This window comes from Eschrichtius robustus, chromosome 14 (assembly GCF_028021215.1).
Source record: "Eschrichtius robustus isolate mEscRob2 chromosome 14, mEscRob2.pri, whole genome shotgun sequence".
NCBI lineage: Eukaryota > Metazoa > Chordata > Mammalia > Artiodactyla > Eschrichtiidae > Eschrichtius > Eschrichtius robustus.
The window spans coordinates 98,268,664-98,340,752 of NC_090837.1; positions in this window are offsets into that span (position 1 = coordinate 98,268,664).

The following is a 72,089-nucleotide window of genomic DNA, read 5'->3' on the forward strand; positions in this document are numbered from 1 at the left end:
GGAGTAAAAGTGCTGGAAGTCAGGGGTTTCCTTGGTGGCGCAGTGGTTGAGTATCCGCCTGCCAATGCAGGGGACACGGGTTCGAGCCCTGGTCTGGGAAGATCCCACATGCCGCGGAGCAACTAGGCCCGTGAGCCACACTTACTGAGCCTGCGCGTCTGGAGCCTGTGCTCCGCAACAAGAAACGCCCCGATAATGAGAGGCCTGCGCACCGCGATGAAGAGTGGCCCCCGCTCGCCGCAACTAGAGAAAGCCCTCGCACAGAAACGAAGACCCAACGCAGCCATAAATAAATAAACCCAAAGGTTTAAAAAAAAAAAAAAAAAGTGCTGGAAGTCAAATACAAAGAGAAGATCTTGAAAGAAGCAAAAGGAAAATGACTTGTCATATACAAGGGAACCCTGAAAAGATCAAGAGATGACTTCTTATCAGAAACGTCAGAGGGAAGAAAGCAATCAGTTGGAAAGAATAGGGAGTTCCTGACTTTGGTCCCCCCGACAGACGGAGCAACTGGTGATTCTCAGTAGATAAGAAGCCTTTGCGATGATGCCGGAATCAAGGGGTGTGGATGAAGCACACCACCCTGGACCACAAACACTTGAGAAAACCAGGTGAGAAGGGTAAAAGGAGCAGATTTGCTTTGAACACATCAGCCTTCCCCCAGCACGTGCACGGCCACCCTGAGGGGGCCCCCCGGGCCTGCAGCTTCTCCACTGGGAAAAGGAGGGCCAACCTGGACATCTAGATTCCCCAGTGTTACAGGACACCTCACAGGGTCACTGGGGAATCAGCTAGAGGAAGGACAGAGCTCACAACGTGAGTGCACAAATCCTTGCAGACCACGTTCCGCGGGCAGAAGAGCCCCAGCGCGATCCCAACCAGTGATCCCCGGTGGGCTGAGCCAGTGGCCACGTCTGGCCAGGGATCTAGGCAGGCAGTTCTACCGGGTGTGGCTCCCCTGCCAGTGGACCATCCTGGCTGTGCAGCCTGGACAGGGAAGCATGTTACTGGTCCCACCCGACTGCTGAGCATGGCCTCCAGCCTTGCGCAACCAGAGAGCCTGGCCAGAGATGCCAGGCAGCCGTGCAACACATCCTACGGCCACCAGGGCAAGGAAGCTGTCAGCAGCCCCACCCAACTTCTGAAAAAAACCTGGAGAGGAACCCAACGGAAATCCTAGAGCTGAGACATACCATGACTGAACGAAGACGTCAGCAGAAAACTTCAGTAGCAGACCGAGCAGGAGAGAGAATCTGTGAAATCAAAGGCAGCTCATTTGAAATTGTCAGAGGAGCAAAGAGAAAAAAGGTTGAAAAAAAAAAATGAAGACGGCCTACGTGAATTACAGGACACAACTAAAAGAAACAATCTACGCATTACTGGCGTCCCAGACAGAGAAGAGGCATAGAGAGGGGCGGAAAGCTCATTTAAAGAAATAACTGTGGAGAAATCATTGTGGAGAGATTTGGACATCCAAGCTCATGAAGCTTCCAGGACCTCAGAAAGTCCTTTTAAACCCCTAAAGATCTACTTCTCCAAGACACATTATAGTGAAACTGTCTAAAATCAAAGAAAATTCATTTTAAAATCAACAGGTGAAAAATAAATTTCTCACCTACAAGGGAACCCCCATAACAATATTAGTGGATTCCTTGGCAGAAACCTTGCAGGCTAAGAGAGAGTGGGATTCTACGTTCAAATTGCTGAAAGAAATAAAGAAAAAAAGCTGCCAACTAAGAACACTTTAGCTGGCAGAGTTAATCCTTTGGAAATGAAGGAAAGTTGAAGACTTTTCCAGACAACCAAATCTGAGGGAGCTCCTCACCACTAGACCTGCCTTACAAGAAATACTTGTAAAGGGGTTCTTCAAGCTGAAATGAAAAGAAGCTGAATAGTAACATGGAAGCATATTAAACACAAAACATGCTGGTAAAAATAGTACATATTCAAATTTAGAATACTCCAAAACTGTAATATGGTGGTGTGTTAATCATTTATCTCTAGTGTAAAGGTTAAACAGTAAAAGTCTTAAAAATAACTATAGGTACAATAACCTTGTTAATGGATACCCAATATAAAAAGATGTAAATTGGGTCTGGTGTCAGATGAATGCATTATAGTCTGTTCTACCTGTGGCTCATCTGTGTGCATTTGAATGATTTCAGGTTCTCCAAATCTCTGGGATCTTGTCTGTAAGATGCTGAAAATATTTATGTCTCACTTGTGGATCAGATGAAACAATGTTTATGAAATTTGTTTTTAAGTCTGGGTATAGAGTAAATAGAAGTGTCCTTCTATTGCCATGTTGATTTCTTCGGACAAACTTCTCCCACTTTTCATCATTTGTGCTTGCGTGCTGACATTTCAATTTTTATAACTTTCTCTCTTTCTCTCTCTTTCAGGCTTTCTTTCTCTGTCTCTTATAGGTTGTCTTCTCTTTCAGAGCCTTTGGACGTGGAGCCAACTAAATATTTTCTCCAGAAAATATCATCTTTTTACCGTCTGCCTTCAGAAAAGTCTAATGTCCATGTATAGTGTTACATGCTGCATCCCTTGCATAACTAATGATGGGGAGACATAGTCAGTTTCTTCCAATCCTCTTGTGGCTATCAAGTAACCAAACACTTCTTAGTTATTATTTGTTCAAGAGTAACAATAGTCCTCTGTGTTATTGTTTTCTGAGAATTCCTGGTTATCTTAACTGCTCCATTCATCTGCTTTTCAATACTGTCTGAATATTATTCCTCCATTCCTTCTGATTTCCGTCAAAAAATGCATATATCCAACAAACGTTTGAATACTTCTGATGCGCCAGGAGCTTTGTGGGGAACTTCTGCTAGTATTTCATTTTCCCCTCAAGTGAAAAAAAGTTGCTGTCGCTCCCATATGATTCAGAGAAGGAAGCTGGGGCTCTGAGAATCTTGGCAAGTTTCCTGGGGGTGGTCACGGACAGACCAAGGACAGGAATCTGGTTATCTAATTCCACGACCACTCTTCTCCCTCTTAGGAGGTGGTCACACAGGAGGTGGCAAGTTAGCAGGAAAATGTAATATTTCTGGCAGTAAAAAGTGACCAAAAGTAAATATAGAGGCTTATTTTCACGAAGGTCATATGCAATCCTTTAGCGCATGTGGAACACAAAGATGATACAAATATTTTAACTCACCGGACATTATTGCCCTCTATAAGTAAGATGGTGCATATCATCTGGTGACCAGATACTTAACATTGTCATTTCTCCGTTCCTTGCGGTAGGTATTATAGATCACTGGATCTCATGTAATTACCCATGAAATTGCCAGTGTTCTTTTATGACAGGTACTCAATAAAACCCCTTTGGTTGCCTAGAAGATGATCAACCTCTTCGTGGAACCACTTGAATGTAATATTTAATATATGTGACATAATATATACATATATAACTTTAATACATGACATTTAAAAACATTCTATTTGTAGGTCAAAGTTTGTCCAATAGGACCTCATCGACTAACTGCATTACTTGAAAATTTCAGGCCAAAATAAAATAGTTATCTAAGATCATACAGCTCTTGCCCACTGTATGGCACGGATATTCATACCACCCTCTACAAATGTTTGGTCCAGATCTTTTTCCATTTAATGACGTTTGACAATTTGTGACAGGATAGAAAGGAAATTCATTATATTTAGTAATAGAAAACCCATTTCTCATTTTTCACGAACCAAGCAGCTACGATGAAATTGCCTAAACCACTATATCACAATTCTCCACCTTTGTGGTTCTTAAGGTCACCCTCAGAGGTCTTCAATTTCCTTATGTTCACAGCCTGGCATCTGGTAATTTTCAGTATCAGAAAATATAAAGGGGCTATATATTTTTTTTTCTGAGGAGAAATATTTCTGATTTGAGAAGAAATAAATCTGTCAAGGGGAAAATATTAAAAATAAAAAGAGTGACTGTAATAATCACATTGGTGTCACAGGCAATTTTGCTTCTCCAACTCAGTGAAGGAAACGTCCCTGCCCCCAAAACAACTGTCAATGTAAGAGAAATGGATTCTTTATTTCAATAACCACTGTGGTTTAAGGGTAATTTATGTATAAGGAAGCACAACAGCCTCAAGAATCAAATTTCCTTAAAATATTATTTTGTATTCTCTCTGCTACAAAGCTTAGTGAAATTGATAGATCAGAAGGAAGAATGACTAAATTTGCTTCTCCCAGTTATAATTTAACACACATTGTACGTGGCTCACATCACTAGCCAAAGGATAATGTTTTGCATTTTGTATAGGAATTACACTTATAAAGTAATATTTCCTCAAATTAAATAATTCTTATAATTTTAATAGGAGAAGTAGAAGAAAAAATGTTTGTTTGATCTCACTTATGAGGGGTAGCAAATCTTCTACTGCCTACATCCCATCCCCTGATATATGACAAATCTTGCCTCAGTCTCTATTATTTTCATCAACCATAAATAAAACACTACCCATCATTTGTTTTTAAGTGGACATCTCCCCAGAGAGGGTAGAAAGAATGCTCAAACATTTAAATAAGCAATTTAAATTCTTATTTCTTTCTAAAATGATCTGTGGCCATAGCTACCACCATCCGTATTTAGGATTTAAAAAAATAAAGAAATAAGAATATATAAAACAACTAAATCAAAGGCTTCCTATTTACTCAGTTTCATACAGGAAATATTTATCACTCTCCCAATAGCAATTCTTCCCCTATCACATCCACTAACTCAAGACGCATTTGCTGCATTTGCTGTTGTGAGCGTGTCATCAATCTGCAAGTGTATCTAAAGCTCGGCCACCTTCCCCATCCACCTTTGGCTGACTAGGGTGTTGTTTCTGAGGCGCCTGATCTGGCCTTGTCACTATAGGATCATAGGGCTCTCTCTTTGCACGTGTAATACTTTTCCATGACAAATACCATTATTCAAAGTTATTGAAGACTGGTAAATACTTCAACATAACATATTCACAAGAAAGTATTCGGCATTTTCCTACTTTTTGAAAAAAATCAACTTATAGAAAGGAAAAGAATAGGCATTTGCCAATTTCCAGATGCCTGATTCCACTTAGAGGATACGTAATTTTAATTCTAGAGCGGACAAGATATAAAAAACAGCTTTATATAAAAGAAACTAACAGCTTTAAAAGGAAAAAAACCTCTTCAAACTTCATTTATGACTACTTCAGTTACTGTTGAAATTAAATATTTGATTATGTTTTGGATTTAGGGGGAGGATACATGGGATATTAATATATGTTAAATGTCCATCTGTTGGTATAAATTGTCTATCTGAAACATCCTCTGCTCTTTATTAATCTCAGGAGATTGGGACATGCACTAACTGTCTATGGTTTTCTGGTGTTATTTTGACATCTTATCTCGTTTCTCAATATCTACTTCTATCAAAACGTAGAGTATGGAAATAGTTTCCACATTTTTATTTTTATAATGTTCTATTTTTGCACTATTTAAAATATTTCAAGATTTGCATTATTTTTTAAATTATAACAGTTTGTTATTATTTTTTCCCTAGTATTAAATACCATGTGATATGTAAATTTTGCTTAAAGAGAATTGGTTGCTTTCCTCTTCTCCCTTCCAAGAGTTCATAATGACTACTCCAACTTTGTAAAGATAACACAATCCTATCTTTTTATTTTTAATTTATTTTATTTATTTATTTTTGTCTGCGTTGGGTCTTCATTGCTGTTCATGGGCTTTCTCTAGTTGTGGTGAGCGGGGGCTACTCTTCGTTGCGGTGCGCGGGCTTCTCATGGCGGTAGCTTCTCTTGTTGTGGCGCACGGGCTTAGTTGCTCTGCGGCATGTGGGATCTTCCTGGACCAGAGCTCGAACCCGTGTCCCCTGCATTGGCAGGAGGATTCTTAACCACTGCGCCACTGGGGAAGCCCATATAGCCCTATTTTTTAATGAGACTAGAAAATTATCAAAATCCCAAAGCAGAATCTTAAGAAATAGTTGCTCAGAGGAATGAAAAACGAACCAAAATTAGTGAAACGCAGAGAAGGACATATCTGTCTCTGCAAATGCTGGAGGGTGACATGATGTTTACAAAACAGGTGCCACACCTTGAAGCGGCAGAGCAGCCATCCGGTGCCTGGAGGGGGAAGTTGGTCTGAGGGCAGACAGTGGGTGCAGAGGTGTGACCGGGAGCAGTGAGTTCACATCCAGGGAAGACCACGTCTAAGCAGAGGAGGGGAAGGACCGCGTTCACTTGGCCACTCCTTCTCGGCTGGGCTGTGGATCCAGTAAACACTCACATCCAAAGCCACTATGCCCACCGGCCACTCTGCTGCCTGCTGAGGATGCAACGAGCAAGGAACCAGAGTCTTTGTCCTCAAGGTGGCTGCCATTCTCAAAACTGAACGAATTTTTCATCAGTAAAGGAGCAGAGAACTGTTGACACAAAATGAAAGCTTCAGTTCTCTTGTGAGAAGCCTACCATCGATAGACAGTTTTCAAAAATGTTTCCTCAGGGGCTCCTACGGCCATGCAAAGAAAGTGATGCATTTTTCAAAAAAGAAAGGAAAAACTAAGAGAAATAAAAAATAACTCTTACAGAGAAATAGGGTAGCGATGATAAGGAGAGACATCATAACTGGCGAGCTTCTTAGCCAGGACATGTAGACACTCACTCAGTAAAGAGTCATGAACAGTAGTTTTGCAAATAATAATTACTGAATCAAGAAAACAAGTTTGCTTGTAGGATGAACCACTACCAATGCCAGGTAAAATCTGATGCTTTCCCTCTGTTCCATTATTTTATCTTCCTTCTGTCAAGTGAAATGTCTCAGGATAAATAGCAGAGAAAAGGAAGGACAGAAGTTACAATGCGTAATTCAGACTTTTTGATCCTATGGTTTTCAATGTAGAATTAACCTTAGACCGTCTGAATCTCAAATTATTTCATATCTATATTATTTCTCAGTCATATCAAATAAGATAACAATGGTAAGGCCATACTAAAGAAAATTAAAAGCATTGTCGCTTACAAACTTAATTTATTGGTTAAAAATAAGTGCTGGTATCATTAATAATTATGTTTTCTTATTTAAAAGAGCAGAAACTTTGGAAGTCCGACAATACAGGTTCATATCCCAGCTGCCATTTGTTAGCTGTGGGTGATGCTGTGTTTAGAGGTGGGATAATAATAGTTCTCACTTCACTGGATTGTGTGTGTGTGTGTGTGTGTGTGTGTGTGTGTGTGTATACATAATACCTATATTTTATATAATTTCCTAGACAAGTCCAGTTGTACTATGATAGTTTGTTTGATCTAAAGGAACACAAGTTCAAGTTTCTCTCAACACTTAATCTTAAAAACTAACTGAAGTTGGGCATTTGCTATGTGCAGGCACCTATTCCAAGGCTGTCCACGTATTAACTCATTTAGTCCCACCCAGACCATGGGAATTAGCTACGCTACCAACCCCACCCAGAGATGAGGACTGAGACAGAGGTGCAGTCACTCCCTAAGACCACAAAACCTCGGGTTTCTTTACCTGGATAGTTGTCCTCAAACTATTGAATGACACTAAACACACACACACACACACACACAACTCTTCCGTTTTCAAAGGGTCCAAAATCACATTCAGAATGTGTTTGCTTCCTTTTGGGGATCATGAACGGTCTCTTTTCCTCCTTCTCCTGGTGACACTAAACTTGACCCTCTGAGGGCAAGCCGTTCAGCGTGGTCTTCCACACGAGGCTGTATTTGACCTTGGACAAGGAGATTTGGGTCCGTCCTGGAGCTGAGTGATGGAAGTTAAGTTCCCCCATGGGAATGGGAGTGAGAAGAGGTGTGGGCTCCCTCCAGCCGAGAAATAGATGCTGCAATAAGGTCTTCAAATCCAAGGTAAGCCTACGTTAAAATAAACCATTTAATGCAATCCAGGATCTCTGTTAATTTTTAAGCTCTTGTCCCTTAAATTCACTGGTCTGTTCATCCATCAGGTCACATGGACAGAACATCCTTCAATTCCTTTGGCCAAGAGTAATCTCCTTCCCGGGACCTCGGGGACTCAGTCGATTTCCCTCCGTAGTTTTAGTTTCCTCTTTACATTCTGGCTATTGTGGCCATTTATTAAAACTAAAATCAGAGCCCTGAATTTGTCAAAGCTAAGAAAACTATCTAGGTTTACCTTTCTCTGGCCGTTTCTCACATTTATTGTTTTCATCTGTGGGGAGTAACTGCCCCTCCTCACCCGGTGGATGTGCCCTTTCACCCCTGTTTCATCCTCTGTGGCCACCTGTGTGCCACCATCGTGCCCAGCACTGTGCTTTGTCATTTCTTTTCACTCTCTTTCTCTGGCAATCTAAAATAATCCATTCCTTTTATGATGTCTTGGTGAATATCTCCTCCTTCCAATGACTGTTCTGCATGTTTAAGTGTTCTGAGGTTTACCTAAAAACATCAAAGAGAAGAGGCCAAGATTCTCCATTTTTCCCCACACTTACCACCTAATACAGTCCTGGGATGTGAGTGTGAACATATAATAATATCAGTTGTTGGACTAATTCACGAGTGTGGCAGTTCCAGGATTTCTGTGTAGTTGTTCAACTAGATGGCTGGACAGCTTGCCTTGAAACTGTCTGTGTAGTGCTTTATGTAAAAATAGTTTCTATATGAACAAGGGAGTGCTGAGGGGGATCGTGAGGGAGCTTTCCAACAACTGTCCGACTGACAATTTTACGTTAGTTTAGAATATATTTTGGAGGAGAAAGTGCCATATAAACGCACTTTATAGAAAGGATCTTGAAAGGAGATGCAGGACTTACATGTGAGTGAATAGCCACGTGCTCCGTGATACCAAGAGATGCAACACGAGAAAGAGAAGAATGAATAATTCAGCTTTCGGAATCAGACCGGGTGGCGTTTCATGCCAATCTGGCATCCAACAGCTCTAAGAAACCAGGGATGCTTCTCTTCTTTGAGTTTGGCTAATTTCCTGTGAAATGACACCCTGCACAGGGTTGCTATGGTGAGATACACACACAGCGCCTGGCATTACCAGGAAGTAAATACAGTAATACACGTCGCCTCCCCAGGCTGGCCCTCCCAACTCCGCGAGAGACCTTCTCAGATCGACCTGCTTGGAGCCAAACTATGTGGAGAGCCGCTTGGATCACACAAAACACTCAGATACATCGGAAGTGAGATAAGAAGGGTCTTGACGGATGTGAGCACTGTATTCATTGTGGTTAAAACAAACCGATTAGAAAACAGAGGAGGGAGGGGTCAAGGTGATCATGCATCACCAGCCCCATGGAGACCCAGCCCAGCCTTGAACCTGCTACTCAGAGCTGCAGTGTGTCATAGTCACACATCTGGGCCCTAGAGCCGGACCCTCTGGGTTCAAGTTCAGCTTCGCAGTTTTTGACCTTTGACCTAAGATTGTAAGACTTTAGGGAAACTACCTAGATAGCTGGTGCCTCAGTTGCCTTATTTGAAAAGTGGTGATGACAGTAAGGGTGCGCGGTTTCGCAGGGTTGTCGTGAAAGATAAGTGAGTTAATGTGCATAGAATAATGCTGTCTACATTCTCGCATTATCAGCGTAATCACGACAGCCTTTTATCTGCGTTCCTAGGAGCTCACCGACATATGCATAAAATTCCCCTCTGTGTGAGTTCCACGGGCCTCAGAACATCAGAGGGCCCAGCCTCCAAGAAAACCAACCACATTGTTTCCTCAGAAGAGAGGGCGCTAACTACACAAGCGTTTGCAACAATGGTTTGTAAATTGTGTCCTAAACGTTTGTATCTCACAATTAGGTCACTGAGAAAGAAGTCCAGTTGCACAGCAAGCCATGATTATTAGCCCCATTTAGCTCTTTTCCATGATTTTCATTACGTTTTAGAAAACTCTGCAAGTTTATCTTCTGAAAACTGAGTTCCCTTCATTCAAACTGGCTGGCTTCTGACTCAGAAGCTGCCGCCTGAGACCTGGAGGCCCGGAGGCCCGGAGGCCCGGAGGCCCGGGGGAGGCACAGCCGCCTGGAGCCCCTTCCCACCCCCGTCAGGCTGTCAGGCCAAGGACTGACTTTTGCAACAAGCCCTTCTCCCTGGCCCCTGGCTTGCCCGATGGATCCGGAAATCAAAGGTCGAGCGTTTAACTGAAGTTTGAAAACGTTTTCCTAGCGGAGCTTTTGTTTCTCATTCTCACCAGGGGGCTCAGTCCTGACTGAGGCCGCATGGAAATGGTGCGCTCCTAAGTTTTGTGCGCAATACCCTCGGGCAGACTCTTGTAAGAAGGCTGTCCTCATCCAGGGAAGGATGGGAGAGAGTCCAGCTGGGCAAACGGATCTTGTCTTTAGCTGCCTTTTGCTCTCCTAGAAACACTCCCACCTTCCGCGATGTTCTGAGTCAATACTCATCACCGTATGAAGAAGCTTCACCAAAATATTAACTTGTATCATTCTTAGTGAAGGAAATACACTTACCTAAAATTTATTCTAGAATAATCCATTGCTGCAGAAGCCCATAATCATTTTAAAGGTAGAAAGGTATAATTAGCACACTAAGATAATCTTCCGGGAAAATGACAGCCTATAATTTGAAATTGTTTTATTAACATGATGTGTTAGTAACCTATCAAATACAATGGCTTTTAATTATGTATCAGGTATTTTGAAACTATAACCGAAACGCTAGAGAAAAGCGCTATAGCTTGTTCACGTTAAAAATAACACTAGTTTTCATTGCATGGTAACCATAACAACCTTTCTTTTTATCGAAATAATAAGTAAATAATTTCCTAAGTGTGGAAAGAAAAAGGCATTGCACTTAGGAGATAAACACTGATTGATATTTCCATAAGTTGATGTTTAAACATTGCCAGTAGGAATAATTTTATGGCAGGAGTATATTTTCTCTTCTGTTTTTATATTGGTATCAAGATTAAAATTTTTTTCTTTAGACCGAATAGTCTAAATATTTGTAATCAAAATGTGTTCCTTAAATCTAGGTATTATTTTTAGCTACAAAAACAAACTTCAATTGGGCAATTTGGAGGAAAATAGCTCAGAATTATATTTGGTATCTTTAATAATAAAGTTTCAAATATTAACTCATACAATTAAAGGACTATTTATTCATTTATAACATTAGATGACTATTCCCATTTAAAGATACAGCTTGCATTTTTAATTATAAATTTAAGTAAAAAATAGTTCAAATTGGATAAAAGATTAAAAAGTTAAATTCTATACATGATAATGACCAAAAAATCCTTCAATACGGTTTTAAAATATTTTGTAGGATATTGCATAATGGTTTTGGTCGACAGCATCAGTTTTTTGGAGGAGGAGAAGGAGGACTGCAGATCACCTGGTATTGAAATGCTGGAAAATTGCTGTGTCCTGATAGGGTCCTGGCACGTCCTAAATTCCACACCCACTCAGTGGCTTATTCCTTTGACAAAATCCCTGGCAGTACAAAACATCCCCCACTGTGAAGATGTGCAAAGCTGGAAGCCTCCTGGCTCACTCTCTACCTTCTTCCCTCTAAGGCTGAACTCTCTTCAGACCATGGCAATGCCCACTGGCTCCTGCATCTGGAACCTGGGCCTGGCTGGTGCGGACACTGGCCTCTCGCACGGTCAGTCAGGGACTCAGGGGTCAGGCTGGACAGTGCCCTGGGCTCCCCTTTCCCCATCGGGATGCGGTGGATGCTGGTCACCGTCTGGGGCCGGGCCAGCCTGCGGTGGGCTGAGTCCTCTGGAGTTTTCTACGGGACTGCTGGCTTCCTCACACCTCAGGGCCTGAGCTCCAGGGAGGACAGCCCAGGACAGCCAGAGAGAAAAGGCAGTGCTTCTCCAAGCCGGCTGGGAAACCAGCAGAATCACTTCTGCCACCTCCTCCTGGTGAGAAGCAGACCTCCAGGCCCTCCTCTGCTCAGGACAGAAAGTTATACTTCACCTTCTCCCGGGATGAGTGTCCGAGCACGCATGGATGTGTGAATTCACCATAACGACATAGTAATTATTATCTATTTTTCAGCATGTTCAACATTTCAACTAATATAATAAAAAGGAAAGAGAAATTATAAGTAAATATATTGGAATTGCATCATGTAATCTTTTATTAATAAGATTTTACTCCTAGTAACTTTAAATGATTGAAATTCACATTGATTGAAATTAATGCCTTGGTGCAATTAAATCACAAGATAACAAGACAAACGTAGATGAAGCTGGTGTATTCCTATGGAACGGCCTTCGCCAGTTAAGAAAAATAATTTTGTTCATAATAAAAATAAAATAAAGTAATTCTTAGGGTCCTTAAAAGCATTCTTACAGTGATTGATGGAGAGAAATGAGTTTCATCTTTGTTAAAAAATCCAGACCTTACAAGTAAATATAAATATTTATAAGTGTGTTTTGATGTAAGTATTTCTGTGTGCCTTTCTGCTTTGTTCAGCATCACTTCTCAGCTCTCCTTACCTGGACAATTCTGAACGTCCTAGGCCCCGGGAAGACTTCCTGGAATTGATCCTGCAGCCCGCACGTGCATGCCTCATAGCAAAGCCTACAGTTTCCCAGCAGGGATGCAACGTCCTGATGGTGACAACCAGGGCGTCCCGATCATGGCTGAATTCTTTTTTTGTGGTTATTTACCCTTCTTCTCATAATATCTTTGCCCCCGTACTCAGGTTCCTTGCTGATTTCACGTTTTCTCCTATTTTCATACTGAAAATATCTGATAAAGTCAACTCAAACAGTGGATCAATTTCAGCAGAACCCATGTCCCATTAAAGCCTCTTTTTATAGGATTTCAATCTTCAATAAAATGAAGTGGGGGGGATTCTGAGACAAGGTCATCTTCAAGAATGACACTTGGGTGTCTGCCTCCTCCCTGCTCTGTCAAGTTCACCTTCGTCACGTAAGCCTCAATACACATCTAAGGAACGTTTAATTTGGTAATAATTACAGATAGCAGAGATTTACAAATACACAAACGGTATTTTAGTTAATTATTTTGTACTTGGAAGACCTTTCCATTGGTCTGAGAAGTCACCGAATCACTAAGTCTCCAAAGTTAGGAAGTTACCATGTGAGGGAAGGTGGGGATGGATAGGACCCGCCACCTGCTGGCCTTCCTTGGTTGCTCGGGTCCATGGTTGTCATGGGGACCTGGGAGGCACAGATGCTGGAGCTACAATTTGAAATCTTCACTGAGGTAAAGCCGGGACCTGGGGCCCAAAGGCATCGGCCAGCAGGGTATCAGGTGGCCCGGGCAAAAGGGGCGTCCTGACCAACGGAGTGTAACATGCAGGTGTCACTTCTTCCCACAGGGGTCATTTGGTATCGAGAGAGCAGCAATATGAGAAGAAAGAAAGACGCCGACAGCCCGAAGTTTTTTACTTCAGTTATTTATTATTATTATTATTTTATTTTATTTTTAGTTATTTATTATTTTAATTCACCAATTTCTCATTAATGAGTGTGGTAAAGGTAATTGACATTTGAGTGTTGAATCTAGTTATCATTCACTCAAATTGTGTATTATTTTTTGTGAACAAGCCACCCTTAAAATCTCTTATAACTGATTCAGGAAACTCAAAATTCAAAGACCAATTGACGCCACTGGCCCTTGATACAGGAAACCCAGCTGCCATCCACGGTCCACTAAATTTCTTAGCCTTTAAACAACCCCCATGAGATCTAGTTGATTAAGAGCTGTTTAATGCATTAAATTTGTATTTGAGGAAATTATTCATACATAGGAAGGCTTACGTTGGGAAATCGTTGAAGAATAATTGTCAAAATATAAAACCATTGGGATATCACGACCCCTAATGTTTTCTCTTTTTTTTTTAAACATTTTTTTTAAAAATTTAATTCTTATTTTATATTGAGGTATAGTTGATTTACAATGTCATGTTAGTTTCAGGTGTACAGCAAAGTGATTCAGTTATACGTATACATGTATCCTTTTTCAGATTCTTTTCCCATTTAGGTTATTACAGAATACTGAGTAGAGTTCCCTGTGCTTATACAGTAGGTCTTTGTTAATTATCTATTTTATATATAGTAGTGCATATATGTTAATCCCAAACTCCCAGTATGTTTTCATATTTGTTATATGTTACAGCAGATGATTTATGACCCAATGTGGTACTGAGCACACCATGGGCTGTCCATTAATGCATCAAGAGTTAGATGACAGAGGTCTCTAAGTCCTGGAATACGTGTGCTTTTTTTGCAACTTTGAAAATCTTGACAGTCATGTGTGTATAATATTAGTCCAAGCAGTGGATAAATAAACAACATATTTTTCAATGTCTCCTTTTTTAAAATTTTTTAAAAAAATTTATTATTTTGTTTATTTTTGGCTGCATTGGGTCTTCATTGCTGCGCGCGGCCTTTCTCTAGTTGTGGCGAGTGGGGGCTACTCTTCGTTGCGGTGCGCGGGCTTCTCACTGCGGTGGCTTCTCTTGTTGAGGAGCACGGGCTCTAGGCACGCGGGCTTCAGTAGTTGTGGCACGTGGGCTCAGTAGTTGTGGCGCACGGGCCTAGTTGCTCCGCGGCATGTGGGATCTTCCTGGACCAGGGCTCGGGCCCGTGTCCCCTGCATTGGCAGGTGGATTCTTAACCACTGCACCACCAGGGATGCCCTCAATAGCTGCTTTTTAAAACAAGTATATTACCGGACACTGGGACTCCTTTGTTCATTTCCCATTTCACAAACAAAAACACAATAGCAATTCATAAATAGGGCGCATTAAAATATATTTGCTCTTTCTCCTCTTTCACTCCTTCAAAGAACATCAACCATTTTTGCCAAACACACAAATAAAGCTGAACGTCCTTCCCAAACACTGTGAAAATCGTTAAGCTGCATGGCAAGTGCGGGAAGTGCTTTTTCCCCTCCCTCTCACCCCGCCTTATCGCAAGCGCAGTAGCGCAGGGCTGCAATCATCAGCACAACCCCAAGTTCCTGCAGCGGATAATCATGTTTTTCTGGAATCGACATCTGCTTTCTTCTGTAAGCTTTGCCGGGTCTCTTGGGGTCACAGGGAAGTGGCCCCGCACGTCCTGTGACTGAGCTGGTGCCGGGGCTCCCGGGTCTGCATGAGTCTCGGCGATACTGTACTTCTCCTCGGTCACCTCCTCCTTCTCCAGTGGCCACATCTTTGCATCCAAGCTCAGGTGCCACTCACTGAACAGTTAAACTTTAAAAGTAACACTAAGAAAATAAACTGCTCTAAAAAATAGACAAAACTAATCTTTGGGGCTTCCTAAACTGATGACTTGACACTTTAGGTAACTAGCAAATGTCCCTCATTTAAGGAAGAATCTTCATAGCTCAGCTTCTCTGCTTCTGATGGACAGGAGAACAATCGCCTATATTTTTAAAATAAAAGCAGAAAAGAATGCCTTTTTAAGAAAGAAAACAATGCCTGTATTAATCTTAAAGCTGGTGTCAGTTGATTCGTGGACAGCGTTAAGTTAGAAATCACTAGAGAGGGACTTCCCTGGTGGTCCAGGGGCTAAGACTCCACACTCCCAATGCAGGGGGCCCGAGTTCGACCCCTGGTCAGGGAACTAGATCCCACATGCATGCCTCACCTAAGAGTTCGCATGCTGCAGCTAAGGAGCCCACCTGCCACAGATAAGACCTGACCCAACCAAATAAATAAATAAATAAAATACTAAAAAAAAAAAAAAAAAAAAAAGAAATTACTAGAGAGATCTCATTTTTAAATCTACCTTATATTTTTCAAGATGTTTTGTTATCAAATATAAACATCATATTTTAGAGGTAAACTTTTATTTGTCTGCAAGTATTTCCTAATACACTGTACGGTTAGAACCTTCTTTGAAAGGGAAAAATAACAAAAATCAGGTAATCTTTGAAAAGGGTCTTTCTTTCTTTCAATATAATTGACATATACCATGGTGTAAGTTTAAGTTGTACAATGTGCAGATTTGATGCGTTAATATAAAAATATGATCACACTTTAGCATTAGCTGACACGTCTATCACATCATGTAATTACCATTTCTTTTTTGTAGTAGAAACAATTAAGATCAAATCTCTTAGCAAGTTTGAAGTTTATAATACAGGAGGAATAATGGGTTTTTCTTTAAATTGCCCTCTCATAGATTTTGAAGAATATGGAAACTTATGACCAAAGTATATAATAACACTGAAGCAAGACTGTACCTTAAAATGTCTCCTAAGAACTGTATTGTGAACAATTAAGTATCCCCTTAGTAAGTAAAAATTATGAATGGTATTGGTGAAAAATCAGAATCTTAATTGGGAGATTGGGATCTACATCTATACACTAATATGTATAAAATGGATAACTAGCAAGAATCTGCTGTATAAAAAAATAAATAAAATTAAATTAAAAAAAAATCAGAATCTTAAAATGTTTTGTTGACATCTTCTCTTAATTTTCCACATTGAACTAGTCTATATGATTTTAACCAATGCTAGCTGTCGAGGTGATTTTTTGGCATTGGTTACCTCGTCCACAGTCTTGATGGAGACAAAAGTGAGATTTCCTTTAAAACCAGAAAAGCTCGTCATCACAGCAGCTAGTTCTCAATTAAGTAATAAAAGCACGTTTAAGCTAAACCCAGAGGGGACCAGTTACGGATGCTGGTGTTGGTGGAACATCTGTTCACACTGGGCACCTTGTACAAAACACCCACATGTCTACACAGCAAAGTAACAGACAGATACGAGCACTCTCTCCATCTGTCCAAAGGTTTAATTCTTTTTTTAAAAGAATTTTGTTTTATATTGGAGTGTAGTTGATTTACAATGTTGTGTTAGTTTCAGGTGTACAGCAAAGTGATTCAGTTATACATATATATGTATCTATTCTTTTTCAGATTCTCTTACCATTTAGGTTATTACAGAATATTGAGTATAGTTCCCAGTAGTCCTTGTTGGTTATCTGTTTTCTATATAGTAGTGTGTATATGCTAATCCCAAACTCCTAATTTATCCCTCCCCCATCCCCTTCGGTAACCATAAGTTTGTTTTCTATGTCTGTGGGTCTATTTCTGTTTTGTAAATAAGTTCTTTTGTATCATTTTTTATATCCCACATATAAGTGATATCATATGGTATTTGTCTTTCTGTGTCTGACTTACTTCACTTAGTATAATAATCTCTAGGTCCATCCATGTTGCTGCAAATGGCATCATTTCATTCTTTTTTTTTATGGCTGGCTGAGCAACATTCCATTGTACGGGTATACCACATTGTCTTTTGTGAAATATTTGGAGGGTGAAGACAGGGCCTTTAAGCTAATTAAAGTCGGAGTAAACAGAAGTGTTAGGACCTTATGTCCCTTTAAATCTGGAAATAGAGAATGAAAGCTTATGTCAGTAAGTCATGATTTATTTTCATAACAAACTCATGAATCATGACATCTCGTCTATATTGTGGATGAGGCTACAGGAGGCTGATTTTACTCCTCAAAAAACTAGATCATGTTTGCAAGCTGCTCAGTTTCTGTAAGAGAAAGACTTCAGAAATAAGCTTTAATGTATTTTCCCAGTGTCCTACGACATATTTTAAAGAAAGCTTGGTGACGTGTGGCTATTTTTGTTTATTTGGTAGAATTAGTTGTCCTCCCATAGTTCTTTTTCTCTCCCTCTGTGGGCCCACACGCGCACGCACACACACACACGCACACACACACACACTCACACTCACACTGGAGTGTCATCTGCAACATATACGAGATATGGTGGTGAATGAGCTAGTTATGAAACTCAGTCACGGTGCTGAGTGGCCTGGCCAGACCCGACTTTCCTTCAGGATATCAGCACAAGCATTTCCATAGCATCTTGTAATTTTCAAGTATTTTCACAGACATCGGCTCACGTCAGCTTCAAAGCAACCTCAGGACTGGAGCGTCTATTATTGTTCCTTTTCACAGATGCGAAATTGCAAAGCAGCGGGGTCGCGTGGTGCTCCTTCCTCCCTCCCCCTCACTAGGGTCCTGTGGCCACTGCAGGGCAACTTGGGCTCAGAAGCCTGGGCATCCGATGCCCTCTTGGTCCACCTGTGCAGGAACCACATGCCAGCAGCATCTAGACACAAGTTTTCAGCAAGAGCAGAGCACCCAGGTGCAGGGATAAAGGAAGAGATGCTCTATCACCAGACTTGTCAATTTTGAGCGCTGTGCGAGATAAAGTCCTCTGCCCCCCCTTGGTACCCAGACCGTCACAGAACTGTATGGGAAGGTAGGAGAAATACCAGAGCAGCACCTTCTGTTTTTCTGTGACCCAGCCTTCCCTCCCTCATGGGAATAACATTAATGAAACCATTCATTTAAAAAAATCACCAGTCTTATCTACTTGCTCAACGCAAATTATTATTCGTTTGAGACAACAGGTAAGTGGTCTTGTCCAAAGTTGATTGTGTGCAGTAAATGCCATGTTCATATTAATAACTTCATAATAATGCAGTATAATAATAATAATAATTCATAGAATGTGTGAGAAGCTGGGAAATGCTCATTTTTAAATGATCTTTGACAAGGATGGGATGGACCTGGGGAGCAAGCCTAATCCTAATTGTAGTTATATGGAGAAGAAGCAAGAGGAAATGACGTGCGAGATGCAAATCTGGTTATCAACCTATGAGAGCAGCAGCAGGGAACCATCTATGGAGGTGACTCTGGAATTGTCTCCAGACTGAGCTGAGGGTCCTGTCCTTAGTCATCACGCTCCGTAGCGTTTTCTTTCCAACTCTGCATCCTAGCATGTAGAAAACTCCTCATCTATTGCATTTCCTAGAGTTTAATTTCGTGTAATACTTTCAGGGAGGAAATGCAAATTCAAGGCTGCCTCGCGACTAGATATCCAGGCCACTAGATGATCTGTGAAACGAGTTGTAAGGATGACCTCCTCCCAGGCAAGAGAAGATGTCAAACGGCTGCACTATCCAGTTTGGGCAGGTCCCCATGGGCAGACAGGGGAGCTTGAGAGCAGGTCCTTTTAGGTCTAAATGTCTACAGAAGGCAGGCAGAGAATGAAATGAGACAAGAACCTTCTAGAGGAGGGGTGCCACTACTCAAGTTTTTTTTTTTTTATTATTGAATTATAGTTCATTTACAATGTTGTGTTAGTTTCAGGTGTACAGCACAGTGATTCAGTTACATATATATATATAATATATATATATATAATATATATATATATATATATATAGTCTTTTTCAGATTCTTTTCCCTTATATGTTATTGTAAGATATTGGGTAAAGTTCCCTGTGCTATACAGTAGGTCCTTGTTGTTTATTTATTTTATGTATAGTAGTGTGTATATGTTAATCCCAAACTCCTAATTTATCCCCCCCTTTCCCCTTTGGTAATCATAAGTTTGTTTTCTATGTCTGTGAGTCTATTTCTGTTTTGGAAATGAGCTCATTTGTATCATTTTTTTAGATTCCACACATAAGTGATATCGTATGATATCTGACTCTACAAATCAACTGTGACTTGCAGAAACGAGGTCTAACGTTGCTAAATTACCTGACTTTTTTTCAAAGAATACAGAAATCCAAATTGTCTTGCGTAATCTCTCTCTTTTTAAAATATTGTTCCCACTTGTATTGGGATATAGTTGACATAGAACATAGTGTAGGTGTAAGATGTGCATGCGGTGATTTTGTACAGTGATTGATCCCCACCGTAAAGTTAGTTAACCCATCCATCACCTCACATGGTTGCGAGTTTTTTTTTCTTGTGGTGAGAACGTTTAAGGTCTACTCTCAGCAACTTTCAAATATATTTACAGTGTTGTTATAAATGCTATAAATTAGATGCTAATTTAATCACGCTATAAATTAGATCCCCAGGACTTATTTATCTTACAACTGGAAGTTTGTACTTTTTACAACTTTTACCCATTTTCCTCATCTCCAGCCTCTGGCAACCACCAACCTGTTCTGTTTCTATGAGTTAACCTTTTTTTTAGATTCCACATACAAGTGGGATCGTATGGTATTTGTCTTTCTCTGTCTGACTTACTTCCCTTAGCATAATGCCCTCAAGGTCCATCCTTGTGTCCCAAACAACAAGATTTCTTTCTTTCTCATGGCTGAATAATATTCTGTCCTGTGTATGCATACATCATGTTTTCTTTCCATTCATTTGTCAAAGGACACTTACATTGTTTTCATATCTTGGTTACTGACATGGGGTTGCAGGTATCTCTTTTAAGACAGTGATTTTGTTTCATTCAAATATATACCCATAAATGGGATTGTTGGACCAAAGGGCATCCTGAAAGCAGAAATTAAAAGATGATAATTTACATCACAAGAACGTAAGAATGTGTAAAACTCGCTGGTGATGGTAAATATATAGTCAAAGTCAACTTTTCTAATTGTAGTGATGTCGTGTAATTTACTTACGACTCTACATTAAAAGCAAAAGTATTAAAAATAACCATAACTGTGTAATTTCTTGACACCAAAATATGGGCAATTGATTTTTTAAAAAACAGAACTATGCAGGCCAAACAAAATACTCTTGTGAGCTGACAGTTTTTAAACTTTTTTTTTTTTTTAGCTCTTTTACACCATAAATCTGAACTCGTTAACGTAATCTCAGTCCGTTTTAATTTTTTTCCACAAAGAAATATTTCGTGTGTTATGGGAATCTGCATTCTGAGCACACTTGAGTATATAATGAATAATTTTGCTGGTGATACACGGAGAGGAAAGAAAAGGAAACAGTCGGATGTCATGGGAGATGTAGTGGAGGAGTCCCGGGAAAAGCTTTGCTCTTTTTGCGACAGCTGCTGGCTTGTCTGACTGTGGATCCACGCGGAGGGATCAAAAGGGACAGCAACCGCCCCGGGCGCTGCCGGGGCTCCTGCTTTGTTTCTTCTGCCCATCTTCATCTGTGGACACTGCTTTTCGAGCAAATATACTTTCTGTTCTGTGTCATTGATAAAGACATTGCGTTTTGCTCACTTAAAAGAACCCCTTATTCTTGCCTTCAGCTCTGACTGTCAGCAAAGTGTCTGTAGGTGGTGCCCACGTGTGCAGACCCACAGAAGGATGCTGGCGAGAGGGGCTCCCACGTGCTTCACAACGTGGAGAACGAAGGAATTCGAGGCCCCTCCGTGTCCTGTAGATGTGAGGGCCCCATGCCACCCCCAGATTGGGAGCACGGGAACATTCGGATGATAACCCCATTCCACAGCAGGGTTTGTGTGTGTAATAAAAGCTGTGTCTACACAAGGCGTGGAGTCGGTCACTGTATTTCAATGACGAATTAAGTGAGAAAAAAAAAGCAGTCAAATTGATTGATTGGCTTCCCCAGGCCTACGTGTGTGAATTGACTGAATTCATTTAAAATGCTGCATTGAGAGCTCTGTGTAGACACCACCTGTGTCCAGTTTTGTTTTTTAACCTTTGGAGAGGTTGAGCTTCCCTAACTGCTCTAGAAAACTGAGAGCCTAGAGCACACAGGGAACAGGGTCCTAAATTCTGAACTCTTAGCTCTTGGGTAAAAACGGAGCAGAACCGGGAGAAGACATGCCCAGAGGAGCACCTTCCTTCAAGGTTTCTGGTTTAGCAAGAAGGAGAAAAATCAGATTCACCGGGAAAATGGTTTTTAACCTTTATTCTTAGCATAAATCAAGAGGCTCATTTTTCAGTCTATAGAATTCAATTAAAGGTCAGATTTGTAATGGAGATCCTAATTATTAATGTGTTGCTATTTTAATTATTAATAGGCTGAAATATTTGCATAATGGATAAAGAAATAGCCCAAGAACAACTTTGGTAGCATCTGAAGAGTCTTCAAAATATTTTAGCAATATCCCTTTTGCTATGAGCTTATATAATTCATTTAAAACACAGACATTTATTTGAAATAGTACAAGGGTAAAACTACTGTTACCACCATTAGATAATATGAACCAAATTATACTGATTATGGTCCTGAAATATTTGAAAGAGGTGATCTATATAGAAATCACCAGAGGAAAAATAGTAAAGAGAGTACTTATTATTTTGTACAATCCTAACATTAATTTCTAAAGAATAATTTGGGTTAAGATATATTTTAACCACACCCAATGTTATTCTCCTTCATCCTGAAAATGTATTGAATCTAAACAAACTAATGGAGCAGAAACACATCACATATGTGAGGTTTTTAACTAAATGGTATTGGAATTAGCTTTTCTAAATGCAATTTATCAGAACCTAGAAATATGTGTTTCTGTTATCAATAATAAATCTCCTGACAAAGTTAGGCAGCAAATAGATGATTGATATTATAATGTTACCTATAAGTTAATTTAAACTTCAGCTCAAAGGAAAGAGGTTTCCTAGTTGTTTTTTTAAAGTGAGGGTATTACATTAAAGTATAAATTTACTTTAAAATTTGAAGTGTCATTTAAAAAATTTATTATCAGTATAATTTGATTCATATAATTATAACTAAACTAGGTAACCCCAAATATTGAGAATAATTTTGTGTTATTTACATAAACATGCAAAACCTGTTGGCTCTAGGAATCAACCAATCCTCCCTCTTTAAAGAAGAAGAAAAGAGAACAAGAATATTTCAACTTCAGAGAAATATTTTATCTAGGGATGTCTGAGCACAGGATTAGTGATACTGACTAAAATAAACTTTTCAATAGCTAATGCGATATTTATTAGGATTCAGTTTAACCAATGTTAGTAATTACAAGAGACACAAAATTCACTATTAATTAGTTCATCATCAATTATTTACATACGCCTTTAAAGGATGGCCACTTTCAAGCCTGTTTTCTGTGTTTGCTATGGATTTCATTCCTACATTTCTTCACTTCAATTCCTTTTCACCTGGTAAAAATTTTACCTTCTTTGTTTATTACAACTACTAGGTTGAAAGTGTTTTGTTCTGAAAATCGATATCAAACTATGAGTTCTTTATTTGGGGAAATATTATTCAAAATTTATGCAGAAGAGTTTTTTTTGAAAGAGAAAGAATTAGTTTTTTTTTTTTTTTTTTTAATTCCAACAGCTCCTGGTTAAAAATATCTTATGATGAAAAGAGAGTACATGATTTTAGGAGAAAGAATCACCAGCAAAGCTTCCCCTTTGGAAAAATACGACTTTAATAAGGAAGTAGCAGTTAGCACAATTAACTCATAACCTGGTGCTGAAGAGCATATTTAGAGATTTTTCTTACTTGTGAATTAACTAAACAAAAAATAGGCTAGTGTGTACATCACGAGGGCATCTGTTTGATTTGACTGTGTTTATGCAGGCTTTTTTTCACTTTCCCCAGTTTTATTGGTATATAAGTGGTATATAACAATTTATTCATTTGTGTACAACACAATGATTTGATACATGTATATATTGTAAAATGATCACCACAATAAGTTTAGTTAAAATCCATCAACCCTCATAGTTACAAAATTTTTTTTCTTTTGATGAGAACTTCTAAGATGTGCTCTCTTCCCAACTTCTAAATACACAATAGATTTTTGTGAACAATAGTTGCCATGCTGTGCATTACAATCGCCAGGACTGATTCTTCTTAGAACTGGGAGATTGTGCCTTTTGACCCCCTTCACCCATTCCTCCCACCGTCCCCTACCCACCTCTGGAAGCCAACTATTTGTCCTCTGTTTCTAGGATTTCGGTGTTCGTTTTGTTTTGGTTTTGTCTTTTTATTTTAGATTCCACATATAAGTGAGAACATACAGTATTTGTATTTCTCAGTTTGACTTATTTCACTTAGTATAATGCCCTCAATTTCCATCTACGTTTTTTGCAAATTGCAGAATTTCTTTCTTTATTATGGCTGAATGATATTCCAGTATTTATATTTATATCTAAACTATGCTAATATATAGATCTACTAGATAGATCTAATAATACTATCTATATATCTAGATATATCTGCACGACATTTTTTTTTGTATCCATTCATCCACGGATGGGCTCTTTTTTTTTTTCACATCTTTATTGGAGTATAAATGCTTTAAAATGTTGTGCCAGTTGCTTCTGTACAACAGAGTCAATCAGCTATACATATACATATATCCCCATATCCCCTCCCTCTTGCGTCTCCCTCCCACCCTCCCTATCTCACCCCTCTAGGTGGTCACAAAGCACCGAGCTGATCTCCCTCTGCTATGCGGCTGCTTCCCACTAGCTATCTATTTTACATTTGGTAGAGGAAATACGTCCATGCTACTCTCTCACTTCATCCCAGCTTACCTTTCCCCCTCCCTGTGTCCTCAAGTCCGCTCTCTACGTCTGCATCTTTATTCCTGTCCTGCCCCTAGGTTCTTCAGTACCACTTTTTAAATTCCATGTATATGCGTTAGCATACGGTATTTGTTTTTCTCTTTCTGACTTACTTCACTCTGTATGACAGATTCTAGGTTGTCTCTATGTTTTGGCTATTGTAAATAATGTCGCAATGATCACGGGGGTACACATGCCTCTTTGAGATAGTGATTTTGTTTCCTTTGGGTAAATGACCAGAAGGGGAATTGCTGGATCATATGGTAGTTCTGTTTTCCATTTGTTTCCACAGTGGCTGCACCAATTGACATTCCCACCGACAGTTGTGCTTACATAGTTTAAATCCAGATCATCCTACTACAGCAACTGACCCTAGTATCTTCATACCTCCGTCACCCACACATTCGCCCAGCATCTGCTTTATATACACTCCAATTGATAACAAAGCCCTTGACAACAAATACACAGCAATGACAGCAACAAAATTAGACGCTACTGTTTCAAGTTTCAAGGACAAAATACAACAGAAGGGGATGAGGTCATCGTAATGAATAGAAAATGCTAGTAATTAAAAGAAAATTTTTTTGTATTAGATTTTTGATTGGAATTGTTTATTTTCTTATTTATTTATTGATAGAGCCCACTTAGACTTACTTATTTGGATAGGTTTTTATAATAATATATCACACTCAGGTATACATATATTGGAAAACGTTAAGTGAAGTCAATTAGCATGTCCGTAATGATTCTTCCCCTTCTGACTAGTTCCATGTTTTCTATGGAACATTCGCCATGAAGGCTAGTCTTGAACCATTTCTTAAAAACGTGCCTCAGCCATGTCTCTCTGAACACTGCTTCAAAAGTCACTGATGTGTGTATATGCCTCTGTTGTTAAAATATAAAGAGACTTTATTTCAAATTGTCAACTTCGAGTAATTGGAAAACAAGAGATCAAATCATCTTAAAGCAACAGTCTTTCACTGAGTTATTCCTTAATGGCATTTTCACCATGTTTTAAGATGAACCTTCCCACATATCACAAATATGCGATAACACGGCAACTGAGCGCTGTGACAAAGCTCCTTTTACATCACAGTTCGATTTTTGTCTACTCACTTTTTCTTCTTCACAATAACAAAAATGCAAAGTGAATGGCTGTGTAATGCGTATCTGTTATGATTCCAAGCAAGCCATTAGCTCTGGAGAAACGCTTGGCTTAAACCACTCAAGGGATCAGATTCCCAGATTCCGTGGTGAGCAAAACCGCAGACCACAGGTGTCCTGAGATGCCAAAGTCTGTGCAGAGGTCAAGGTCAGGAAAAGAAGCACTAGTTCAGGCAGGAAAGAAACTCTTCTCCAAAGAGGAAGGTTTATTGATAGCAGTTCTTGGTTGGTTTAATAGCCGCTGTAAAACTCAGCAAATTCAATTTAGTGTTGTTTGGAGGAAATGAGAAAACAATATGAAAAACACAAAACCAGAGGGTTTAGAGTCTCAGATGACAATGCAGTTTTGTCAATCGTATGAATCAATGTAAACACGTTTAGTTCACTTTTAAAAAGTCACTTCAAGGAATAAGGAAATGAAAGAGGTGCTCTCAAAATTGTCATCCATTCTGTTATAGCAAGCAACTAATCGACCTTCTCTCCATCCTAAGACACGATTCTACACATTTCAGATATCTGAGATCTGGATTTGTCTTAGAATCAAGGACACAATTATTGTAATATTTCCTCCCATCACAAATCCTATTATTCATTTATGATGCATCTTATACTCAATGGTTACTTAAATTCCAGGAAGAATAAAAGGAATGGGCAGCTTTGCTGGTATTTGGGACAGTTAGCTTGTTTTTGATTAAGAGAGTATTAGAGAGGTACAAAGCGTTAAAAGCATTTTGTGTTCCTAGTTGTGATGGCCCTTATTATTTGCTCTTGTCACAGCCTATTGGTTGCAAGGTGCAGAAACCAGTCACCCCAGCTGGCATTTAAAGCAAGAATGAACACAGCAGTGTGTTGGGAGACGCGGGACAGCCTCTAGGACCCTGAAAGAGGAAGCACGGTGGCCCATGGGCCTGGAAGGCAGGCTGCTGGTCCCTCTGTTTCCGGGCTCCTTCTTTCCCTCTCTGTATCCTTTTCTCTTTACCTTCTGTCGTTCTGCTTCTTTAAAAAAAAAAAACAAAAAACTCAATGTCAACACGAGTCTTTCTTCTCTGACTGAGGGTCCCTGTAACCTTCCTTCTTGTCACATAAAAGAATCAATGAAGCCAGAGAGTATGGCTGGGATACGCAAGGATGGTGTAAAATATGATTATATGGAATTTTGGAATTCAGAGAAACTTTGTAAACCACCTAGATAATGTCCCGTATGTTATAGTTGCTGAGAAAAGACCCAGAGTGCTTAAAAGAGTAACCAAGATCTAGAAAACTGCTGTGACATCAGGTGACACTCAGACATTGCCACTGTCCCTACTGTCCCTGGTAAGGATGAATATTAACTTGAGGATGGAGAAAAAATGGTGAATTAAATAAATTCATCTTAATAACAAAACGTGAAGAAAAATAGTATCTGAATTAAGAGGTCTAAATGGCAGGATAGTTTCAAAAATAGCCGTTTGATTATTTTCCAGTATAAATGGAAATCATGCAACCACATGTTATGTGGTAGTTAGTCAACATTAGTAAATATTCAAAAATTAGTTAGTTTACACATTTTTATTCACTCTGCTTCTAAGCACTTTGGAGTACCTGAAAACAAAGTACTTTCGTATGTGTTAAATGTCATAACATACACAGTTTAAAATACTAAAGGGCATGAAATATGAACATCAGCTTTGCTTAGTTAAGGGGTGAGTAGATGCCAAATGAATGGCGCTCCATTTTGCTAAGGAAATGTGTCTAATAGTTCACCCTTCTCTGGTACAGCTCTTTCAGCGGATGTAATGTAAACGGAAACGGCATTCTTTCCTCCGTGTGTGTCCACGTTTACATGTGTGTGCAAATGTGTGCACGGCGTGAATTCTCACACAACGGCAGAGTCACTCGTAAAATATTCCTGTGGAAAGCTTAATTCTATGAATGCCATGGAAAACTGACCAAGTCACTTAACTTCTAGCTTCCCACTTGTAAACCGTCTCAGAGCCCTGCTGAGAATACAAATGGCCAGTTGTGCTTCACAGCTGGAGCTCCTCAGAAGATAAGTATTAATTCAAGATATTTAATGTGGAGCGTAATACCATTTATGATCCCATGGAGAATAATTTTTAAAGTAAAGAAGAAGGTATATTCGTGCATGTTCCATGAAGAGCTTGTGTCATGAATAAACTAAAAAAGAGGTAAAATCAGTGTCTAGGAAACACCTGAGTATTCTAGAAAGCAACTTTATATAAAAAAAGAGTCAATGTTATTTCCACAGAAATTGATGTACAGGAAAAAATTAGAACGTTGTCAAGCTTTTATAGCCACTGGGATCACCACACACGTGTGTGAGTACAGGGTTCTTAAAAAATGTCTGTGTATTATGAACATTTTCATCTCAATAGAGCCAATAAAACACCTTGAAAAAAATAAAATTGGAAAAAAAATGAATTTGACATGTTAGAGAAAACTGTGTATTTAATGTAGCATATTGAGTAAATTTATTATGTTCCCCCAGACTAACTTCCATTTAATTAACTGATTAAAATCAAAGTGGATTTTAAAGATAAATATTGACTTCTAAAAGTGACAAATTATATGATTTCATCTTTGAAAAAATATGTGGAAATCGAGATCAGTAATAAACCTATCAATAACAGGAAAAAAGATTATGAGCTCTTCAGATAACTTCAGAACATTTCCCTGTTTTATTTAAGCATTGGCACAGTCTCCTAAGAAAAACATTATTTGTAAAGAAAGAAAGTAAAACAATAAATAAAATAATAAATAAAAGGCATTTTTATTTAAAAATAAATTAAAAAGTTAAAAAGTGCCCTGAAATCTTTCATCATGTGCTTTTCCTTATGTGATAAAATTTATTTAGAATTTCATCACTTAATAATAAAAAGGTATATTGTGTGAAGTAGTCAAAATATATCTCCTTAAAATATTTGTAAAATTGATTAACTATGGCTTTTGTTGTGTAAATTAAAGGGATTTAAAAATCTTTCCTTGCTTGAAGTTAGATAGAAATGAGGACACTTGTCAGACCAGCCTCAAAAGTGAAAATGGAATTCTAAGGTATTTGGGGAAATTAATTTATTTAAATACCACTATGCATTGAATAATGGGAAATGACTATCACATAGCAACATTTTGGGGAAGGTATAAGAAGCAAATGATAGTTAACTTTTTTTTTTCCATTTCTACATAGAAACCAATTTAAAAAGTGTAGTTTTAACTGAAAGGGGAAAAATAAAACAATGCTATTTGGATTAAGAACTTCCTATATTACATTGCATTTTCTGGGAAAGACATTAGGCCCCTGATTCCTATTGAAATAAGATAAAATAAAACAAAACTAAAAGGAATGCCTCAGGGAAAGGCGATGACTTTCATTGAGTGAATTGTTGATGACTTGACAAATGACATAAACACATGAACAAATAACTTCCAGAGTTAGTTCTCACCTGTCAATTAGTGTATTGTGGGTTGACCTAAAAAATGAAAAGTTCTAAAGCATATATTTTGGTGTAAATTAAGGACATTAAAGTACTGGGTTTAAGAAGAAGTCATCCAAGTGTCCTGAAGGAATAGAAATTGAAGGAAGTAGATCTGCATTTCCAAGAATAGAAACTGTTTCTCAAGAATGGAAAGATAGCAACATACTACCCAGTCATAAGGAAAGACCTCTGTAATTACAGATCCCAGAGCCCAGGAAACTGACATAGTGTAATTAAGGACAGAATCATCTAACTCTGCATAAAGTACAAATTAATAGGGCCATGTCCCCAAAACACAGCTAAGATTGAAAGCCCCAGAGAAAGTCAATGAAGGCAGTTATAGGAATCGCCAGGGAGAAGTTTCATTTAACTGGAAAACAAATAGCCTATGAAGGGAGGTGAAATGATAAAAATGTGCATTTAGTTAAATGGAAACTTTCAAGTCACTCCCCAGATGATGAACAGAAACACAATCAAAGACATCAACCTCTAAATATTAGTATTATCTAACAGTATGCATTAAATATGCATGAATGTTATTTCATCCTCTTGTTAGAAGCACACAGAACTCACTGTATTAATACTTCATGAGGAAAGTAAAGCAGGCCTCTGTCCCAAGGAAGACATCGTCAACGGAATTTTAAAGTCACAATTTCAATATAACAAACTTAGGACATGCATTTCAGTGTGAGAAATGAGTCGTTTATAGGATAACTGACCACTCATATGCCTGCACCATTTCCTTAATCTGGAACATAGATCTTGACACGGATTTAATGTGATTGATGGGTCTAAGGACACATCAGACCCCATTAAGCTAATCAGGCCAGAGCTGCTCAGATCGCAGTGAAGCGCCTGACTTGTCCAATGTGCTACTTAAAGTAGTTTTTATTTAGCTAGTAGGAAAACGCCTTTTTCACAATTAGGCAGTATATTACGTAAAATCGTATTTTTGCCTTGGACTTGTGAATATTGTATTGTGACACTTTTTTTTTCCATCAACAAGTTGAAAAAAGTTAATAAAAAAAGAATTGTGTGTCCCCAAGATAGCTAAAAGGGCTCATCATGAGTGACTTCCATTTTGAGCAGTAAAAATGCAATGATTTTACCGATAAAAAAAATTGAAGTAAAAATAGTTTCTGGTAGTATCCTGCTGCCTTGAAGAAAGGTTTTATCTTTTCATAAATGTTATCATTATTACATAGCTGACTCTCAACTTTCTTAAAATCAGTTGAGAAGTTGGTGAAACTGTAGGAACACTCCATACTTCTTAATTCATTGAGATACCAGCTCAAACCTTAAATCTGTATCCTTATGATGTGGGAGTTTTCCATTTTGTCTTTAGTCCTTTACCATATTTTCTGTAAACATGAACTGAATTGTTTTCATCCAAATTATTAAAAGCAATGTATGAGAATACTTTTTCTCAGAGGAAATAGTGTTAACTAAATTTAGGGAAAAACCTAGAGAATAGAGTCACAGTATCTTTAAAGGGACATAAATTTTGAAGCTGATCTTTGATGTTGTTTGGGGAAGCAAGTCATTGAATAATACGGACCTAAACCAAATTGAGGAAAACTAAAATAATGATAATAACTTACACTTAGTTGAAATCCTCGTTAACGTAAGTGAAAGTTTGGAAAACGGAAACAAAGAAAACTCCCTCTAGCATGCCCCCTGCCTGCCTCATTAACAGCATGAAGGTAGTGATTACGCCTGTGTAAACGTGTAAAATCCAGATCCTGTACCTCAAACACAAAGTCTCCCAGTGAAGATGAGACAAAGAGACCCCACCACCTGCAAGCACACTCGAATCTGCACCTGGAAATCTGCAAGGCTCACTGAGACTCTCCTAGCAATCCTGATACAACTGGAAACAATTCCACATTGACAGGCACTCATCCTGAGCCCTGGAGAGAACGAATGTATTTCCTCCAAGCATTTGTGAAAACATCTACAAAATAAGAAACCAGACAATAAAATCCAGGGTAGTGAGTAGTCTTCCTGCCATTGAAAGGGGAGTTTGGTGGTTAAAATGACGAATTAAAGAAAAAAAACCTTTGAACTAAATTAGACCTCAGGAAGAGGTTAAGAGGGATGTCTCTGGATAACAGGGCAAGGGTTTTAGCTTGGAATATGGCTAGACACTGAGAGTTAGACATTGGGCTGGTTTGATGAAAACTGTTCTGGAAACTCCTTGTTTAGACTTTTTAAACAATGACATTACATTGAGCTGTGAGGGTTTAGCTATGACTCTGTCAAAGCAAAGGGCTGGAATAAAAATGGTTTTTATTGCTGGGCTATGACGTTACCATTTCAAGCGTAGGGAGGTTCCTGAGTGAACTACATGGTAGAGAGTCAGCTGTTGCTTTTCATCTCACCTGCTCATCAAGAATCTGACACAAAAAGCAAAAATAGTAGCAAAAGACACTTATAAAATGAGGTATGCTAGAGGGAGCATTTGTGGAATGAACAATGTAACGGTGATACGGAAATTAGTGCTGTGAGTTTCAATTTTGGGATCTGCAATCGACTTTTCTCATTGTGTGATAAGCCACATAAAGTCTGGTGTAAGTTTACAAATTATTAAATGGGTGAGCTGGGGACATTCTAAGATAAATGGCCTCACAGGTCATTCTAAAATAACACTAGTAAAATTGACTCACCATAAAGCTTTAAAGTCATAATTTAACTAACAAGGCCAGACAATTCTGATGTGGCATTAAATACAGAAGTACAGCTAAAGAGCTGGCAGAAAAATAATCAGTGGAAATTTATAAAAAGGGTGAGCATGGAAAAGGCATTGCATATGCAACGGAAGCAGTAAATGTTGAAAATGCTGAGATTGTAACAACAGTTTTATTCCATGAGTGGCTCTGGAATTTTAGCAAGTGCCGTTAAAGTGAACAAGGAAAGCAGCATAAACAAAGCACAGAAGTGGGAAGAGCTAAGAAAAGATGAACCTGCCGCAAATTAACAAACTGACCATAAATGAAGCATGTAGGCAGGAGGACAGGTCCTGAGAGAGAAACATTTTAAAACTGATGTTTAACTGTCAAAGAGTAAAGTCACTTTAAATTGCACACAATCCAGAAACTACTTTGTTTTGTTTGGGGAGCTAATTTTGCCTTTTGCTTCTCATGCGAGAAGGGATCACACACCTGGAAAGGAAAATGACATTGAGATTCGCAGAGAGGCACCTGCTTATCACATGCTCTTCTAAGCAGATGTCCATTGATACACACATTTCAGGGAAAAAAGTAATTAAGGTCATAGAAACTCTGATAAATATGGTTTCTTGACCTTATCACTGAGATCTTGCAGGTGAAAAAATTGATTTCTTGACAAAAATTATTCCATCAGATCAGTTCAATCTGATCTGAACCTTCCAGTCTAGATTTATATATTCCCAGCCAACGTTTGCACTTGTGATCTGACTTTGGGGGGGAAGACCTAGTGTTGGTAGAAGAAAACACAGAATTCCTTCGGCACCGTGTCACCCTGCAGGCTGAACAGATGTCATCAAGGTCCATGGGACCATAAGTGCAGGAGAAAGAGCAGGAAAACGAAGGGCTGCCTCTCAGCAAAGGGCTGGTTAGAAATTTAATTCCTGAGTGCATCTTTGGAAGAAAACAGAATCCCTCAATAAGCATACCTTATTACAAAAATTACTCCACACAAGATAAGATTCAGTAATTCTGAAGGGTAAAGAGATATTTACCAGAATCTCATTTATGTCTAAGTGCATGTGTGAGCTTTTGACGTGGGAAGGAGAGAATTCGTGAGTTGTGACCTTGCATCTGGATTTGATGTCAAAGGTGAAGTTGGATGTATGTGGGCAAGATAAATGTATCTAAAGGAATCATACTGTTCTGTTAAAACACGTAAACAAACACTTTGCTACATTAACAAGGGTAGTGGAAATTTTTGAGACTAAGTGTACGGTAGTTGCCCTTATCCATGGTTTTTGCTCTCTGCGGTTTCAGTTACCTGAGGTGAACCTCAGTCCAAAAATATGAAATGGAAAATTCCAGAAATAAACAGTTCATAAATTTTCAATTGTATGATGTTATGAGTAGCGTGATGAAATCTCACACACGGTCCTGCTCTGTCCCAATTGGGTCAGAAATCATCCCTTTACCCACCCTGTATATGCTACCCTCCTGTTAGTATAGGAAAAAACATAGCATATATAGGATTTGGTACTATCTGTGGTTTCAAGCATCTGCTGGGGGTCTTGGAATGTGTCCTCCATGGATAAGTGGGAACTACAGTAATATATAGTATCATAGAAGTAGAATTTAGATATGAATAGAAATTGTGATATTTTACCCCAAGGTCCTCATACAGATAAAGTCTCTAATAAACAAGAGCTAAAAGCTGTAACTGCAGTATTATACAAGGTAGTCACAGAACCTTAAGAGTGTATTGTTTAGTGGTACTTAAAGGAAGTTAGACTCTAGTCTGTAAGACAAGAAAAAGTCACATACAGAGAACACGCAGGCGCACAGGCCAAGTATATTACATCAGATTGACTCGGGCTTCCCTGGTGGCGCAGTGGTTAAGAATCCACCTGCCAATGCAGGGGACACTGGTTCAAGCCTTTGTCCGGGAAGATTCCACTTGCTTTGGAGCAACTAAACCCGTGCACCACAACTACTGAAGCCCGTGTGCCTAGAGCCCGCGCACCGCAACGAAGAGTAGCCCCCGCTCACCGCAACTAGAGAAGGCCCGCGCGCAGCAACGAAGACCCAACACAGCCAAAATAAATAAATAAAAAACATAAATAAATTTATTAAAAATACCAAATTGACTGATCTTGTGTTGCATGGAAGAGTTAGTTTGAGGATTTTCACGGTACTCAGAAAATATTTGTTCAACATATTCTTACTAAATAACTTTCAGGTGTCAGTGGAGGTGCATAACACACAGGATCCTGCCCCCCTCTGCTCTAAAGGGTCACAGTTTCCGGGTGAGAATGGAAGCTGGATTGGATGGTGGCAGAGCAGTGGTGTAGACGTGGAGATGCTCTTCTGCTCCACTGGTTTGAAGGCAGCAGAGGAGAGCCGGCACCTAGAAAGGGTGTGGTGTCCACGAGGATGGCAGCACGGGAGGAGGGCTGCCTGACCTTAGAGGACAGCGGGAGTGGCCGCTCTGGGCAAGAAACACAAAGCACACACAGTGGAGTCCAGAGAAGGAACGTTGGCACACAGGGAGAAGCTGGAGAGAAGGAGAAAGAGCAGAGAGCCCACTGGAGAGGGAGGTCCTCAGTGCACAGCGAAACTACATTGTTAACATGTTTCTAGTAAGAGAGAGAGAGCGTTCCAGACAGAGGATCTCTCCCAGGACAAAGGGCTGCATTTGGAGGAGACCAGCAAGGACCGCTGCCCTGAGATCCTCGTGTCACACGTGGAGCAATGCTGCTTGACCCTGGTTAACTAAAGATGCGTATTGTAAAATCTAGTCAACTTTTAAATCTTTAAAGAAAGAAGTATAAGTAATGTCAGTGTTGGAGATAAAATGGAATCATAACAAACGATTAGTTAACCCAAGCAAAGGCAGGAAAAGGGGAAAAGAATAAAACGACGGATGAAACAGAGAAGCACCAGCAAGATGATAGATTTTAATCAAACTCTATCATTAATCACACCGGAGTGAACATCTCTTCATAACTGTTAACGGGCTGAGATCATCAGCGTGTATTAAAAGGCAAAACCTGGCTACTGGCTTCCACAGGAAACTCACTTGAGATACAAGGACAAAAATAGGTTAAGAGGAAGAGGATGAGGAAAGATGTGCTGTGAGAACACCAGTAAAGGGGGGAGTGGGGACGTTAATGTCAGCGTAGATCTGGGGACGAGGAATGTTCTCGGGGACAAGAGAGGACAGTGTTGGGTCCCCAGGAAGACAAAACGTGAGCATCCACGCAGGTCAGCGCCAGGGCTGGACCGCTGCCGCCCCCGGAGCCCCTCACTGCCCCATCCTGACCCTGCATGGAGGGTCGGCCTGCTCCCCCAACTCCTAGAACTCTGTCCTCTGCTTCCGAGCACCTATCTCACTGGGCAATTATACATCGTGGGGGAGATTCTTACGTACTTGTACTTTTCATTCATGCTTTCTTAAGCTATTAGCAGGATGACGTCAACTCACCTACTGATCACACACTTCACGTGTGTTTTAAATGTGCTTCTTACTTGGGAAGGCGTTGGTGGAGAATCGGGGTGTTTAAAACCAGCAGGAATACACGCACTGTCCTTAAAGAACTGCCTGCTGGTGAGAGAGGGGAGGAATTCTAGGAGAGCGTGAAACTGCCTCCAGGGAAGCCCAGGGGCCAGAGGGCCCAGGAGGAGAGCTCCGGCAGCGGGGAGGGGCTGGCGGGCTCCCCAGGAGAGGAATGGGGGGGGCAAGTTGAAGCCGGCGGGGTCCCCGGTGGAGTGAGATAGAAAGCAGGGGCTGAGCAGAGACACCGCAGGAGAGCTGGGCAAGGAAAGAACATGGAATCTGGAATCAGATTTGGGAAAAAGGAAAGGAGCTGGGCCTTACTGAGAACTTTCTATGTTTCCTGGACTTTGCTCTCTGGTTGCAAGTCATAATGGACTCATCGTGGGAACGTCTATCATTGCCGCACGTGGACAGTGTCTGCTGCGTCAGACCTCATGTACCAGGCATGGAGGGTCACCCCTCTTCCAGGCAAGGGAGCTCATGGTAGCTGCCACCCGTGGTTAATGAGGGTGTCAGTCTCAGGAGCCAGGGATGTAAACATGCCTCGGGTGCTGGGAAGTGACGTGCAGCCCTGGTCAGTCTTGTTTCATGTATGAAATCCGTCTTGGGCCCATCGACAATGGTAATGCGTCTGGATCCAAATCACAGACAGGGGTGCCTCCCTTCACTGGAGATGCCTGGACGACCTCAGAATTTTCAGAGCTGAATAAAGAAACTCCACAGTTTTTAGCAGAACTTCAGAAGATCGAGAGGGTTCATTTTTTCATTTAGCTAATATTTACTGAGATAGATTCTGGGCAAGAAATTCCCTAAACTCCCCCCGTGCAAATCTGAACACAAGTCTCTTTAAATATGGATCTTTTCTAGGGTTTTCTTCTCGTTCTCTGAGCTGAATCCTAAAAGTCATCCATCTCATCTCCTCTTAGCAATAAAGTGCTCAGAATTCTGGTGGCCTGAGAAACCCTCAGTTCTCATCCTGAAGCAGTTGCCTTTGTATATCATTTTGTATGGATTGCAGAGAAAAAGGCAATGTTTTTTACAGAAATGTGATAATCAGTAAGATTTTTGAAACATAAACCCATTTGTAATGTGCCATATCCCTAGTCAGTAGTAATTTCTTTCTTTTGTCGTTTTTCAAAAATTTGATTGTGTTTCATGGGTCAACATGAATCACATTTTAAATATTTTCCCCAGCACAGTTTATTGAATTAAACTTAGTTTATATAACATACAAGAATAATTCCTTTGCTGAAAGCATTCTCTCAATACAATTTTGGTATCAGTCTTGAGACCTCTCAGCTGAAAGACAATGATATCTGTGTAGGTGTTCAAAGCACTTAGTACGTGTAAGAGAAAGGAAGATGAGTGCAACCTCTATATATAGAGAGAACAAAGAACTCAGAGGAAAATCTGTGCAGAGAAAACAAAGCTTAGAGCCAACGGGAGGACCAGCTCTCTCACCTGTGTGTCGGGGACCCTGGGCTGAACTTCTAGGAACATCCACCAGAGGGCACTGGGCCCAAGATCAGAGAAGACAACATTCCAAACCAGAGCACGTGTGAATACTGAACATCTTTCATACTTATCTTTACCAGGGAGCAGATATGCCTATTTTAAAACCTAGAAATTACCACAGATAATTTATTTATTCTTTTTTCAAGATGCTTTAAGAGGGGCCACTAAATACCAGCTTTGATTATTTTTGGATGATTGCATTTGGGGGGGGAAGCTACATTTGCATTTTTAGATATAAACTTATTTTAGTATGCACTGGTTCCTATAAAGAGGAAGAAAAACACAAACTGTATCTTCCCAGGAACGGTTGTATACGTGTGTTGATGGAGGCTTATAAATGTTGTTTTCCCACTCCTGAGTCACCTAAATAGAAATGCAGAAGGAAACAAAGGAATGCACAGGCCTAAATAAAGCGGCCCAGGGGTACCTTGCAATCAGCCCACAAATAGCTCGGCAAGAGCCCTGGCACCTTTGTCCCTGATACTTCATTCCGCTGTTTGGGGCTGGGCCGCTGGACCACTCACAGTGGGGAGGGAGGGGGAATTAGGAAAGCTGATGAATGCTCACTTCATTTTCCCAGTGGTCTGGCACAAAGTTATTATTTAATATTTATCGCTGGTGTTCCTGTAATTGTCAAGCCCTGCAGAAAGAGCCCAACGTGCAGCCCTGGCCGCAATACAGACCCCGGGGAGGTGGATCCGCCTGCTGCAGCACTCAGGCTTCTGGGCTGATTCCTGGGCGTGTGAGGGGTCCATTTCCGAAGCATCTTCCCTGGGTAAGGCTGACCAAAAACCTGGAAAATGGACCAGACAGCAGCACCGATTCAGAGGGGAGGTGAGACTAGACAGGCAGAAACCCCATGTGCCACGTGGATGCCAAATCAGGTAGGGCAGTTGCTAGAGGGATTTTCAACTTGACATTTTTTTTTTCTTATTCAAAGCAGTGCTTACTCACTGTCAAAGATCTGGAACACAGAGCCAAGCCGAAAGAAGAAAATACAAGTCACAGAGGATTTCAGCCCTCAGAGATAACCATCTTGAAATGTGTTCAAAGTTCGTCTATTCGTCAGATTTTTTTTTTTTAAGTTGACTTCAGTTATCTAACAATATGGATGATATTTTCATGGCAGGCAGGCGCCAATAAAAAAATGCCCGCTCTCCACACAAATGCTGTAGATGGAAGGCAGAAGTCTGACGTGGAGGAGGTAGTTTCAGGCCTCAGCCTCAAAGACAAGGGTCTGAAGCCTGGCCTCACTGTTCAGTAGCTCCGTCCCCTCATTCGGGGCGAGCTTTCTAATGCTCTTTCTTTGCAGATGGGAGACGAGTTATTTCCATATCATAGCGCTTTTCTTTTTTTTTCCCCCTTTCTTTCCTCCCTTCCTCCCTTCCTCCTTTCCTTCCTTCTTTCCTTCCTTCTTTCTTTCTTGGCTGAGCTGCGCAGCCTTTGGGATCTTAGTTCCCCAACCAGGGATTGAACCCTCTCCCTCGGCAGTGAACGTGCTGAGTCCTAACCACTGGACCGCCAGAGAATTCCCAGCAGCACTTTTAAACGGACTGAGACACAGCTGATGTAAAGTGCAGCAACAGCATGGTTACAACACGTTATTATCACACGGCTATTGTCACTAAACTCAGATGCTCTGTTTCTTCCTATGGGACATACAGGGTAAAATTCAGACCTAACCTAAAAAACAAAAACATATGTCTTTCTAATAAATTAAATCTATGTCATAAATATCTCTTTCACAGCGGACATATAGGGGAGGAAGTTTCCTGACAAACTTGAGGTTAAAACCTGCCAATATAGCACAAGAAGAGAGAAAAGAATAGCCTGCAGTGATAGTTACATTATTCGTTCCTTGTTTTAATGGGCTCTCTGGGGACATTTTATCTGCAATAGGTAACAATTCACCTGGCTCCTGTTACAGAATTTCAAGCAAGGTCACCCTGTGGAAATGTAAACTTTGTGGGGTGTTGGCAGGGATGCCCTCTTGATTTTATGCTTCTTTCATTCTGCTGGATGAGACCTTAAAAGCACATGCGAAGAGAACTTTACAAACCCACACAAGTGGAAGAAACAAGCAAGAATCTCAGCGTAAACACTGGAAAAAAAAGAAAGCTGAGGCTGTGAAAGCTGTAACTCAGGAAGGTTTAGGACCCCTGCCCTGGGGTGAACAATGTCACTCTAAGTTCACATTCACCCGGAACCCTGGAACGGGACCTTATGTGGAAACAGGGTCTTTGCAGATGCGAGGGAGTTAAGATGAGGTCACCGTGGATTTCGGTGGGCTCTAATGCAATGGCTGGTGCCCCCGTAATGGGAGAGGACACACACAAACATGCACGGAGCCGGACTCAGGCCAGGGCACGACGGGGGCAGGAACTTGCAGTGATGCATCCACAAGCGGAGGACACCTGGAGCCACCTGCAGCTAGAAGGGAAATGGGACAGATGTTTCCTCAGAGCCTCCAAAGGGAACCAGCCCTCGGACACCTTGAAGTGGGTCTTCTGGCCTCCTGAGCTGTGGAGGATAGATTTCTGCTGTTCTAAGCCACTCGGTTGGTGGGGTTTGCTACGGGGCCACAGGAATCCAGCGCAAACGCCACCGCTACTCACCCAAGAGGGAGTGGAAGCACAGCTGTCTACACCTGCGGGTAGGAGGCCACTCATCAGCCCCGGGAACCGGAGAAGATGAATTCAGTGTCTTCCACATAGAAGGTGTTTCAACAATTGTCTGCAGTTGAATGCTGTTTGAAGAGGATCCTCCAGAAGCAACGGGCTCTTAAAAACACCCAACAAATTGGATGCTATGAGTCGTTGGAGAAGTCAACGTGGACAGATCCTGGGAATTCCAGGAGCAGAAATGTGCTTGGGAGGAGAGGCAGCCAAGAAACTGGGAGGAAGGAAGCCGGTGGGGTCAGCATTTCTTTGTGGGCAAAATAGGGTCACTTGGAATTGCTAGACTTTGTGTCTTGAAAAATGCTGCCAGGTTCTCCTGGTGCACGTGGAGTGGAGCCCTCTTGACTTTGAGGGATGATGGTGTTTATGACATGACAGCGTATCCTGTAATTAATTCATTTTTGCTCTTTTATTCTTTGTAATAAAGTTATATTGAAAATGACCTCCTGTCCCTGCTATACTAAGAAAAAGGAAGTCTTTCCCCTCCGCGTTCAGATGAGAGTTGAAAGAGAGGCGCTCAGAGAGTTGGGCTCAGAGGAGACCCCGGGTGGACGTGGAGGGGAGGGGAGCAGAGGTCAGGGCGGAGAGATGTCCCCTCTGTCCTTGTCCTGTATCCTCCTCATTGCATCCTCACTCACGTAACTGCTGTTACTTGAGTTTTCTTACCTGTGAGTGGAGAATAAAACACAACCCTTCTGAAATGCAACAGCGTGTACTTTCTTATAATTAGGAAGGATAGACGAAAACACCTGTGTAGCTAGTAACTACCTGTGTCTTAAAACTCGTGTAACATGAGCGTGGAACGTAAGTAGCTAATTGAATCCCTGTATTCTACAAAAATTAAGAAAATGAGAGTGAGTTCTTTGGTTTTGGGGTCATGGAAAGATGAGAGCATGACTGGCAGCCTATAGATGCAGAAATTCCTCTGTAAAATTAGTAGGTGAGGTTGCATTAATGAAACTCTCTATTTTTTAAGGGAAAAATAGGACATTTTATTTATGAGAGGTATGTAAAAGAATAAGTGGAGAAACAGCAGTAGCAAGTAAAGAATAAAAATAAATGATATTTAATTCTTGGCCACCTGTGATACCTAAGATAATAGAGAGAAATACTAATAAGTGCTCTATGGGAATATTTTGGGAAATGCTGGAGGAAACGGTTCAATCATAATTTAAGTATGCATTTTAAATGGTTTGGATTTTTTTTCTGTCAATAACTAGAGTGCATTTTTAGCTTATTTGGGACAGTAGCGGATACATTTTCCTAGGATGAGCTTTCAGGACCTTTGTTTGAGGCTTGTCAATTCCACAGGTCGTTTGATCTCTCAACTTGATTTTTGGATACTGTTTCATTTCTTCCCCTGTCTTGCTGAAGCTGGGAAAGCCGTTCCAACTTTCAGCCAGATGGACTTCCCTCCACTCTAGAGGCCCTGGAGTGGTGCTGGGCGGGGTCTTCTTCCAGCCTGTGGACAGACAGAGAGCTATTTCATGGTGGTGATAATCCACAATGTTGACTTCACCAAACGTCCCCACTTTTTCCAAGTTCTAATCAAAATTCCTCAAGCACAAAGCTAATATTAGCACAAAATCATAGCAAAACTGCTTATAATATGACCAAGAACAGATTTCAACGGATTCGTGTGGCTTGTTTTGTTTAGACTCACAATTCACGCATGTCTTCTTTGCTCTCAGGGTGTTAACCTCACCTGTGTTTTGTTCAACAGTAAAGGAGCACAGTTCAGCAGGATCCCCGATGGACACTGGATGCCCTGGCGCCCACCCCCTTCCAACCAGCCCACTGAGTTGCCTACAGGTGACCAGCACACATACGCTGGCACGTGTGCGCGGACAGTGCGCTTAGCTGTCTGAGTGTTTGTACACACGTGGCTAACAGGCTAGAAAGGGCATCAGGCAAACAGCTGCAGCACCTCCCTCCCGCCCCAAGTTAGCCTGAAACTGCTCCTTCTAGATGGGTCTCTGTGCCCCTGGAGGCCCTCAGGCTGTGGAGGCTCAGGTGACCAGGTACACCTGGGCACATCCGCTCACTGAGATCGTGCTTGCCTTCCACGGCATCTTCACGTGGCGGGGTGCACTTCTCTACGCGTTCATTTTTTCTTCTCCTGGAGGGGCTCACAAACCTGTATTCTCTCCATTCACTCCTCCAAGAACACTGCAGGCTGTGGCTGTAATTAAATAAGTCCATTTGACAATTGAGTAGGATAACAGCCCGGACTCCTTACTTCGCCCAGGAGGGAAGTGAGGTCCAGAGGGGCAGAGAGAGTTTTCTCGGCAGGACTGATCACAAAGCTGGGCCGTAGCTCTGATCAGGTAACATGCCCTCCCTCCCAGGAAAGACGAGTGAAGGAAGTGAGTGACTGCATTTCCATCCTGGCTTTCCTGTTCATAAACCCGACGTCAGGGCCCTTTCCAGGACCACTGAGCAAAACTATCAGAACCTTCAAAGTAAAATAAATATACAAATTTAAAATGGAAAGGTAAAGCTGCTATGGCCGAGAAATGCAACGAAATCACACTAGAAGCAAAATTTCAGTTTTTCTCCAAAGCATATCTAACCGTCTTTATAATCAATCTTTACCTCAAAAAGCTCTTTTTTTCCGTCAACTTCAGAAAAAGCACATTTAAAAAAAATTTCGGAGTGACCTTTCCCAATCTGTAACCTCCTTGGTGGCATCCCCGGCGGGGGCAGGGGTGCTAGTATTTCTGAGAAGGCTGATGGAAGGAGCACAGTCTATACGTTAGGAGGATCTCTTTCTCCACAATAAAAGGACTTCATCTCACAGCCCAGGAACAACGGTAAACACGTGATTAAGGAACCCTCTATTACAACATACCTCCTCCCAAACCACAAAGGCGGCGGCGGGCTGATCCCTGTACCACCCGGATGCAAACGTGCGCGCGAACATTCCCCGACGCGAGGCTCCCATCTCTGCACATTTGGTGGATCCCGCGCCCGAGATGCTTGGCCACCTGTAGCACCCACCTCCCTGGAGACCATCTCACCGGGCATCAGGGCCTGGGAGCCCCTTGCCTTATCTCCTACTCTGGCCCTGATCCTTGCTTTAATGCATTTGTTCTGCATTAATAATACGGACTAGCAAGGAAGAGGTTGATTAGCTTTATTCGTTTTGCATTGGCAATTATTTTAGATTGCATGCTGGGCATTTTTAAATTAGGCTTGCTTACTGTGAGCAAAAGGAAAGATGTACCGTGTGATGCCAACTACTTTAAACTAATAATAATAATACAGACAATGATAAAATCGTCTTGCTACAGCCCCAAAGATTCATATCTCAAATGATCCCAGACGGTGGCTACTTCACATCTGAATCAGGGACGTGGAACTGTTTACTTCACAGGACATTGGACGTGGTCTGTGACATCGGGAAACCTCATATATGTTTGCAAATGGAGATGGTCCAGGGCGCTCATCCTCCGTGTAACTCAATTCACATCACCCATTATGTGAATGAGATGTGAAAAATAATTTCCTGTATCTCAGAGTATCGCAGCTCTAAGTGGATTGCTGGCTCTGGCCCAGGGAAAATAACAAAGTGATAGCGCCCACAGGACCGCCCCAAGGCAGAGATGCCTCCTCCAAGCTTGGTGGAGAGCTGCTACCATTTCATTCAAGGGAAACCACCATCCTGCTTTAGTGAAACAAAATATAATGACCCCCAGTTACAGTACTGTGTTTGAGGAGGTAGCTTTTAGCTCTTCAAAATTACGCCCCCTAATTAGAGGCATGTGATCCGTAAGGTATCTTCTGGCTATAAATTATAATCCATATTCATAGCTACATGAATTTCACCTTCTATGGAACAGCCCTTATGCAAACAGTAATAGTCGGTGTGTCATTAGAGCATACCGGCAATTAATTCTCAAAATGATCAATGGGAAGAATGTCCTTTCCCCCATATCTGGTTTATTTATGTGCTCCCATTAATTATGCCTAATTTTCTGTTGGCACTTCTCTTCCTAATGTAATTCAATTTAAGCATATCTTTCTAGAGACTTATTAATAGGTAGGGTCATTTATATTGTGTAGCACAAATATTTTATAATCCACTAATCTTGACAAAAAGGCAATGCCTTCCTGATAAAAAATGCATGAGAAGTAATGGTTCCCTATTAATAACTTATTAGGTCAGATCACACAGTTTGAGGTGTCTATTACACTTTAATTTTATCAGATTTCTTCCTTTGGAATTTGTCACACTTGCTTTATCTTTTGATTGCGATTGTTTTTAGTATCACCCTGCCTTGGCCACCCCAAACAGTCCTTCTCTGTGGCTTTGCAATCTCAGAGGTGGGTAAAGGTCCACAAGGCTGTGCCAGAGGGAGTCCTGGAGAGGGAACGACCCTATTTGTCTTAAAGGGCCCTCTCTTCCTTATAAGACATGTTAATAATCAATGGATCCTGAGTTATCTTTGGTTCACACACCCTTTCAAACATCTGATGTTAGCAACCAACCTTCCCTCAGAAAATGCATACTTAACGCAGAAAATTCAAACCTAATTTCAGAGGATTTATAGAAATCTTAGAATTAATCCATAAATTTTTAGGGGTCAAAGAAACACAGTTGAGGACCTTTGGCTAAAATTCACCATGTTAATTATAGCTACATACTTTGACAAATAACATGAGCTGAATAGATATGATTTTTAAAAAACCTGTCCGTCATTGCCAAGGTATGATGTAACGGTATTTGATTTGCCCTTCTAAATTCTTCCACCTAGACTTAAAAAACATTTCCGTGGAATGGCAAAGGCTTTCCTGAGGTCCTGGGGTGGGGCTATCTGCCTTCAGGTAACTACATGGGGAGAGAAAGAGGAAATGTCTGCAGGAAAATAATGACCAATTTTCTTAGGCAAGATTTAGACTTCTGTCTTCTCATCTGTAAAGTGAGAGGATGAACAAAGTTATTTAAAAGGCCCCTTCCAATGCTGATAAAATTATATGAATGTGCAAAAGCAAGAAAAAAAAAAAAGTCGTGATTAGGGTACATGAGTAGAAATAATTTATGGTGAAGAAGTGATGCAAGTCGTCTTTGGAGAGAAGCCGGGAGGGTGGCCACTGGGTGAGCAGGTTTCTGATGGTCTGAGCTCCCACTGGAGCATTAGACACTATTTGTACCCAGCTCTGTTACATTATGGGTAGAAAGCCTGTGTGTACTCGCTCAGCAGTCAGTTATTTAAAAATACAATGTAAATGCAAAATTATCATCTGGATAAAATGTGGTCCAGGTTACTTTGCTGACAACAAGTTTCCTCACTAGCAAGCATATGGCCGAGGAACTGCTTTCGAAGATACTTGGGTGGGGCTACTAGCAACTTAAGTGGCCTTTGAGGCTTCCATAAGAAAGATGAAAAAGAACAGCAGCCAAATTAGATTAAAATGAAAATATCAAACCTGTACATATAATTAATAGCTATTTGAGCCACACTATTAATTTGGAGAAATGTATTTATTAAACTTCCTTAGGAAAATAGATTCAACTTATGCCATTACTAAATTAGGTTTGATTTCTTAGAAATCAGCAGCAAACTTTACCCTAAGATTAAATTCTCCATTCTCTAAATATATTTCATTTTTGCCTGTTTTAAAAACATTTTTCTAAAATGTTTATTATTTATGTTTTTACTACAGAAAGTCCCCTACATATGAATGAGTTCTGTTCCGAGAGCACATTTGTAAGTCCAATTTGTTTGTAAGTCCAACAAAGTTAGCCTAGGTACCCAACTAACACAATAGGCTATGTAGTACTGTACTGTAATAGGTTTATAATACTTTTCACACAAATAATACATAAAAAACAAACAAACACAAAAAAATAAAGAAAGCATTTTTAATCTTACAGTACAATACCTTGAAAAGTACAGTAGTATAGTACAGCAGCTGGCATACAGGGGCTGGCATCGAGTGAACAGGCAAGAAGTTACTGACTGGAGGAGTGAGAGGAGGTGGGAGATGGTAGGGCTGAAGGATGGTCAGCAATAGAGGACGGAGGGCAAGCTGCAGTTTCACTCACGCCTGACGTTGATGGAACGCACGTTCATATCGTTGAAAGTTCGCAACTTGAAGGTTAGTATGAAGGGGACTTACTGTATAAATATCAGAATTTATCTATAAATCTCATGGTGTCCTGAAGATTCATTTGAATAAAAGAAAGTTGGATAATATTATATTAGGCAATATAATATTATTCATTATATCTGAATTAATCTTGTGTGTGTGTGTGTGTGTGTGTGTGTGTGTGAATTTTTTCCCCCAAACACTTCCTAAGTTCCTCATTTGGACAAAGGCACCTGGGTTGACATACTTACTAAAATGTAATTCCTTTGGATTCTACTCATAATTATTTACAGCAGACATTTACTCAATGTGCAAGCTCTGGGCCAGGTTTAGGCGGTAAGGATGCAGAGAAAAGTAAGTTAACACAAGTTCTTACTCCTGAGAAAAGGGAAAACACATAATATATATTAAAGTTCCTGCATGTAACATTGATTCAACTCTTCACAACTCTATGAGCAATAATCTGATGATTGTAGACTTGGAAAGAGAACACTCTGGGTTAAATCATTTACTCAACTTCATACAGATGATAAATAACAAAGCCAGAATTTGAACCCAGCCTGCCCTGATTTCATAATCCTACACTCTTTTATTAAATATAATAATAGAGTAGCTATAAAGGCAATAATACACAACTAGATGACAAAAGGGCGGTTTAGATAATTGCTTTAATAGATTATCAGGAGAAACCGCTGTGGGCTAAAATGGACAGGACTTGTTGCACGGAGAAGCCGGATGCTGGGGGAGGCATCCAGCGGGCAGAAGATTTCATGGAGCAAAATAAGGAGACAGCCCTGCACCAGGTAGATTCTGGGAAGTAAATGGCTTTGTTAGGAAGAAGCTGGAAATGTTTGCCGAGGATCGTGAGTACTGAGCTGAGAGACGCATACATTTTTACCTGCAAGAACTTAGCTTTACAGGGTTTTTCTAAGCCAGATTATTAAACCATTATTATACCACTTAATAATTATTAAACCATTATTATACACAAAGGGAGATTCATTTCCAGTGATCTTCAGAGTGAACTAGGAAGGCAGTGCCGGTGCTGTTCCAGCAGCAGAGGTGGGATTTACAAAGGGCTGGTTGGCTGACCCCAGCACTCTGGAAAGGAAGTGTCCATGGAAACCTTGGGAAGAAACAGTCCACCTGGTGATAAGTCGGGGAAGAAGGGTGTGGAAAAGAAAGGAATCAAAGCTGTTGGGGGATCGGGGCCTGTACGACCAATGGGGAGGTGAGACCTGAGGTCAAGGATGGGATGGAGACTTCAATTTGACATGTAGAGTTTGTGAGTCTCATGGGAGGTCCTGTTGCTGAAGCTTCTCTCCTCCGGGTCTGGAAAGTTGTTAGAATGGGAACCTTGATCTGGGGCTCAACTGCACTGAGGTGACGGTTTAAACCTTCAGAATAAGCTATTTCCCTCCTACAAAGTGAGAGAGAAGAACATGATTGAAGAATTTTGAGGAATGTAATTGCTGAAGACTTAAAGCAGGAAGGGAAGAAATCTTGGGAGCAGTTGGACCCAGAGACCCCAAGCACGAGAGCATCTCGGAACGGAGAGGCCTGTGGCGGGGGGATGCCCCCGGGTGTGTCAAGGGCTCAGAGGAGTCACCAGATCACAGGATCCAGAAGGACGGTTACTGTGCTCACTGCATGATTTCTTGTGACCTCGGGGAGGAAACTTTAAGAGAAGACCAAGAGCCAGATGGCTTGAAGTTAAGGATCGTTGGCTGGTGTGTAAATAAAAGCAATGGCCATGGCCCTTTTGCCTAAGACAACTGTTTGTCAAAGGAGAGAGGAACCAGTAGCAGCAAGGACCAGTGGGGACAGGAAATGCATTTTCTCTCTCCTGCTCTCCCCCCTACCAGTCTTGTCTGGAAGATGTAGAGCTTTGAAGTCAAACACAAGTGAGAAAGGTGAGGAGTGACTGGAGATGGAGATACTCACCATCGTGCAGGCAAGGAAAGAGCAAAAGCACGCCAAGGAGACAGTATGTTTGTGAGTTTCTTAGCCTAATAAAGACAATCGTTCTTCAATGGGGCTGATAGAAGGATGAAACAACCTGGGCGGTGCCTGGATTCACTTTGACAGGAGTTGGGATCATCATGGGGGCTCAGCCTGGCTTCCTGGCCATCTGGGTGGTGGACGGATTCCCAGCGAGGAAGTGGGCTTGGGGGGACATCACTCCCTGATCGCCGTTCAGCGAAGACCTACTGTGCACCGGGAAGAGGCCTTGCAGCTGGGGAGCTAGGAAGGCTTCCTGGGGCTGGAGAGTTCTGCGGAGACGCATCAGAGGACCGCTGTGCACGATGCCTGGAGCAGCCGGTGTTTAGTGCCACGTGGTCCTGGTCAGAATGGAGAAGTGAGAGGCTAAACCTGGCCGATTGTCAGGGCATTGATTCAGTAACCAGGACAAAAGTCAAGTGGGCCCCAGAGTCAGGACGTTCTCTGGGACATCATTTAAGTAGTTGATTACAGCATCTGATTGGTGAAGAATCTATTACTTTTCGGGAGTGCTTTAGAGTATAGAGCACTTATATATCCTTTATCTCAGAAAGTCAAATGTACCTATAAAGAGGCTAATAGGCTGGGTGAAGTGAGCGGGTTAGGTAATTTGAGATCCCAGCGAAACAGTTCGTAAGAGGAATCAATTAAGGCTGCGGTCGGAGATGGGAAGCATTGAGTTTGAGAGGGCCGGTGGGCTGATCAATCCAGTTTAGGACCCAGCAGGTGGACAGGCCAAGGCTGGGGTCTTAGGGGGCCTGTTGCGGGGAGTCTGCCCACAGCTGGGAAGGGTTAACCCATCTCGGGCAAACGCCTTCTGAAGTGTGAGCAGGGAGAGGCCTGAACCCGCTGAAAGGCCCAACCCCGGCCTCATCAGACCTTGACCTTGAGGGTGGGTGTGAGTGTGAAGAAAGCCTTGAGGGAAGAATCTGGGGGGCAGACGGGAAGGGGCATCAGGGGCAGAGGTGGGGAGAGTCCATCACTAACACCCCCCGGCCCGGGCACATCTGAGGGGCACTGAGCAGCCCCGGGGCCAGACCTGGAGCCAGGAGGGAGCTGCCCGGACTCTGACCCTATGAGCACCCGCTGGGGGGTGTGTCGCCCTCGGGGAGTGCCCTGAGCGCAGGGGGCGGGGCACCAGCTGAGGGAAGTCCCCGCAGCGACCCCTGGCGGGAGTGATGGGGGGCATGAGAAATGGGGCAGGTGCTGGGCCCCCCGAGGGACCCTGAGGCAGTGGAAGAGGCGGCAGGGCCTTTACTCAGACACCGAACTCATTTACACACGACACTAAACCTAGAGGAACTGCAGCTTGAAACTGGCGAAAATGTGTACGTCAGTCTTGTTTTACGTCACTCTTTTTCACATTTGTGGTCTGAACGGAGATGTGCTATGGTTTACTTCTTTGAACCCTTTTCAATAACGATCATGTTGTAGGAGCACAAAAGAAATGGTGAGTGATGTGGAAAACAGAAAACCTTCTCTGGAAGGCTCCACCTCCATCTCTAAAAGGAGTGTGGCCTGGAGTTGGCAGGAAACTTGCTTATGTCCTTCGGAAAAGTCTTCCAACTGAAGGTCATTGTGATTTTCCAAATCCATAAATATTTTTATTCAAATAAGAATCATAAAAATATAATCCGTGGTTCCGGAACACATCATTCCCTGAACATGTTTAAGGGCAAAAGAACGAAACTTTCTTTTCCCATTAGGAATCTCATTCTGGGCTTTTTTTTTTTTTTTTTTTTAATAATATATATATATATATTTTTCTTAAATTAAAGTTTACTCATTCCAGATTATTTTTTATTTTTAATTAAAATTTAAGAACATGGATTTAAAATATGAAAATGACTTCCTCAAATGTTACGGGGCTCTGTCATTTTTCTAATAATTTTTACAAGATGAATAATTTTATCAGATTAATTTCATCCTGTAAAAGGGTATTGCCAATTTCCACTAAAGGGATTTTAAACTCAAAAGTATGCACACTTGAACTATGAAATACAATTTTGAAACGTAGGGCAAATTATTGCCCGAGAAAACTGTGGGCTGCAGCACGGCTCACCGACTCCGCTTTCCCAGCGTACAGCTCACTGTACGGAAATTTTCCTTGATAATCTGCTGTTCCTTATTAAATTTCAGGCGTGTTGTTTAGGCAAGTATGTTACATCAACATGATATTGTTCTCTCCTTGACTCCCTGACCCCCTCCACTCTATCTAGATACCAACTCCAGCAAGAAGGACCTGACAGCCATCAGAATATCCTTCTGTCAAGCACCAACTCTTCCTCCCTATTGTAAGAATATCAAACAGAAAACGTAAACAACATTCTGGAAATGATGGTACAAAATGGCCCTCCTACGACACTGTAGGTGGAACAAAAGCCCCATTTTGGCATTTGCAGCATCAGCAGCTGCAGGCTGATGCATTTGGCTTTCTGTTAAATAGAGGCTGGAGTGTAAAAATAGACACTGGCATTGATTGGAAGCTTAAGCCTGTTGCAGTTTTACAGATTTAGAAAGTTCACTAATCGCTATCAATTAAAATCTCTGCCTTGTTGGTGCATGAATTATTCACAATAGTGCACACCATCTCAGGGCTTTTAGAAATATTTATTGCAGCCAAATGCAGAAATAGTGAAACTCAACCTGATAAAGGTAAAGAATGTGTTTTAACTTGTAAATACAAAGAAAGTAGCCATTTTAGCATAATTATTGGAATATACATTTAGCAATCCATGATAGGTGTATACTCTACAGATATTTCTGATCCCTGATAGACTTATAACAAATTTTGATCAGTTTCTTTTAGACTTTGCTTTAAAAGCATCAAAGAAATATTACCTAAATTAAAAAGCCATCTAGTCCGGCCATAAATATGCAAATATAAGCATACACATATACAAATACACAGGAATATGATTATATCAGTGACTGCCCATTTATTAATTCTGAAGTCTGCATGCTCCACTAAAAATTAGAATCAGAAATGTCAAAACAAACCAGTTGCTCTTTCGGAATCTAAGTCACATTGTCGTTATATTTGTATTTGTTCTCGAACCTGCTTTTGGTCACCATTTTGTAAAGTATCACTTGTTTTCCCTTGAACTCTTCCCCCAGCATCACCACTGAGTCTTTCTTGGGGACTGGCTGTGAGTCTGTCCCACAGTGGCGCCATCAGGGGAAACGGGTTCAGGGTGTCCGCTCGGTTGCCTTGTACCTGTTTTACAATAGGAAACTCATATCTTGCCATTTCCTTAACCTTCACACCCACCGGCATCAGTGAAGTGGCTAAAAATTGCTCTAAAAGGGGAAAGGCAAATGGAAGATCGCATTCAACAACGATAATAACGCTGTCATTAAAGATTGATGAGAACTTTCAATTAGACCCCATTCCCAATCTGGAGCCGCTCAAGCCAGCTCTGCCTACTATGATCTAAAGCTTTGCAATAAAGATAAAAGGTCATTACAATCTATTGAATTCAATCATGACAAGTACATTTACCTGACGGCAGCATGTATTACATACAAAAAACTAAATTAAAATAACATTATGGGCTGACTCAAATCCACATGAAAAAGGAAATTTAGAATGAAGGACAGATCAAATCTCAGGCTAAGAATAATTTGATTTGTAGCCCTTTTTGTTGCAGAAAAATACTTACTCTGTTGCCCGTCCTGATTGACACTGCCGCTCTGGAGAACGAGCACACTTTCTTAGTAACCGATGCTTCAATAGAACAATTATAATATCTGGTCGCTAACAATAGACTGAAAGACATACCATTTATCAAAACAATTCAGTAATTCTTAGGTAAGAATAAATAGACATATAATTATGCAAATATATGGTGAACGTTATTATTTTGTAAATTTTAAGAATAGTGTTGAATAATATATTTTAATATATTAAATATATATTTAAATAATATATTTAAATAACATATATAGATATTTTATAGACATATTACTACTGATTTTGATGCCTTGCATATTGTATTTTTGACTGGAAAATTAAACATATTTACGTTGAAAAATGTAGCCCACATGTAAGAAGATATATTTTAGCACAAATATATGTATTTCTACATAAATCTATATGGCCACTGAAAGATATATTTTCTATCCTAATACCATTTACATCCATTCTATTTCTTAAGACTCCCAAATCTGTTATCAATAATTGATATGTTTTTGAACTTTGTCACTAACTGCACATTACTTAAAAAGTTAATGAATAAGGTTCTTGACTACAGACAGCTGAAAGTTCTTTACCGAAATAAATTCTAAAACGTGAGGAAACAGCAGCTCAGTAATAAAATGTATCGCTGTTTTTTAAAAGTAGGTTTAGGGGATCTTTTCTACATAATAACATAAATTATTGTCCCTCTTTGTTAAATATTATTTTAAAATCTTTACTTTTGTGAATATAAACAGAATAATCAGGGTCATTTGCTCTGTAGTCACAGATGAGTCTTGAACAATGTAACCAGCTTTTGAAAAACAGAAGTTTCCAGCACTACTGATAAAATTCAAATACCTATGCTTAACTGTCTTTCAAGCCCAAAGCACTTTTTAACTAACTTGGCAGTGGATGACGAAGAAAATCGCTAAAGTGATTTTCTAAGCATATTCTACATTAAAGCAATAATTTATTTCTGTCCTAATTAAGGGTATTATTGCTATTGTTATCTTTACTCACAGCTTCTGTTCTAAGTTTCTGCCTGAAGCAGTGGAGGGTAGAACTCTTGAGTACTGAATTCCCCTAGAAATCTCTTCTACTGCAATTTTAGTAGCAACCGATGTTTTCTCTATTTTGGCTTATACTGTTTTCATTCAAGAAAATGTTACCATTCTATGTGCATAGACAAGAAACAGCTTAACCTATCCAAATGTTGCCTTTCTTGGCAGCTAATACATACAAGGGAAGGTGCCCTCATCACCCTGCTGGTCTTCTCTCAGTTGAAGACAAAGCAAGTGCACACGTGAACGTGTGTGGGTGTGTGCATCCGTGTCTTTGGACTTTAAATATTCCTTTTATATGAGAAATTAGTCTTTCTGAAAACACATTATTAATGGACTCTGTGTAGTGATTTCTACCATGTGGTGGCAGCGTTGCACCGATGTAGAAGGCTGGGCTGTGACTTTCTTTTGAAATGGCAGAAATGAAAGTCAGTTTGGATTTCTCAGACAGCATCATTTGTACATACAGGACAATGCTATAAAAATGGTGCAGAACTAAATCCATAGTATTTTTGATAACATAAATTTAGTCATTAAAATATGATTTAACTCAGGAGTCTTATTCCTAATAACTAAAATAAATTTGTAGTATATGAGTTATGCTATTAACAAAAAAATCACAAGTTTATTCATATTCATCTCTTTTTACTCATGGATTATTTTTTGTATTTCGAACACCTCATTGGTGTGCAAACAGGATAAAAATATATGAGCCCTCCCATCTTTATCATTTAGTAATTCTGAGGACTAAAGTCACATAACCAACATAGAGTTTCAATAATATTGAATGTGCATTTTGAAAATCCCCGACCTCAATTATGCTGCTTCACAGGAACAGTATATATCGTCTGGGAATTAGTTCTATATTAAAGAATAAAACAAATGTTCATTAAAATTTAAAGATGCACATCCTACAAGTAAAAGTGAAGTTTTATTATGTAAACTGCAATGCTTAAGTTGCCTGTTGAAGTAGACGACTTTGGTTAAAGATGTTCTATGCTTCATGATATAAGTTGACAATAAATGTCTCTTAGAGTTTTCTTCAATGTATGATTTATGTTCTTTAGATGCAGTTGAGGGCAAGATAGTTATTACAGAAATAGTCAGTACAATATTATGAGGATATTTTGACTGTACTTATTTATTTTCACAAAAATTTTTCTCAGTGTCAGTTACAATTGCCCATTATAAATAATTAAATCCAAATGGAAATTATTTTTCACCTAAAGCAAACTCACTGGTCCAATGATGAGATCCATACAAGACACGTAAGTGGCCTGGGTGTGATAATAAGGGCGGGTCATCCCAGGCTATTTCAGTTCCATCTCAGAACACATCTCTAGACCACCTGAGAGGCAGGTACTGAGACGCTGGTGGGACCAGAGCCACAGTATCTTCCTGCAGCAGCTCTCATGCACCCCTCACCTTCGTCCTCCTTCCCTCTCCTACACAGTTATCTGCTTTTCCAGTTTCTTGGTAAAAGGGAATGGAGAAACAGAAAATTCTTCAAAGCAAAATTCTTCAAACAATGTCTTGTCCTGAATAAGCCTGATGACAGTGAGAGGCATTGTATGGCAGTAAAGTGATCCAGAGTTCCAAAATCTTTCCAGTCTTTTGATCTCTAGAATATCTTGCAGTTTTACTCTGTCTCAATGATTTCATCTGAAAGGGACATTTATTCATGGATTCACTGTTTCTTTCAAAAATACATATTGGGTACCGTATGTTAACCAGATATAATTCCAGTCAAAAGGGAATAAGGTTTGGCTCCTTTGAAATGTAACAGTAATTTGTGTTTCAATGGGATATTGTAATGCTTTGAGCATTAAAATGATATAAAGTGTAAAATAATTTGAAGAAACAATAGAAGAATCTTGAGTTAGCTTCTGTTATAAAAAATACTTTTACAAATTCCAAGTCCCTGATCCACGTACTGGGGTTTATAACTTAGCAAAATAATTTTGATAGTAACTTAAAGTGAATTCTTATGGGATTGAACTGTATAAAAATGCAAGCCCTTTTAGCCATAGGGACAAAGTGCTGGTTAGGTGTGCAGAAAATCAGATCAAGCGCAGAAACGTTTTTGTTCTTGTTGTTTTAGTCTCTGTTGTTCGACACAGTGGTTGGCAGACAGGAAGGGGCAATACGCACAAAGGAGGCGTGGAGGTGAGGGATGCCGTGCGCGGTCAGGCTCTCCCCTGGGGCGCTGGGGTGACGGCCTCCATAGCCGTGCGGGGCATCACGACACTGGAATCCTCGCGCAGGTGGCGCTTGACTCCAGTTGGCTGTTTCCACCACGGTGGTTCTCCCCCTGTGTGGTGGAATTAGAAGAGCTAAGCAATCAGTACAGGCAGTCACATTAACTGCAGAGTTAACTAATGCAGGACTTTTGAGAAAAAACAGCTTTGGAAGGTTCTAAATTTCATATGAACTTTGCATTGTCCTTGGCTGTGGAGGTCACCACTGGGCTGCAGAATTCTCTGATTCATTTAGATTGTTTGCATGTGTCAACTGCCGTGTGAGTGACTTCCATCTTGAGTGGCCTGAAGAACAAAATTATTGGTTATAATAATTATTATAATAATTACTGGTGATAATAATTATTGGTTTTAATAATATAATAACAACCATGCTTGACAGTTTTTCATACTCTTTTGGCTACATGACTATTCCTATACCTGTGAGATTTGCAAATGCATATTTGTTAGCCCGTGTAAAAAGTAAGTAAAAAATATATAAATAAAAATCAGTCATGTTTACATAATGAGAATAATATATTATGTATCCAGGTATGTGCAATATATAATAGGTTATATACACATATATGCATATATATGTCTATCATGATATGCATATGCACACTTTTATGGAATATACTCTGTGTATAGTATATATACATTGACATAAATATATCCATACAAATCCATATGCATATATATACATTTATATACACACATTATATCACACATTTTATATATATATATATACATAATACAGAATATATTGTATAATGTAATACATTTTAATAATGCAGTTGCATTAAGGAAGAGGAGTTCTGTAACATGAAGTTTGTCATATTTGGAGAAAGAATATAAAGATTCACTTATCCATGTGTTTATTCAACAAGTGTATATTGAGTGCCTACCCTTTTCTGGTCCTTGTGTTAGAAGGTGGAGATAAAATAATAAACACGGTCTCTGAACTCATGGAATTGAAAACTGAAAGAAACAAATAATGATCAAATAAGTTCACAAAAAATACTTAAATTATATTTTTGATAAGTACTATAATATATCCAATATGCGAATGAGAATCTTTTCAGATTTGTAACATATTGGAAACATGAATAGTTATAGGCAATTTACTTTCTTTATTAAATACTTTGCATTACATTTTTAAGAAGAAGCACCTGGATTATTAGCTCAGTCAAAAAAAAAGAAAAACGGCAACATTTGTAACAAAACTAAACAATTGCAATTAAAAAATTTCTGTTTATCTGATGCAGCATCTGGATAAAATTCTAAAGTTTCAGTCAGATTACAAAAATATTGGGTGAACTAGAGTTTAAGTCGTGTCACATTGGGATTTTCTGTTTTGTAGGTATTTGACATTGCATTGTCGATTATATATAAAATAGTTTAAACAATCATATTTTATTAAACCTGCAATGTTCCTTCTCTTTCCCTCACTAAAATCTTTTCCTGTTTTCTTTTTTATTTCCTTCCTTCCTACCTGTGTTGACCAGAGTAAAGATCTTATGCAGAGATAGGACATTTAGGGGCTTAATCTTCACAAGTGCTTAGCATTAAAATCATGCTGACCCGAATTCTAAATTATTGTTATCTCTCCTGACACACCAAATTCCCTTTTGAGAACTATTTTTTCGGCAGTGTGTTGTTCCTTGTGTCCAGATCCTTAATTGCATGACCATCAGGAGAGTGATATACAGTATATTTAAAGATCACAAGTTGTTGTAAATCTGGGGCACGCAGTGACGTGGTTTATAAGGCAAATTACACTCCACTGGAGTCCTCTGCAGCGAATAAGATTGCTCTTTTCGTTGACTCCTTTTGGTCACAGTAGGCAATAAAAAAAAAAAAAATGTGTTGACAAAAAACAAGCAAAGATGAAATAAAAGAAGTTCCAGGATTCAGAGACACAGGCATCTTCCTTTGATTTTAGTGAATTTACATAGGAAATAAGAAGGTTCTTAACTGAGATTTCAACTACAAATTGTCCTCTTGACCTCTTACCTTTTCTAAATAGGCTGGAGCAAAAGTGAAGCACTTACTATACATGGTATTTGTGTTTCCTAAAGGGTTTAGCAATCTCCCTCCATCCCTGGTGGCTCTGATGGGGTGGGCACTGCCCTTTCACTGCCTGACATCCATCCCTGACTCACCCTCCCATCCAGACCACTATTTATTGATCATAGAGCCTTGATTTGTTTTTTCAAATATTAGGTCTCAAAAGCAAATTTTATGGCCACTGGAAAACCCTGGGCATATTTATTTTTTCTATCCCAGTGTTGCAGTCTTTTCCATGAACGCCTAACAGGGATCAGTCGTGATCAACACAAATTCAGGACCTGAAACTGATAATTGCCCACGTGTGGACCCATAACTTTGTAGATTATGTACAAACTATTTAATCCCCCTCTGATCTACATTTGTCACAGTGTGTTCTGCTAGACTGAAAACTACCAGAAGAATTTCTCGTGTACAAGGCAAGCAGCGTGGTAGCCCCCAGGTCCTAAAACACATGCCAATCTCAGCCTTGACAGTTAGGTATTATCTGCTGTTTCTGGATTGCCCACATTTTTTCTCTGTTATATCTTGGGATTTCTGGGCTATACATGTTTTAAAATTTATTTCCATCATTAGTATATATCCTACAGGGGATTTTGCTTCATGTTACCTATCCGAAAAAAACCCATTTTGTGGATTTTCAATTTTGAGACCAATAAATGCATTTTGTTTTAAAAAGCTTACTTCATTTTAAAAGATTTGAAACAATTACATGTATTTTTTGTCAGTAGGTATTTTAAAATCTGGCTTATGAAATCAGAGAGATAAAACTTAGGATATTAACATTTAATGGTAATTAATATTTTAACTGTGAAAGAGGCAATTAGAAGTTGAAGAAAACAGGTAAATTCATATTGTTCCTATTCTATTCATTTGATAAAAAGGGGCAAAGGGAGATAATTTTGATTAGCTGAAATGGTAATGGCAACATTGATTCTTTTTTTTTTTTTTAACATCTTTATTGGAGTATAATTGCTTTGGCAACATTGATTCTTTAAAAAAATATGTTCATATAAAATAAGCAATGAGTGTGCAGGAGGTTAGTGACATTAAAACCTCAGTCATCTTTACTTCATTAGTAACATGTTCTACAAAATTTCTTCATTTCTGTTAATTTTCCATTTCAACTCAAAATGAGAAGTTCAATGATAATTGACAGCTTCAGTAAACAATGGACAGGAGATTTCAGAGCGTCAATCGATACTAACAGTCCTCTCCCTCAGTTTTCCTGGAACCCCTGTAGAATAACTGATACAATTAATCACTGATGGGCCATCACATGCTTTTATGAGGGACCAGGACCTCCAGCACTCAGCGGCATTTCTCAGGGCGTGTGTGTTTACATTATGAGCTAAATAATACCTCATCCAGCTAACTGCTAGCTGCCAATTCAACAGCTTTCTCTGCATTTCGCTTCTTATTCCACTGATTCAGGTAACACCCCGAGACTGAAATTATTATGGGTTAACTCTGGTTGTTTAATCTCGATTCCCATTTTTGGGGGAAAAGTGATTTAGATGATGTTGTGACTGCGGGTCTGTCTGGCACCATGAGATGAGCGGGTGTGTGGGTAGCATTTCTCTGACCCACCCTGGTACCCCAAGGTTCTCAGACCCACCTGGTCCCTAAGTGCCCACTCTCCACGGCCCCACTTTTCGGTAATGTAATGTAAACCTAAAATCATCAGAGCCCCTGAAAACTCTGGGAGTAAACCAGACGCCCTAGGCAGGCCAGAATTCCTGATTGCAAATACTCAACCAAGAATTAGACATTCTGAGCTTTGATAAGGGCCTGGGTCACTATTCTGTGTATGTAGATTGCATTTAGCGCTGCCTCTTGTGCTTTGTATCCTACAGCCAGCCGCACCTAGCAACCTGGTTTGTAGGGAGAAGGGAGCAAAAGTAGTCGCCTCGTGGTCAGTCTCTGTTGCTTATATAAGTACACTTAAATGTATGGCTTCCACGTCGCTTAAAAAAATTCTCTTCATTGCTCTCTGTATAAAAGATCGAATACCTATAAGATACAGTTCATGTTCACTATGGTACATTAAGGAGCTTAGAAAGCAGCAGTGTTTTGACTAATATCAATTAAAAAAATGAAAATAAGTGTATGCATTTCTGCAGTACAAATTTTAGAGCGCAATATCCTTTTAGAAATAAGTAGTTTACATCTAGGGTTGGCATACACCTGGCCTCCAGTTCCAGAATACCTGGGATGAGGTCTGTAACCCCTGACCCCCGCCTGCATCCCTGGCAGCCCGTATGTCCAGATGCAAAGGGAAGTGGCGTTACCTTCAAGGAAGTGCATCTGTGGGTTGCTGTACACTCACCCCACACTGAGGCCACCAGCACTTTAATCCCAACAAGAACACATGTCATCACTTTATTAATGTTAGTCAGAAATGTTTTGGGGCAAAATTCATGACGCTATTTCTTTATGGCAAGGCACCCACCCTTTTATTCCATCAGCATCAACAAAACCGCCTCTTCCTCAGAAACAGTGCCTCCGTCTGAGTTTGATCAGGAGGCAGAATCCCCACAGCAATTCATGGGAAAGTCTACCGCAAAGAATGATGAGCTATAGCAGGCGGTTAGAGCGAGGAGGGGTAAGCGAGTACGCAGAGAGGAGGAATTGTGAGAATGTGCGGAGGGCAGACACAGGAATAGCCACCACACCAGGGCCCAGGCAGCTGCATCCAGACATTGGAAGGCGGTATTGCGGTGCTGTGCTGGTGGAAACTTCCAGAAATTTACCTTCCAGACATGGATGGAAATCTGCCCTCCAGAACGTGCGGGAAACCCACCCTCTCGAGGGCCGGGCAGGGGCCCGTCCAGGGGAAGGGTCTCCGCAGAGGCGCTCCACTACCAAGCTCACTCTGCGCGGTGCCAGGGGAAGCTGCCAGCGCTCCGCGCTGCTGCCCACCACGCGCTGCCCGCAGGGAGGAGCAGGCCAGGACCAGGAAGGCGATGCCCGCAGCGTCTCACCACCTACCTCCACGGACGAGGCTGAGCCTTGTGCCAGCGGCCGAAGGACCGCTAGTCAAGGGGCCCAGCGCCATTTACACAGAGCAGCCAGTGAAAGTGGATTTGGAGCACAGAGAAAGAAACCTGACAACTGGCATTGACGAGAAATCCAAAATGCTTACCACTTTTTATCTCCAAGCCTTTCCCTATAATAATATACTTAGTGTATTGACAACAAATGTTTAGTGGGCACCTACTCTGTGCCACGTGCACAGATGGGCATCGAGGCTCCTGCCCTGGGAAGCCGACAGTCTGTGCAGGGCTGCGGACCTGAGCACGCGAGATGTGCAGGTGCCAGCGGTGGTCTGTCCCTCCAAGGGGAGAGGGAGGCGTAGGCATGGAGAAGGGGGGAAGGTTTCTGTGAGAGGGCTGTGTCTGAGCTGCGACAGGAGGAAGAACAGGGTATAAGCGGGCAAAGGCGGGGGAAAAGCCACGGGAACTGCCCAGCGTCCAGGACCGGGTCGATGGACTCTAAGACCTGCGGCCACTGGGGCAGTTGGGCCACTTGTGATGGGAAAGGCCAGGGGCAGGTGATCCTTTGAGGCGTGAGGCCCGTGGTCCAGCACAGACCCTGGTGAGCTACCTACAGACCTCCACAACAGATGCTATTCACAGCTCTTTGCTCCTGGGCCTGAACTTTCTGTGCTGAAAAGATGGGAAGAAGGGATGTCGGAAATGCTCTACTTGATATATTTATTTTCTTCTTCCATCTGCTCTTGGGTTTGCTCTGTTATCGGCGGCCTTAGTTCATTTGCCACTTACCTGTGAGCGTGGCCAACACTTCTTACTTCCTCCACTTCGAAGAGCTTACAGGATCAATTCTCAGCCCCTTGGACCTCTGTGCTTGAGTGAAAGGCTGGGTTCTACACGGCTGTAATTGCTAAAGGCTTACAGAGTTAAATCAGTGTGTGTGTGTGTGTGTGTGTGATCTCTATATATCTATATATGTATATGTGAGTGCATGTGTATATATATTAACCAGTCCCGCTTAATAGGTTAAGGAGTTAGGGTAACTTTTCTATTTCATTACAGAAATGCTCATCATCCAGCTGTTGACCTTTTCTGGGGAAATTGACATTGTCAACATACACTGCACGTGTGCCTGTCCTTTACCAAGGTGAAGCTCTAAATCAGCACTCTCCCACAGAACTTTCTGCAACAAGGAAAATGTTCTACCTCTGCACTGCCCAGTGCTACCTAGGGTCTCGTACTACTTTCCAAAGTAAATAATCTGTATATAAGTTTTGTCTTGTCTATTAATTCTTCATAGGCCCCCTGAAGGCATTGTCCCAGAAGATGGTGTGGAGCCTTGCACGTAATGAGCGTGCAATCACCATTCACGGAATTGAAAACCATGACCAGCAGGTCGATTCTCCATATTTATCTGAATCTGAGATATAGATTTTTTGAGTGTGTTTTCTTAAGAAGTACCCATTTTCTTATTTTTTCAATCATTCATTCAAGAGCTATGCTATTGGGTGCCTCTTTTGTTTCCAGAACTAGGTTACATCTTAGATTTCTATATGCAGAAAATCCTTGGGAATTCTCTGGAAGTCCAGTGGTTAGAACTCCATGCTTCCACTGCAAGGGGCACAGGTTCAATCCCTGATCAGGGAACTAAGATCCTGCAAGCCACATGGCACGGCCAAAGAAAAAAAGAAAAGAAAAGGAAATCCTCTTAAATTTATTTCTGATTTTGAAAGATAGAAACAGATAGAAATATATACGTATATCATTAGTTAATGAGGTCTCTTTATTAGTTTTGGCCATGAAAACTATGCTGATCTCTTGAAGAAAAGAAGGGATAGACAACTACTCTAATTGGACATGGATAAGAATAATGTTATGTTAATCTCTCAGCAGCTGAAATGCATGGTTTGGCTTGTTACCATCTTCAGGACTACTGCTGATCTCTGACGGGGTCTCAGTCTTCCTACCCTTGGAAATCTTTGGCCCTGCACATCGGCATTGGTCACCAGTGTGTCTGCCCTTGAGATCCAAATTCCAAAGCTTCTGAGAGTTTTGTTCTTCCTTCACATTTGACTTAGTAGAATAAGTTGGACAAGATTTGTTTGCTCTTCTTGTAATTAGCTTCTTAAACACGGTGTCATTTGCTCTGAATGAGCCCTTGAGATTCCATGTTGATGACTGTCTTGTGGTCAGCATCAAGGAACCCAGCCCATGCTGAGTCCATTTTGGTGTTCACTACTGGAAATCTGTTTTGGAACTGGGAGTAAGCATTAAAGACCTGGGTCTTCTACTTAAACGAAAAGTGAGAATATTACTGACTATTCTAAGTTAAGTACTCTGCAGAATTAAAATAGCACATGCAATTTATTTCCTTGGCGGGTAGAGTCATTGGGTTTATAGCACCCAGAGAAGTAAAGCAACGTGGCTTCTTCTTCCGCAACAGTGGAGGCCATGCTGGGCTCCCCGGTACGTCTCCCGGGGGTGCATCAGGAAATCAATCACGTTCCTGCCTAGGCTGGAACTTCCCACCAGGGGCTCCTTTAGCAGAGAAAATGAGCATTTTCTTTCTTCTGTGTAGAGGTGTAAATTTAAAAAATATGATGACCTGAACTCTCCATTTGGTCATGCAACAGAGGAACAAACTTAAGGGTGATCCACATAGGGTCTGCTAAATATAATATAGGACACAAGACCCTAGCTAAATCTGTTTTCTGCTTCACCAAAATTTGTTTCCATTTAAAGTTGTTATTGGCTGTACCTTTGTAAAATCCTTGTTTTAAGAAATTTTATCTTTTTTTCCTTGTCATTTCCTAGTGTTTTAATCATCGGAAATTAGATAGGAATACTTCTGTAAACATACAGATTTAATCCAAGACAACTCCTATATGTTATATCTGTATATCTATATCTCTATCTGAATCCATATCTCAGTATATCTATATATCTAGATCTAGGTCTAGATCTCTATCTATATCTATAAACATATTCTGGCTTTAGTAGTGAAATTAAAGTTGACACAGGGCATCTGATAAATTTTGTGACCTCTTTTATTAAATTCACATATATGCACACAAATTTATTGTTTTATTGTTTCATGAGATCCCATATCATTTTACATATGCTCATAAAATTATTTCCTGCTTAGATCCAGCTTAAGTCTTCATTTTGGAGTTAGGCTTTTTGTCTTTTGGTTTCAATTTCAGTTTTCGTCGGCTCAGGTCTGTCTGCATTCCCCATTCTTAGGTAACCACAACATGATCCCCAAAACTAACTGAAGAAAAGGCTTCTGTTTCAGGAAGGGAGAAATATTCCTATCACTGTTCTGGGTAGTTTGTGAACTATAGCAACAGGAAAGGGAGGCAACAAACTGGCTTTTCCAAGCACTTGCTCAGTCCAGGCGGTGTGCTGGTGCCCAGGGTGCATCACCTCTCTCCCCATCACCGACCCGTGGCTCACGGAGTGTTAGGTGCCCTCCACCTGGCACATCTATGGTTTTATTCACACTGCAGCATGCCCCGTGCCAGCAGGTCATTCCACTACTTCTTCCATGTTTGTCTTCAGTCTGCATTTTAATTCGTTTCGCTTTCCTCACTAATGACCTCACCAATGATGCAAGATTGATACTATTGATGCTCACAAACGATACTCTTTTCAAAGAACTCACCGCCTCTTCAGGGAGTGGGCAGGTGAGAGGAACGTGGATAACATCTAGTCCATGAGAAGCCAAGGGATGACAACGCTTCCAGCTTGAAACCTGCACGAGAGAGGTGGAGATGGTGCCACATCCGAAAGGAAAACTGAATTAATCACTTGAAGATGGGAGATGGTGGGGAAGATAGTAGAGGTAGAGAGGTACCCTCACAGTATCCAAATTATACACATGGAAGTGAAGAAATCCTGGTGTGTCAAGACATTACAAAGAGGTTAAGACCGTTGCAATGTGAAGCGAACGTGAAAGCAGGCAAAGATGTGAGGATGGAGAGGAGCAGGACGGATCACATGTGGTCTTGACTGTGGGCGTGAGCTTGACTTGTGCAGGACGGCTGGGCGGTGAGATGGCATATTCTTACCTGGGGGGATTCTCCTGGCTATCTGTGGGCTGTTTCGGGAATCCCCAAGTTGATAATGGCTTAAACTGGGATGGTGCTCTAGGGAGAGAAAGAACAAGACAGACTGATTGAAAATTCAGGAAGTAAAACCTGGAGGACTCAGCTATTAATTGTCTCCAGGGGATGAAATATTCCTGACAAATGGCAGTTCTCAAGTTTGAGAGAATAGGTTGATCACAGAGGCCAACAAAGAAGAGTGGAGCTGGGGAGAACACCAGTGGAGAGGATACCCAGCTCATAAAAGGGAAAACAGATTCAGCTTGAATTCGTTGAGTTTGAAGCAGTTGTAAAATCCAGGTGACAGTGACAACCCATGAAACAGGTGGAGGAGTCTGAAGCTTGGAGGAGGGTCTGGGCTGAGTCTGTGGGCAATCACCGAATTGGAGAAGGCAGAGCCCAGGAGAGAGGGTGAGCCCATGAGCTCACGCAAGGAAGAGCATACACTAGCAGGAGGTCAGGGGACAGGAGAGCTGATGTGTGGAGAACCAGTGGACCATGGCGGACTCAAGGTCAAGAAAGTGGAATTACAATGCAAGGTGACCAATATTAACAAACCACAGACAGCGAAGTAATACAATCACAGGAAATGATATTTCAGAGTTAACTGTTAGGGCTGGGGGTAATTGACCACCATGGTGGCAATGACTTCAGTCACGTGGTGGAATTGAAAGTATGTTACTGGATCCTGAGAAGCAAATGAGCAGCTTAGAGAGCTGGTGAGAGGTCAGCCTAGAGAGCTGGTGAGAGGCCAGCCTTGGAGAAGTTTGGATGGAAAAGGTAGAGAGAGGTTGGTAGGCACAGTACGGTGCACAGTGCAGGAGGGTTTTCTTTGGGAAGAGGTGGGAGAGCTCTCAACACATAGGCTGAAATTAAGGAACCAGGGGGAAGACAATGATAACTATGAGAGTTATCTCGGTAACTATGAGAGTTCGAGAGAGATTGCTTTCAGGACCTGGGTTTGGAAGAGAGGGGATAAAGGGCACAGGGTAAGGGTCAGCCTTGCAGTGAGAGTAATGCAAGGAGGAACACTCGGATACAGGTACCTCTGTGGGTGGGAGCTTGAAGGGATGATTGCCTAATGGCATCATTTCCCTCAATTAAGTAAGAGGTGAATAGTTTACTGAAAATGAGTGATGGGGAGGTTGTGTAGGGGCTTCTGGAGAGTCTTGAAATTTTGGATTAATCCCGAGAGAGACTGAGCTAGCTAGCCAAGCACGGACCCTGAAAGAATTAAGATAAAATTGAAAGCTCAGTGATGTGGGTGAACCAATTCATAGGTGGTACAGACTGTACGTGGTTCCGAACGATGTCCGGCATGAGGCTACTCCAATGTGGGGACAGAACTGGGGTCCCTCTAGAAAAGGCCATGCCCTAATCCCTGTGTGGTGAGGTACCATGCCTGTGAATAGGTCACCTTATGAGACAAAAGGGACTTTGCAGACACAGTTGAGGTGGTTATCAGTTAACCTTAAAATAGGAGATCATCCTGGATTATGTGCATGAGCTGAGTGTAACCACACAAGCCCATAAATTCGAGACAGAGAAGAAAGTCGCAGAGATTTGAAGTAGGAGGCAAATTTGGCACTGCCTTCGAGGTGGAGGAGACCACAAACCAAGGAATGCAGGAGGCTCTAGAAGCTGAGAATGAGCCCAGTGGACCAGAGCCCACATCCATACAGAAGCAAGCTCTGCCCACAACCTGAGCCCGGAAGTAGATTCTCCCTCAGAGACTCCAGACTCCAGACTCCAGGCCAAGTGAGACTCTGGCCTCGTGAGACCCCGAGCGGAGAATCTGCCTCTCCGCCCTGGACTGCGGACACACAGAAACTGCAAGATGATCAATGGATGCCTACGTGCATGGCTCCGTTTGTGCTGATTCGTTACACAGGCAATAGAAAGCTAACACATATTTTCGTGGAAATTAACGACTATTACGTTAATCTTGTGTTAGAGTTTTTCTGGGTGGGTCCAACGAATAGACAGGTTCAAATAACTTGAAAGCGCAGTTGAGTGAGGTAAGGATACCCAGCCTGTGGTCTGGGTCATGTAGCAAAGAGAGATATGGTCTCCTGGGAAGCTGGAGAAACTAGATATCCCAGGATGGCTGGACACCTGTTTTACTGGAATCCAGGTAGTCGTTCTGTTTTAATTCGTCCACTCCCCTAAAGCCAGCTCCTATCTGAAAATCTTCATTGACTCAATTCTCACCAAATCCTGTTTTCATTATTCAGTCACTGAAGATTTTTCAATATTGGCTTTTAAGCTACCGTATGTTATGGACAGTATGCTTAACATTCTCCTGGCCAAGCCAGCTGTAGTAGATAGAACAATAGTTCCTAATTCTTTACTCCTTTCTAACATATTGTGTGGGTCAATACGATTGCCTTGGTCCCGTGGCGGCAGAATGCATTTCAGGCTGAGTCATGTGACTTGATTTGGCCCTTGGGCACTGGCAGATTTAGATGCACAAGCAGAGGTTTGAAATGTGTCTCCACGGTTGGGCTGCCTTCTTTGAACTTCTGCTTTTGCGATGAGAAGTAAAGTCTTGAGCAGCCACTGCCACCCCCTCTAAACACTGGGGCCAGGGTCAGACTCGTGAAGAGAGCCACCCCAACTGACCGTCGGATGAGTGAGCATGGAATGAATGCTGAGAAATGCATGCTGCTGAAATTTGGTTGTTTCATAGCAAAGCTGCCTAATCCACTGAAAACACTTCATGTACCTTCCTTTATTTTTACTTTTGCTTGTGACATCTCCACCCTCCTGCTCTGGGCTGAATGTTTGTGTCCCCCAAAATTCATATTCATTCATCCCCAGTGGGTTGGTATTGGAGCTGGTGCCTTTGGCAGGTGCTCAGGTCATGAGGGAGAAGCTCCGTGAATGGAATTAGTGCTCTTATAAAAGAACCTCAGAGCAAAAAAGGGGGTCGTCCACAAACCAGGAAGCGGACTCTCACCAACACCGACTCTTCTGGCACCTTGATCTTGGGCTTCCCAGCCTCCAGAACCATGAGGCAGTTGACGATGAGCTACCCAGTTTATAGTATTTTGTCACAGCAGCCCAAACAGACTGACACCTCTTCTGTGCATAGAATAGTTTTCAGCTAGAAAAATCTTGCCATCCTTCACGTACAGATCACACCTCTTATCACACTCCTGAAAGCCATTTTATCACCAGAAGCCAAAGAAAATGCTTCTGACCGCATATTTTGTTTCTCCAGTAAAATTAATCCTTATTCATTATCTCATTTGACCATGAGACCGATTCTACAGGGATAAGCGGGATAGATAACATTAGCTCCACTTTGTAAATAATGAGAAAATTAGCGCTCACAGAGGGTGAGTCACTAAATCTTATTGACGCAACCAATAAGGGGCACAGATAGAGTTTCAGTCCAGAACCGGGAGGCTTCTTTCTGCACGCTCGCACACATTTTGGAGTCTGAGCCAAATCATGAACTGCTACAAGGCTCAGTCTAAACAAGCTTTCTTCCCATCGTATTGGGCACAGGGCTCTTCCCAGAGCAGATGCTGATTAGGTGTTCATTTACTGAAATAACATGAATGAAAGTTAATTTAATTAGATGCAGATAGCTCAGTGGAGGGTTTTTATCTACCCAACATAGGCTCTAGGACCCTGGTTTTTCTACCCATGTCTGTGCAGATTGAACCTCGATTTTTTTCCTTCCTCAGGGGACCCCACCTAACCTTCCCTAAAAAGGGTTTGCTTTGGATTTCCATGAAGTTGTGTTATTCCCAACAAGGAAGGGGTTGAGGCTGTGTGACTTCTGTCTATGCGTTTTCCACACTCTATTACCTGCATGGCTTCGTCATAATCAGTCACCGATACGTCCTGTCTTGCGAATTCCTATCTTTACAACACATACTCAGGGGGCGCCCAATGGCTATTACCTGTTGGCTGACAGATTGACCAGTTGACTAACTAACTGTGAATCCTGAATTCTGGGGCCACAAGGACGTTTTCCCTATGATATGTGGAGCTGTGATAGAAAAGAAACTGGGAGCCACCTGTGCCAGCACTAAATGCTAGCAATGCTCATTGATGTTACACCTATTTATGCCACTAAAGTGTTTTATTTTGTGCTTAGTTTTTTTAATTTATTGCTTTATTGAGATATAGTTCATATAGCATAAAATTCACCCATTTAAAGTGTGCAGTTCGGTGGTTGTCAGTATATTCAGAGTTTTGCAGTCATTGCCACTATCTAATTCCAAAGCATTGTCATCACCTCCTGCCACCCCCAACAAGAAACCGCTTTATCTGTTAATTATCACTCTCCGTTCTCCCCTCCTCATTGTCCCAGGCAACCACTATTCTACTTTCTGTCTTTAGGATTTACCTATTCTGGACATTACATGTAAAGGCAACCATACCGTATGTGGCTTTGTCTGGTTTTTCTCACCTAGCGTAATGTTTTCAAGGTTCATCCACATTGTAACATGTATCAGTACTTCATTCCTTTTTATTGTTGAAAAGATATTCCATTGTATAGAGAAACCACATTTTGTTTATCCATTTATTAGTGGATGGACATTTGGGTTTCCTCTTTGAGGCCATTATAAATAATGCTGCTATGAATATTGGTGTACAGGGTTTTAGGTGAACTTATGTTTTCATTTCTCTTGGTCAGATACGTAGGAGTGGAATTGCTGGGTCACATGGTAACTCTGTGTTTAATATTTTGAGAAACTGCCAAACTGTTTTTCAAAGTAGCGGCACCATTCTGCAATTCTACATTTCCACCAGCAATGTACGACTGTCCTCAATTGCTTTTTGCTTTAGTTTCATTGACTTCTTTTGGCAGTCAAATGTTTTAACTGTTGAGTATTAATCTGACTGAGAAGTGTCTTTCCTAAAAATAATGATGGAGAAAATAAGCCACATAAATTCTCCAAGGGCCCGTTTGAATCTCATAGTGGTGATTAGATTTATTCATTTATCTTATGAGTGTGGGGTAAATACATGAATGGCAAAGAGTGAGAGAACCTTTAAAATCCACATGTCCATTTGGCTGTTCTGTTCTATTTCTGAATGTAGTTCTCTTGGGTTCTGATATAATTCATATGGCAGGTGGGATATGCGGGTCTGATGGCAAGAAGCTTTATGTAATGATTCCTTTTCCTAAAAGAAAAATCCAAGAAAAGCCATGAGAGTCATTCTCGTGGGTCTTTTGATGTTCCAGAAACTGTTTGAAAACTGATTAAACTGCCCTTGTTAATTAGAGAATCACTTCCCTGAGAACACAGAGGAAGTGACAACGTACCCCAACCTCACACCTACTACCGCTGTTCTTACATCACTGACATCTGAAAAATAAAAAAGACTGCTGAGCCAAACTGCTAGGTGTGAAAAGAAGAAAACCTTCTAGAGATTCCACGATAGGATCCTTTGTTGGCAAATCACTTAGTAAATATATAATTTAAAGGACCATCTACTATATTTCTTATATAAATCACATTTTAAGCTATTCTCTCCTCTACATTCCTAACTTTCAGAGTTTCACATTCAAGAGGAAGTGAATACATTTTACGATGCAGGAGAAATGTGACAATGGTGTCAAATTTATATTAGTCCAGTGGGATGCAATTTAGCCATTGGTGGTTAAAAAAAAAAAAAAAAAAGAGAGACGAGGTATGTGTGTAACAGAGGCATTTTAATACTGAAAGGAAGTAATCTCAAGGAGTATAAAAGACAGACATGCAAACGTCCTTGAGATGGGTCTATAGGACCTGATAGGTTACTCCATTGAATTCATGAAATCCACACTGGTGAGGAACCTAAACAAGGGGTCATCCAGTTCAATTTCCCTTGAAAAGATTCTTAAGGATGTAATGACATTTGAAAAGCACATCAGGATCCATCAGGATCAAAGGTTTCCATCAAGGGGAAACGTTAGAATTGCTCTCTATGTAACAGTTAGTAACGCTGTTCCCACCTTCCATCCTGTCTCCTAGGGAATGTTGTGCCTTTTTTCCCCACCTGTTCTCCTCTTTAACTTATCCTTCTACGGGGTGCCTCCTCGGACGCCATTTAACTGAACCACTGTTGATAAACAACATCGAATTCCTTCACATTAGCTTGGCTTTCAGGCGGAAGGGTTCTTCCTGAAATGGCTGATCCTATTATTTCTCACTCTCCTCTTTTTCCTTTTTCTTTTTTTCTTGCAGGCACACAGGATGCAAAAGGAGCACGTTCTGCTGTATTTGCGCGCCGTAGGAGGCACTTGTTTCTATTCCTTGTGGACCGCTAGCAGCCCTTCCTGTGCAATTGAAGGGAGAAGAGCAACTCACAAAGAGAGCAGAATTCTTTTCAAGAGCGTGGGGAAGGAGCTTACAAATCGCTCCATCAAGCCCAGCACCGTCCTGGCGGGCTCTTCTTCCCTCGGAGGAGATAGGAAGGTAACCTTTGATAGAATACTTTCTTAAAAATCCTGAGTGAATAAAGGAGTCCTTGAGAGAAAGTTCCCAGATATGGATTACCTATAAAAAGAATAAAAGGAATGAACATTGAAGATTTTTCATCACCGTAAACAAATAATTTGTGATCCCTCTGCAGTCAAACCACAAATAGGACCAAGAATTAGAAGTGCCCCTAGCTGACCGGCATATACATATATCACTGGTCCAGTGTAATGAAGATTACCTGATAAAGATCACAATATGACAGTTTTCCTTTTGCATCGGCCGCTGAACAGCCAGAAACGGTTTTCTGCGGCCGGCCAGCTATTGATCCAGCTCTCCTTGTCAGTGATGCAGTTAATGGGAATTCCACAGGCAAATAAAAGCTACATTTTGTCTTCATTTTCATCTGAAATATGAGCTGGTCCTTTGTACTCTAGACAGTCATTTATTACTCATTTTCCTTTATTGATGTTTACGAGCTGAAGCATAAAATGATTCTCAAATGTACTTTAATTGAGGCAGCAGTTGACACGGTAACCGTGATTACCGATGTGCCATCAGAGGCATGAAGTCCATGAATCAAGGTTTGCTTTTCGTTGGTCTTGGAGGCAGCACAGGGTAGAGAGTATCCTTAAAAAGCAACTGGGCTGGAGCTGCAGGAATATGTCGATTTATCTTCATAGGTGGTGAGGGGAAAGCAAGGGCCCCACATCCTTAGCAGCAGACGCAGAGGGGTTCTTGTACTTGACATTCAAGGGCTGGCTTCCCTAGCGTAGGGGAAACTTCTCCTAAATCATTTTATCGTTTTAAAAATAGTTTGAGCAAATCTTTCTTTTGAAAATATTCGAGCTACGTTATTAGCCCTCCGAAGCGTCAGTGATGGTACTGCTGGACACGCAATCCACAGCCATACACAGCACCTGGCAGCCCAGCCACTCAATTCATTCGTAAAATGGGAAGAACAATCAATACTGTGGAGAAGTATTTTTTTATATGCAGTTATTAACTCATAAGCTACAGTATATCTCATCTCATTTCGGCAACAGCTGAGGTCTCCATCTTCCCCTGGAGACCCCTGCAGGTCCCATTATGAGAATCATAAATAATATGTGCTAATGAGATATGAATTGATTATGTTGGAAAAGCTGACATTTTCATCCATCATTCTAAATGGTGTTTAACAATGGATTACCAGCCAGTAATTCCTCTGATATGAGATTAAATAAAATAGCCGGCTGTTTCAGCAGGCTAGCTCAAGGAGATGGCAATAAATCTGCTCAATTACTGTATTACCAATCCGTTTTTCACTGCTAAGGATATTATTATTTCATTTAGACTTGTTCATGCATCATAGATTATTTTATTTCAGGCAGTCAATGGGAGAGACCGCAGCGTTTTCTCCATAGAGCCGCTGAGCGGTGGCCTTGGCTGAGTACAGTTACTGCTCCTTCATGGGCCCCAAACACCCCCAGGAGAGGTTGCCCAGCTGCCCTGGGCCAGAGCAGGCTGCGTGCAAGCCGCATTTTAGAAAGACGCATTTTGCTTTCAACCTAATTTCCTTTACTTATCTGAAAAGTCTCAACCAAAGGATACTGCCTCAGAAACCGATCGATCGAAACGAGATTATTAGATCCTCTAAGATGATTTGGTCTTCATCTCAATCCTGTAGTAGATTGAGAATTAGATCACAGACACCATTCTTTGGCTGCACAAATTAGATTACCAGCCCCTGCAATACAAAGGTGGCTATTCTCCCTCGTGCCAAACACACAAACAACTCACACACTTTATTGATGAGAAAACGGGATGCAAAGGAAGCATCCCCCTGGCGTCCCGGGTATCACTCATCATCTCTAAGAGTCTGAGTAAAGTTTGGGGTCTGAGCCCAGCGACTGTCTGTGATAGAAAAAGAAAAGCGGGATGGGTTGCCTTAAAATGAAGCATTTGTTACTTCCTGGCCTCCTTCCCATAATCACCTATGTATTAATTGGCTTCCTGAAGAGCACGTGGGCATGGGCTCCAGACCTAGGCCCCGTGCCCGGCAGTGCACACGTAAGAGGGACACCAAGGATGTCCACACCGGCCCCATCAACACCTCCAC